Source organism: Hibiscus syriacus, unplaced genomic scaffold, assembly GCF_006381635.1.
Source record: "Hibiscus syriacus cultivar Baekdansim isolate YM2019G1 unplaced genomic scaffold, ASM638163v2 tig00110482_pilon, whole genome shotgun sequence".
In the NCBI taxonomy this organism is placed as follows: Eukaryota; Viridiplantae; Streptophyta; class Magnoliopsida; order Malvales; family Malvaceae; genus Hibiscus; species Hibiscus syriacus.
In genome coordinates this window covers 5,151,884-5,209,374 of record NW_024062758.1, presented here as the reverse complement: position 1 = coordinate 5,209,374, position 57,491 = coordinate 5,151,884, and the positions used below count along the sequence as shown (strand labels likewise).

Sequence of the window (57,491 nt, the reverse complement as noted above, 5' to 3'; positions counted from 1 at the left end):
TTTAATATTAAGAAATGGGTTGTCTTAAAGAACCTAGAAGTCCTTTTATGATATTATTAAAGAAATAAATATCTTATTTTCATAAATCATATATATTAATTTATTTTAATTATTTTTAAAAAAATGTTTTATTAATATATTAAGAAACGGGCTGTCTTAAAGCACCTAGAAGTCATTTTCTGATATTCTTAAATAAATAAATATCTTATTTTCATAAATCATATATATTAATTTATTTTAATTATTTTTAGAAAAATGTTTTATTAATATATTAAGAAATGGGCTGTCTTAAAGCACCTAGAAGTCATTTTCTGATATTTCTAAGTAAATAAATATCTTATTTATAAAAATAATATATATAGATATAATCTAAAAAAATAAAAATATACACTAAAGTTAAAAAGAAAATGCATAAAATGTAAAAAAAAATATTACATGAAAAAAAAGAAAAAAATATCAAAACAATTAAATAAAATGAGTAACAAGGGAAATGTACGTATAAAAAAGTTAAATAAATAAAAGAATAATAATTAAAACGTAAATGTAAGAGACCGAATCAAAAGTAATAAAAGATGCTACCTTTTATTTCCTTTTCGAATCGTTTACAATAGCTTTGCTTTGTATTTTTCGTGTTTTCCTATGTATTTTGTATGTAAATCGTGTGTTACAAATGGGGAGAATTACATGTATTTATAATGAAAAAAACTAACTATTTTTAGAATCATATTAACAATAGAATCCTAATACAACTAGACTCCTTGCTCGGTTGTTGCACGTTTGTTGGTGTGGTTGTTGCTTTAAAAGATATGGTGGTGGAAGAGTCCTCCTAGGAGAGAAACTCTTGCTAGTTCTATCTTTTAAGAAAATGGGTGTCTACAGCTGCCCCTCTTTGTCCTTTTTCGTGGAACAAAAAATAGGACAAAGATAAAAAGGCACAAATTTTCGTTCAGTGGAGTTGAAGAATAACTCCTTGTCGAATTGAATTGCGGATGGCTCCTCCGTCGCGAAGTCGAGTCCATCTTGAAATGATTTGAATTAGAATGTGGTTTCTCGTTGTAGTCCACTTTGGTCTTCTTCTCGGTTTAAAGACCTTGGCTAAAAATTCGACTGGAAAGTAATCTCTTGACTCCAAAATATGGTTGATATGCCCTCGAGTTGAATGAAATCGAACTCGAAAAGTCTTCGCTGACAGATAGCTTTTATCGACTTAAGTTATGCTGACGGAAAAAAGGTTTCTTGCTACTAAGACACGGCTAACCCAGACCTTTTTCTCGTCTTGAAAAACCTCGATTGCAGTCGGAAAATAATGTGATTGAGGTGTCATTGAGCTGAATGGAATCAAACTCGACAATTTTATTGACAGATAGCCCTTCTTTCCTTGAGTTATGTTATAAATGATGTGCCTTAGAGCTGAGCATAGTCAAACTCGAAGGTCTTTTGGTGACAAATAACCCTTATAGCCTTGAGTTATTCTGTAAATGATGTGCCCTCGAAGCTGAGTGTAATCGAACTCGAGGGTTTGGTGTTTCAGGAGAAAAATTTTCAAAGGTTTTTTGTGTGTGTGTTTCAAGAGAAACAATTTCGAGGGTTTTTTTTGTGTTTCAAGAGAAAATGTCTCAAGGGGGATAAAATTTGTTTCAAAAGAAACTGTCTCAAGAGAGACAAAATTTAGTTCTAAAAGAAACTGTCTCAAGGGAGACAAAATTTGTTTCAAGGAAACGATATTCAAAGATTTTGTTTCAAGTGAAACTGTCTCAAGAGAGACAAAATTTGTTTCAAGTGAAACTGTCTCAAGAGGGACAAGATTTTGTTTCAAGGGAAACTGTCTCAAAACTCATTTTAAGGGGAACTGATTTAAATATTTTGTGTTTCAAGGGATATGTTTTCAAGGTTTATGTTTCAAGAGAAACTATCTCAAGGAAGACAAAATTTTGTTTCAAGGGAAACTGTAACATCCTCCATGTCGGGTTAGTGATTAATTTGCAAAGTTTCAACATTTGGTGATTAAAGTAGAATAATTATATAGTTTAAATAGTATGGTTAGTAAATATGAGATGGGGTAAGGACCAAATGGTCATTTGCAAGGAATTTCTAATTAAAATAAAATGTCATGGGGTATATGAGAACCACGTGTGATTTTAGGTTCCAGAACCTCCCATTTCTTCTTCCTTCTTCCTCATTTTCTTCTCTTCCTTCTCTCAACGTGTGGCTTGCAATTAAAGGTAAGAAACTGAACTTGGTAGTTTCTTTGATTGTTAAGATTGGAAATGAAAGTTTGTATGTTATATAAGCTAAAGGAAAGCTTATATGACATTAAAACAACAAGATTAGTGTTTTAGAGATAGATTTGGAAAATGAGTTTTTAGATGAAATTTTGATATGGATGAGTTTTGATGTTTGAATCAGATTTTTGACTTGTCAATAAGCTAATTAAGAAGTATGAGGGGTTAGAATTCAAATTAGAACATATTGGAATTTGGGTTGGATTCTTAAATTCTACATGGAGAATTGGATTTCTAGGTTTTAGAGGTATTTAATGGATAATAATTAGTTTAAGTAAGTGTATGAGAGCTAAGAATAGTAAAGGGATTGAAATATGTATGTTTGAGCTGAAATGGGATGATTTCCGAGCTCAAATTAGGATTTCTGGGTTAGGGGAATCGGTACCCATTCAAGGGGAACCGATACCCCCTCAACGAAATGAATTTCCAGAATGCTAGAGGGGAATCGGTACCCCCAGGGGGGGGACCGATACCCCCTCATCGTATATGAAATTCCAGATTGCTTGAGGGGAATCGATACCCCCAGGGGGAACCGATTCCCCCATGAGAAAAAGAAGAAGAAAGAAAAGAAAGCAAGACTAAGCTATAAATTCTTTAAATTAGTAAGCTATTAAAGCTTAATTGCAAGACATAGACATCTGATGATCATCTTAAAAATTATGTTTATGTAGATACCGAGCCTACCCGAGTTCGGGAACAATCTACAAGTAGGATCGATCGAGGAAAAGGCAAAGAAGTATAGGTGAGTGCATATGCATAGCATGAATATAGTAGTATATTCAGTTCTAGACTTGTGATAAGTCTAGATTCCATATTTTGACATATGATTACATTTCATATTATGATACATGACATGAATTTGTATTAAATGTATTACATGACATGAATTCATATCATATGTATTACATGACATGAATATGCAGAAAAAGTTATATGCACTATGTGATAAAGGTATGTAATGATATGCCTATGTGTTAAAGGTATGGAAATACTATGTCTACGCGATATGAACTACGGGAAATGTATAAGCCCATGTTATGTAGATGAGAACTATAGGTATAGTTGGCATGCCAAGGGTAGAGGGTATACTCGGTTCTTTAGGACATATGTATATCCTTTGGAACCTGTGTGAAGTCTTGAAAGACACATACTTGATCCATAGTATATGTATATGATTCTTAAGGAATTCTACGTGGTCCTTATGGACATAATTCTACGGGCACTTCGGTGCAATTCTACGGGCACTTCGGTGCAATTCTACGGGGCACTTCGGTGCATTTATACGAGCTGTGGTGACAGCATAGTGCACAACCTCACATTACTCAAATACCTTAGGTTCTCATATGCTATCATGGGCCAATAAACTTATTAATACAGAATAATGAATGTTACAGTCATACGCTTACAGGTATGGATATTGATGAAGTATACTACATTGATTAGTTACATGTTTGCATCTCATCTCATATGATCCTGACATTTTCATTACATTACATTGCCTTATTATTGTTGCCTCACTAAGTCGATGACTTAGCGTGTGAGTGTTTCACACGTAGGATCCGAGGAAAATAGAAGAGACAGGTGAAGCAGCTTGACAGTATTACTCCTGCAACCATCAGATCAGAAGCAACTTAATCAGTAGGTCATTTTGTTATGTAAATGACAGTTGGCATGTAATTAAAGGGTTAAGTTGTGTATGCTCTGAATATTTTGGTAAACTTATATTACAGTATGTATATTATGGTATTTTCTTAATATAAGATCAAATATTTTACTATTATTTATTAAGAGTTGTGTTTTAAAGTCAATGTAGTATCTCTGAATCATATCCGGGTCGGGTATGGGTTAGGGGTGTTACATTTAATGGTATCAGAGCTATGGTTTAGCCGATTCTAGGCATAAACCAGAGTCTATGGAGTCTTTAAATAGAATACATGCCAACAAATAGTGAGAACTTCTGATCTGGTATAGTATGAGTATGCTGTTTTGCTAATAGGATAATGTGTTTATTCTTATTAGATGTCCGGACATATTAGCTCCCGAAGTGAAGCGGGAGAAGATAGGCATGCTGAAAGCAGTAATTCACCTGCCCTGGCCAGGCAAGGTGAAGAACAGGCATCTCAAGGAGTGCCTGTACAAGATCAAGATACGTTCTTCAGAACGTTAGAAGCTATTCTGACGCGTCTTCAACCTCCTGTTCCACTAACTCCACGAATTAATGTAGCAAAAGAGTTGAGAAGTTTAGGAGCTCCCGAATTTAAGGGAGAAGCTGAGGAAGGTCCGGTGTCAGCGGATCTTTGGTTGAATGATTTGAAAATCATGTTAGATGGTCTCCACTGTTCCGAAGTGGAGAAATTAGATGGAGCTGTGTCCTTATTAAGGGGTCAGGCTATGATATGGTGGACGAACGTCACCATGAGGATGTCAACCGACCAGTTGACTTGGTCATTGTTTTTAGAAGAATTTAAAAGCAAGTATATTGGAGATCAGTTTATCCGACAAATGAAGCAGGAGTTTATGAATTTGAAGCAGATGAGCCGCTCTGTATATGAGTACGAATGTGAGTTTAATAAGCTGAGCAGGTTTGCAGCTGAACTTGTGCCTACTGAAAAAGATGCTTGCGAGTGGTTCGTGGAGGGCTTGCGCCCTAGACTTAAAGAAATGTTGATAGTATTAAACTTGTCCTCGTTCCAGGAGGTGATCAATCGTGCAAAAGCTCTTGAAAGGGCTCAGAATGAAAGATTTGGGGACTCGAGAGTTCAGACATCAAAGAGGACGACTACTTATTCTGGTTCAACACCAACAAAAAGGGGAAGAGACTCGGGATTTCGATCACAAACTAGATCAGAATCAGTTGCATCATCTGCTAGGGGAGCAAGTCAGGCAAGAACTAGACAGACGCAGTCAGTGGAATCTGGTGCTGGGAGATCTACTCCGGGTCAAAGGAAACAGTGTGAGCACTGCGGGAAAAACCATTATGGGGATTGTCGTATGGCAGCTGGGACTTGTTTTCGATGCGGAGAGGCCGGACATTTTGTCCGGGATTGTCCCTTGATTGTTGGTGAGCCCGCACCATCTGGAAGAGCTGGTTCTTTCTTACAAAAAGGACGAGGAAGAGGCAGAGGAAGGAACCCGTCTGAATTCTCTGCTCAACCTGAAGTTCGATCCACTGCTCGAGTATACAACCTAAAGACAAGTGAAGACCGTGATGACCCTGATATTATAGCAGGTACTTTTCAGTTGTATGATAAATTAGTACTGGTACTGATTGATCCGGGTTCTAATTATTCTTATATTACAAGTAAGTTAGTAAAGGAGTTGGGGATTCCCTTAGAAGCTACGAGTAATGAGATTATAGTAACGACTCCGTTAGGCCAAAGTGCCAGGGTGAATAAAGTTTGTAAGGGGTGTCCCATAAAGATTCAGGGAATTGAATTCCCTGCTAATCTGATGGAATTACCCTTTGACGAGTTTGAAGTGATTCTGGGAATGGATTGGTTGTTCCGGTATTATGGAGATGTTAGTTGCAGATTGAAAAAGGTAACTCTGAAAAGTCCAGACGGAATAGATAAGTGTGAGCAGTGAAAAGTTTAATCCTTTAGCAAATGTAATATCAGTGATGTCTGCCAAGAAATTATTGCTACAAGGATGTCAGGGTTTTCTTGCAAATGTGATTGATTCAAGAGCTCAAGAGAAAAGGTTAGAGGAAATTCCAATAGTTCGAGAGTTCCCTGATGTTTTTCCTGCTGAATTGCCAGGATTACCTCCGGATAGAGAGGTAGAATTCAAAATAGAAATAATGCCGGGAACAGCTCCGATAACAATGGCACCTTATCGAATGGCTCCTAAAGAATTGCAAGAGTTAAAGAATCAATTACAAGAATTGCTAGAGAAGGGATTTATCCGACCAAGTGTATCGCCTTGGGGAGCTCCGGTGTTATTTGTTAAAAAGAAGGATGGATCAATGCGTCTTTGCATTGACTATCGACAGCTCAATAAGGTGACCATCAAGAACAAGTATCCCCTTCCGCGCATTGATGATTTGTTTGATCAACTAAAAGGAGCTTCGGTATTTTCGAAGATTGATCTACGTTCGGGTTATCATCAATTAAAGATCCAGGAGAAAGATATTCCGAAGACAGCTTTAAGAACGAGATATGGTCATTATGAATTCATCGTAATGCCATTCGGAGTAACGAATGCACCTGCTGCTTTCATGGATCTTATGAACAGAATTTTTCAGCCCTACTTGGACCAGTTTGTTGTTGTCTTTATTGATGACATACTGGTGTACTCGAAATCCCATGAAGAGCATAGCACACATCTGAGGATCGTCTTGCAAATTTTGAGAGATAAAAAGTTGTATGCCAAATTGTCCAAATGTGAGTTCTGGTTAAAGGAAGTAATTTTCCTGGGGCATGTGATCTCGGCAGTTGGGATTAGAGTAGACCCTCAGAAAGTTAAAGCTATAATGGATTGGGAAGTTCCTAAGAATGTGTCTGAAGTTCGGAGTTTTCTGGGACTTGCCGGTTACTATCGAAGATTCGTTAAGAATTTTTCGATGATTGTGCTACCTCTAACAAAGCTAATGAGAAAGAACGTACCATTTGTTTGGACTTCTGAATGTCAAGAAAGCTTCGAAGCTTTAAAGAGAATTCTGACGGAAACTCCGATATTGGTTCAACCGGAATCTGGCAAGAATTTTGTAGTATACAGTGACGCATCCCATAACGGGTTGGGGTGTGTACTAATGCAAGAAGGAAAAGTGGTAGCGTACGCATCGAGACAGTTGAAACCACATGAAAGGAATTACCCCACACATGATCTAGAAATGGCTGTTGTAGTATTCGCTCTCAGGATTTGGCGTCATTATCTTTATGGGGAGCGTTGTTACTTATATACGGATCATAAGAGCCTGAAGTACCTGATGACTCAAAAAGAATTGAATTTGAGGCAACGTAGATGGGTAGAGTTCTTAAAGGATTATGATGTGATAATTGACTATCATCCAGAAAAGGCTAATGTGGTAGCAGATGCTCTGAGTAGAAAGACGTTTGTAGCTTTACGAGCTATGGATGCAAGATTATCTTTAACGGGAGATGGTGGTCTTTGTGCAGAATTAACCCTTAAACCAGCATGGTTGGAACGAATAGGAGAATTGCAAGGTAAAGATGAAATGTGTTTGAAAAGAATTGAGCAAGTAAAGAACAAAGAGATTAAAGACTTTGAGATTAAGTCAGATGGAAATCTATATTGTAAAGGAAGAATTGTAATACCCGACAATGACGACTTGAAGAAAGAAATATTAACAGAGGCTCATTGCAGTCCGTTAACGATGCACCCAGGTGGAACCAAGATGTATATGGATTTGAATGATCGATTTTGGTGGTCAGGGATGAAGCGAAGCATCACAGAATTTGTGTCTAAGTGTTTGATATGTCAACAAGTCAAAGCCGAGCATCAAGTTCCCTCAGGATTATTGCAACCGCTGTTCATTCCTCAATGGAAATGGGAAAATGTTACGATGGATTTTGTTTCGGGGTTACCCTTGACTCCGAACAAAAGAGAATCAATCTGGGTAATTGTTGATCGATTAACTAAATCCGCGCATTTTCTCCCTGTTAGAACGGATTTCTCTATGGAAAAGTATGCATAGCTGTATATTAGAGAAGTTATTAGATTGCATGGAGTACCTGTTTCCATAGTCTCTGATCGAGACCCTCGATTCACTTCTAGATTCTGGAAATCTTTGCATGGAGCGTTGGGGACTCGTTTAAACTTTAGTACGGCTTTTCATCCTCAGACTGATGGGCAATCAGAGAGAACTATTCAGATATTGGAAGATATGTTGAGAGCGTGCGTAATGGAATTTAAAGGATCATGGGAAAAGTATTTACCGCTGGCAGAGTTCGCTTACAACAATAGTTATCAGTCTAGTATAAAGATGGCCCCCTATGAAGCATTATATGGAAGAAAATGTCGTACTCCATTAAATTGGTATGAACTCAAAGACCGAAGTGTTCTTGGTCCGGATTTAATTCAAGATGTAGAACAGAAAGTTCGAGAAATTCAGCATAACCTCAAAGTGGCCTCTGATCGGCAAAGTCCTATTCTGATCTTAAAAGGAAAGAAATTGAATTTCAAGTTGGAGATAAGGTGTTTTTAAAAGTGTCTCCATGGAAGAAGGTGTTGAGATTTGGTCGGAAAGGAAAATTGAGTCCTCGGTTTATTGGACCATATGAGATTGTAAAGAGAGTAGGACCTGTAGCATATCAGCTAACTTTACCACATGAGATGGAAAAGATACATGATGTTTTTCACGTTTCAATGCTTTGAAGATATAGATCTGACCCTTCTCAGATCGTGACACCAGAAGAGATTGAGGTTCGTCCTGACTTGACTTATGAGGAAGAACCGATTCAAATTTTAGCACATGAAGTTAAGCAATTGAGGAACAAGATTATTCCTTTGGTCAAAGTATTGTGGAGAAATCACAGAGTAGAAGAAGCAACGTGGGAGCGTGAAGAGGATATGCGACATCAATACCCTCATTTGTTCGTGCAATGAAAAATTCGAGGACGAATTTTTCTTAAGGGGGAGAGATTTGTAACATCCTCCATGTCGGGTTAGTGATTAATTTGCAAAGTTTCAACATTTGGTGATTAAAGTAGAATAATTATATAGTTTAAATAGTATGGTTAGTAAATATGAGATGGGGTAAGGACCAAATGGTCATTTGCAAGGAATTTCTAATTAAAATAAAATGTCATGGGGTATATGAGAACCACGTGTGATTTTAGGTTCCAGAACCTCCCATTTCTTCTTCCTTCTTCCTTCTTCCTCATTTTCTTCTCTTCCTTCTCTCAACGTGTGGCTTGCAATTAAAGGTAAGAAACTGAACTTGGTAGTTTCTTTGATTGTTAAGATTGGAAATGAAAGTTTGTATGTATATAAGCTAAAGGAAAGCTTATATGACATTAAAACAACAAGATTAGTGTTTTAGAGATAGATTTGGAAAATGAGTTTTTAGATGAAATTTTGATATGGATGAGTTTTTGATGTTTGAATCAGATTTTTGACTTGTCAATAAGCTAATTAAGAAGTATGAGGGGTTAGAATTCAAATTAGAACATATTGGAATTTGGGTTGGATTCTTAAATTCTACATGGAGAATTGGATTTCTAGGTTTTAGAGGTATTTAATGGATAATAATTAGTTTAAGTAAGTGTATGAGAGCTAAGAATAGTAAAGGGATTGAAATATGTATGTTTGAGCTGAAATGGGATGATTTCCGAGCTCAAATTAGGATTTCTGGGTTAGGGGAATCGGTACCCATTCAAGGGGAACCGATACCCCCTCAACGAAATGAATTTCCAGAATGCTAGAGGGGAATCGGTACCCCCAGGGGGGGACCGATACCCCTCATCGTATATGAAATTCCAGATTGCTTGAGGGGAATCGATACCCCAGGGGGGAACCGATTCCCCCATGAGAAAGAAGAAGAAAGAAAGAAAGCAAGACTAAGCTATAAATTCTTTAAATTAGTAAGCTATTAAAGCTTAATTGCAAGACATAGACATCTGATGATCATCTTAAAAATTATGTTTATGTAGATACCGAGCCTACCCGAGTTCGGGAACAATCTACAAGTAGGATCGATCGAGGAAAAGGCAAAGAAGTATAGGTGAGTGCATATGCATAGCATGAATATATATAGTATATTCAGTTCTAGACTTGTGATAAGTCTAGATTCCATATTTTGACATATGATTACATTTCATATTATGATACATGACATGAATTTGTATTAAATGTATTACATGACATGAATTCATATCATATGTATTACATGACATGAATATGCAGAAAAAGTTATATGCACTATGTGATAAAGGTATGTAAATGATATGCCTATGTGTTAAAGGTATGGAAATACTATGTCTACGCGATATGAACTACGGGAAATGTATAAGCCCATGTTATGTAGATGAGAACTATAGGTATAGTTGGCATGCCAAGGGTAGAGGGTATACTCGGTTCTTTAGGACATATGTATATCCTTTGGAACCTGTGTGAAGTCTTGAAAGACACATACTTGATCCATAGTATATGTATATGATTCTTAAGGAATTCTACGTGGTCCTTATGGACATAATTCTACGGGCACTTCGGTGCAATTCTACGGGGCACTTCGGTGCATTTATACGAGCTGTGGTGACAGCATAGTGCACAACCTCACATTACTCAAATACCTTAGGTTCTCAATATGCTATCATGGGCCAATAAACTTATTAATACATAATAATGAATGTTACAGTCATACGCTTACAGGTATGGATATTGATGAAGTATACTACATTGATTAGTTACATGTTTGCATCTCATCTCATATGATCCTGACATTTTCATTACATTACATTGCCTTATTATTGTTGCCTCACTAAGTCGATGACTTAGCGTGTGAGTGTTTCACACGTAGGATCCGAGGAAAATAGAAGAGACAGGTGAAGCGGCTTGACAATATTACTCCTGCAACCATCAGATCAGAAGCAACTTAATCAGTAGGTCATTTTGTTATGTAAATGACAGTTGGCATGTAATTAAAGGGTTAAGTTGTGTATGCTCTGAATATTTTGGTAAACTTATATTACAGTATGTATATTATGGTATTTTCTTAATATAAGATCAAATATTTTACTATTATTTATTAAGAGTTGTGTTTTAAAGTCAATGTAGTATCTCTGACTCATATCCGGGTCGGGTATGGGTTAGGGGTGTTACAGAAACTATCTCAAGAGAGACAAAATTAATTTCAATGTTTATGTTTCAAGAGAAACTGTCTCAAGGGAGACAAAATTTTGTTTCAAGGGAAACTACCCTAAGCGAGATAAAATTTATTTCAAGGGAAATGTTTTCAATGTTTATGTTTCAAGGGAGACAAAATTTCGTTTCAAGGGAAACTATCTCAATCGAGATAAAATTCATTTCAAGGGAAATGTTTTCAATGTTTATGTTTCAAGAGAAATTGTCTCAAGGGAGACAAAATTTAGTTCCAAAAGAAAATGTCTCAAGGGAGACGAAATTAGTTTCAATGAAAACATATTCAAATATTTTGTTTCAAGGGAAACTTGGAAATTGTTTCAAGAGAGACAATGGTGAGCATGATTCCCTTCGTCATGAAGTTGAAACCATGGATGACCCCTTCGTTGTGAAGTTGAGCCTTGGAATTGGATATCCTTCGTCGTGAAGTTGAAATCCAAGTAAGTTGTATTTTTTTCGAGTCCAATATCCTCCGCTGTGAAGTTAAAATTGGCTCTGGAACTAAGAAATCGTTTATTGACAGCCAGCCGCCCCTTCGCTGTGAAGTTGAGCTTGTGCTGTCTCAAGTCCAATATCCTTCGCTGTGAAGTTGAAATTGGCTCTGAAATTGGGAAATTGTTTGTTGATAACCAGCCGTCCCTTCGTTGTGAAGTTGAACTTGTATTTTCTCGAGTCCAATATCCTTCGCTGTGAAGTTGAAATTGGCTCTGAAATTGGTAAATTATTTGTTGACAACCAGCCGTCCCTTCGTTGTGGAGTTGAACTTTTGTTGTCTCGAGTGGCACGATATCCTCCGTCGTGGTGTTGAAATCGTAGGTGACCCTTTCATCGTGAAGTTAAACCTTGACTTGGATATCCTTCGTTTTGAAGTTGAAATCCAAGTGTAACATCCTCAATACCGGGTTAGTGACTAAATTGTAAGGTTTCAAAATTTGGTGATTTAAATTAGAATAATTGAGTGGTTTAAAGATTTATATGAGAAATGAAGTGTAAGATCAAATTGAAAAGAATGAGGAATGAAAGGATAGTATGGTCATTTGCAAAGAAAAGAAATATATAATAATAATATATGGTATATATAGATACACGTGGAAGGAAGGAAACAAAGTTTAGAGGTTTCCAGAGTTCTCTTCTTTTTTCTTCTTCTTCTTCACGTGTGAAGCCAAGCAAAGGTGAGTTTTCTCTTGAGCTGATTATGTGCTGAAATTTAAGTTTAGTTTTGATTATTAGATGCTAAGTAAGATTAAGGAAAGATTAATTTGCTTTAAAACAACAAGATGAAGAGTTTATGAGGATTTAAAGATTTGGAGTTTTTGAATGAAATATCAAAATAAAGTTTATATTGAGAATTGGAAGTTGAATTTGACTTGTCCCTAACTTGATTAAGGGATATGAAGGGTTAGAATCAGAATTATATCATATGGGAATTTGAGTGAAATTCTTAAATTCTATGTGGAGGAATGGATTTTGAAGTGTAAGAGATATTGAATGGGTATTAATTAGTTTAAATAAGTGTATAAGAGTTAAGAACATGAAAGGGGATGAAATATGAAGCATTTGAGTTGTTTTGAGTAGATTTTCGGGATTTAAAATGAATTCTGAGCTATGTGCATCGATGCACATTCAAGGTGCACCGATGCATCAAGGGTAAATCTCTAGAAATTGTTCAGTGTGTATCGATGCACAGGAAGTGCATCGATGCACCTATTAAAATGGAAACATCGAATGCAATTGGTGCATCGATGCATAAGGAGTGCATCGATGCATCCCATTAAAATGAAAACATCGAAGGTGATTTGTGCATCGATGCACGGGTACTGCATCGATGCATATGCTAAAGAATGCATCGATGCACTGTTGAATGCATCGATGCACTTCAAGAGAAATATAAATAAACCTTTCTTTTGGTCTAAGAAATGATAGATTAGAGTATATTAATTGGATACTGATATGTATCAATGTATTATTATGTAGATATTGAACGTGACTTTGCTTCAAAGTAATCAAAGGGTTAGAATTGATTCAATTCAAACAAGGCTAAGGTGAGTGCATGTGCATAACATGATTATGTTAGTATATTCAGTTCTAGACTTGTGATAAGTCTAGATTTAATATCTTGATACATGATTCATTCAATATTATTAAATATGATATGAATTCATACCATATGCATTATGGGATATACTATGCAAATTGTGGCAAGTCTATTTTCCAGATTAGAGCTTATATATGAATGTATGTGTCATATGGGATTGAATGAGTTACGAGATATCTATATTAGGTATATGAAGTGTGTGTGCTGTGTTTGTTATGGTTTATATGTATGAATGAGCATATGTATTGACATGTTACAGTATATATATATATTATATTAGTTGTGTAAATAGGTAGATAAATGTGTTAAATATGTGAAATAGTTAAAATGATCAATATGATTTCATAAGAATATGAAATAAGAAGTATGGAAAGGACATAAGAAACAATATGAAATATATAGCATATGAATATGAAATCATATGAGGGGTGACATGAATTATATGAAAAAAAGATAAACTACGTGATTACAAATATATGAAAATATGCTAGTGTGATGGGACCTAGGAACTAGTATACGTGATATATATACAGTTATATAAGTTATTGGATGAAAAATGATCAAGAGATAAAAGAGATGAAGGATAATACTATATGAGTATGATAAAAACATAAATGATGACATGTATGTATGTATGTATGTATGTATGTATGTATGTATGTATGTAATGGTTATATGAAAATGTATAGGTAATAAGATGATCATATGAACATGTGATAAAGAGCTATAGAAAAAGAAAAATGTGATATGATGTGTGAATATGTAATAAGGTAAAAGACAATGCCCATGATATGAGTTATAAGAACTGTAAGTATAGTTGGCATGCCAAGAGTCAAAAAACTACCTATGTCTTTCGAGACATATGGACAATATACCTATGTTCTAAGGAACATATGGATAGTTTACCTAGGTTCTTCGGGACCTATAGACAGTTACCGAGGATCTTTATGACCTCTGGATAGTTACTGAGGATCTTTATGGCTTCTGGATAGGTCATTCGGAACATTCATTGAGCTATGGTGACACCATACGTGTGCACAACATCATAATACTCGTATACCTTGGGTTCTCAATAGTGTATATGGGCTTAAATAAGATATAACGAGGATGTATATAATTGTATCTTAATATGGTATTATTATGATTTATATTAGCTCATATGTGGTATAATAAATGATGGTATGATAGTATAATTGTGTTTGGATAGTAGACGACATGTTTATATTTTAGTAATTCTTTATTATGTAATTATGCCTCACTAAGTCTATGACTTAGCGTGTAAGTGTTTTTATATGTAGGTTTCGAAGAGCAGGAGAATCAAGAATAGGAATTTGCAGATCAACATATCTCTACTTAACGATCAGATCAGAAGTAAAGTCACAGTAGGTATTTTGTTGTATGTAGTGTGTTGGCATGTAAGAAAAGTGTTAGTTACAAATGCTCTGATTAGTTTTGTCTTGTTTTGGTTAACTCGTATACAGTGACAATGTTATTTTAATAAAAGTTTTAAATTTCATTGGTTTTCGTTAAAAGTTTAAAGTTTGAAAAGTCAATGTGACACCTCAGACTTGTATGCGGGTCGGATACGGGTTGAGGGTGTTACACCAAGTATTGTATATAGCGGGTGGACGCGATTCCCTTCGCCGTGAAGTCGAAACCGTAGATGACCCCTTTATTGTGAAGTTTGGCTTCGAGCTAGATATCTTTCGTCGTGAAGTTGAAATCTACTCTCGAGCGAATTGTGTCGCTTTGAGTTCAATATCCTTCGCCGTGAAGTTGAAATTGACTCTGACTGAAACTGGAAAGTTGTTTTGTTGTCAGACAATCACCCCTTCGCTGTGAGGTAGAGCAACCACCATGTGCTTTTGAATCGAGCATCCTTCATCTTGAAGTTGACACTTGACTCTAAAAGCTGCGAAAACTTGATAAATACGATGTTCTTAAGTATGTCTAAGATGCATGTAACATGAATTAGTTCTGTTTTATCCCCTGGATGGAGTCTCGTGCTTTGTGTGCTTGTTCCTGCATATGGAGGAAATGCCTTCAAAAGGTCTGATAATTTGCATCGGGATGTTGAATTCCCAAAGATGCCCCAATATTCGATGTTGAATCTAAAAAAATTCCCCAACATTTAATGTTAAATATAAAAAATACCCCAACATTTGATGTTGAATCTTTAAAGATGCCCTCATTGTTCCTGATTTCTTGATTTAGCATTGATTCTAAGCATGAGTTTTGTATTTGAGAGCCACATGTCATTTACCAAGATCCACTCTACGGAGATTGTCTTGTTTTGAAAAAAAATATTTTTCTTTCTTTTTTATTTTCAAAGTTTTGAAAATATCAAAAAAGAGTTTCAAAAAATGTTTAACCAAAAGTTTTGAAAATATTGCCCCTTTCACGGTTTTACAATTGAGACAAATCATAAAACTGGAGTTCATTGGATATCAAAGAATTAATTACATTGTTAATCCTTCAATAAATTATAGCCGTTTGACACGTGCCAAGATCAAATCTATTTTTGGGAAATGGTTAAGTAAGAAAATGATAAAAATGTCTCAGGTTATTGTTTGTTTATTTGATGCTCAAAGGTTTGATGGGGTATCTTGCATGCTCCTCTATTGGAAGTGTTCTCTGATTCTCAGCTTTCATGGTCAAGCTCGGATTGTGCGATGCCTTATCAAGGAATTTGTGCGATCGCCTCAGCTGCCCAATTTTTGTATTCGAGCCGCCTTTTCAGGTTTTCAACTTGAATCCTCCTTTGGTTTCAAGACGTCATTCGTAATTTACGTTTTGAACCCCCTTTTGTTATTTTTCTCTATCATGCATTAATTACACTATTTTTTGCAAATAAAGATTAATCCTGATGGGCGGGATGAAATCTGAAGATAGTCTCTTCTGTTAAGAACTTCATGTATGATTAGAATGGACTTTTAAGGCACGTAATGTAGGCCATGGTTCATGGTTATGAAAGAAAATGATAAATAGGCCCAAACAAGTGTTTAAGGGTGATTAAACCAAGGATCAATTCATTCTGATGTCTTCAATCATATCTTGCTGAATTTGAATCTGCTCGTATGTGTCTCTCTCTTGATGCTCTATGATCTTTGAGTGGAGTGATTCAGTGATTCAGAAATGATTGTGCTTGATCAATCTCATTTGATGATCTATGATCTTCGAGTGAAGTGGTTCAGAGATTTAGAAATGATTTTGCTTGATCAATCTCATAGTTTGAATCGAGAGAATCTTTGCATATGCATCTTGTCTTCTTTTTTCTTCAATTTTCCTTTGTTTTTTCTCTTTTTATTTTCTCTTTGCTTTTTTTTTTTCTCTTTTTGTTCTCTTTTTGTTCTGATTGAATCTTCGCACTTGGCATTTGGTTCACCTTTCGGTATCTCATCTAAATCAATGTCTTCACTCATGCGACCAGATTTTCTCCACCTTGCCCCCCAGTGTGGAGGGTGATCCTTGGTTAGGGTTGAATCAGAAAAAAATACTATAGGCTCAAAAGGGGACACAAGGGATATATATTTTCTCCTGTTGTGAAGGGGTAAAGAAAGAAAGTCGTTCATCATTTCATACATGGAAGCTTTCACAGAAGAGGTATCCCAAAGGGGATAGATTTTCAGGATTATTTTTATTCACATGAAAACAGTGCAATTAATGCATGGTAGAATTATTCCGAGTGAATTATTCTTTCTGCTTTTTGCCCCCAACATGTCTCAATGTTCATGCTCCCTGCGAGATGCCCAAGACTCATGTTCAAATGAACAACTCAATTCCTTGGGTTTTAATGGCATAAAAATGTCAATTTTGAATCTAAAAAGACAATGGTGTGACTTTATTTGACTCAAAGAAAGGTATGGGTGTATCAAAAGATAAAGGCAATGTTCAGAAGTTTCAAATGGAGGTAATGTCAAAATTTGGTCTTTTTGGTAATGACCCTCAGTTATTTTGGGTAAAGAATCAAGGTATTTTATTTTGGGGTTTGAGACAGGATAAAAAAGGTCTAATCTTGCCATCTGTCAAAAATCTATAATTCTTGAAGAATTAAAAGAATCCTTAATTCATTTAATATTCGAAGAACTAATTGCTCCACCTTAGAAAGTAGCATAAATTCAATCGTTTAAAAGATTAAGCAAACATGAAAGATCAAAGACGTGTTCAAACAAAACAATCCTCTAAGTGCAAATGATATATGCAATGTCCCCTTCTTCGGTTGTTCATGCCCCTGAATCCATCAAGTTTTGGATCTCGCACTTCAGCGCCTTATAGTTCTCAGAGGAATGTATGGAGCATCCTATGTGGTAACTACAAACAGCTTCAACATCGTAGCCCTTAGGTTATGTGGACTCTTTTCTCAGATCATCCTGGCAGGCTTAGTCGTACAACCAGCTGATCGGGCTCATTCGTTGTGATTTCAGTTTTTTTCTTTTGATGTTACAATCTTGCTTCCATGTGTTATCATGTGGTTAAAACCACTTCATCGAATTCTCCATGAAGAAATTTCATGTTTATGAAAATGCTGAAAAAATGAAATGTAGATGCAAAATGCAAAAATACATGAAATGTTCGAGGCATTGATCCAAAAATATGTCTGTTATTATAAATAATCTTTATTGGGACAAAAGTGTTTTATCTTTTAAGAGACAATAAACATATTTAAAGGTACATCCAGACTAAATCCTCTAGACCTTGAAACAAGTTGACTAGTCTTCTGCCTTCGTCTGTCACCGGTCGAATACCCTACTGAACCGCTCCGGCTTATCTGGCTAAATCGTGCAAGTGACGAGCTATTTTTTGTACTTGTCCCCAGAAGTATCGAATGACTACATCTCTGGCTTTCATCCTTTGCTGAACCTGTTCTATAACGGAAACATCATTGAAATCCTCCATCAAAGGGATTATCTGAAGTTCATTGAATTTGTCGACAATGGCTTCCAATTCAGCTATCGTTTTGTCACCTTGTTCTTGTTGCCTTTGAAGGGACTCTCGAGGTCAGTAACCTTTTTCTCGTCTTGCCCCTGCCACCTTTGTCAACCCATTTTTGAAAAGTTGACTTTTGATGTACTTGATTGTGGGCACCACGTCTTCTTGATCGAATGTGACACATAATTGCCTTGCAGATCTCCCTTTTCCTTCTGAGTCTTTTCTGACCATAATCGGACCTCTACGTTTTTTACCTATTGTATTACAACCCATTTATCCATTAATGCAGACTATTTACGTTTAACGAACTTGTTTTTGGTGGATCAACACCTCTTTTAAATGATACAAATAATGAAAATGAAATGAAAAAGAGAAAAAATGAAAAAGAGTTAGTGAGGTAAAAAAACAATCATGAAAATAAAAGTCCTACCCACATGATATCTACCCGAACATGCTTAGTATTCCTACCCGGAAATGATCTCTATCCCGCATGTTGATTTTGAACAAGTCCTAACCACATAAATTTCTAGTTCACATGCTTTGAACAGAAAGTAAAGCATGAAACAAAGCAGCCTAGGGTTTGGAATGTGATTTTGGGGTGGGCTCTAATTCCCTGTAATCTCCCGGTTTAGGTTATAGAAAACGGTACCTGAGTTCTCCTTGTCGGCGCCCCCTTGGGCTTACCAGACCCTTAGTCTTAAACCCAACATAGGATTGTGTGGACTAAGTTAAACTCGAGATGACACATTTCCTTATGCCCATACGGAGAATAAATTCACACGAAGACATAAGGTATATGAATCCCGAAGGCTACTTGCTAGGCCCATACGATGAATAAATTCACACGAAGGCGTCGCTTTCACCCCCACTTAAAATTGGTTTGGAGCTCGGGTTTAGAGCCTTAGATGAAAAAAATATTTAAGGGCTGAAATCATGAGAAAACGATTAGTACAACTATTTACCCGAAAATATAATCAAAATTAAGTAAAAAATGATCGAAATATTACCTTAAAATTTAAACTTACCATTTTAGTTAAAAAGACAACTGGAAATTACCTTAGCCTGACTCACTTACCTGTGCCCAGTGGAGTCGCCAAGCTGTCGTAACCGTCTTTTGGTTGGGCCCCGAATTGGGCTTCGACTTGAAATAATTGGGTTAGGAGTCGCCACCGACCACTTTAAAACGAATTTATGTGGGTCGGACACCATCTTACCTTATCTGCGTTTTTACCAGAAATATGTCGGGTTCGGGAGTCGGTTACGGTCAAGGAAGGATTAGCACCCTTGAACCGTCCTTTCGGTACCAATTAATTTGCCGGTTGTCTTAAATTAAGAAAATTGTAATTTAAAATTAAAATGTAAAAATACGATCACAATTACTTACCTTAGATAGTTTGAAATGTGTGGTCTTAAGAAGGTCAAAAATCATGTTAGATAAAAAGGTAAGAAATAAATAAATAAATTAAATTAAAATGAAGAAAAAACAAATTAAATAAAAGATAAGATAAAGAAAGTAAAGATAAAATAGTAAGTAAAATAAATATAAAAAAATAAAGAAAAAAAATATATAAATAAAACAAATAATAATAATAATAAAATAAATAATATATATATATAATAAATAAAAAATAAAAAATAGTAATATATATATATATATATATATATAAATTAATAAAACTGATAATAAGAAAATAATATATATATATATATAATCTAAAAAATAAAAATATATATTAAATTAAAAAAGAAAATGCATAAAATATAAAAAAATATTACATGAAAAAAAATAACAAAACAATTAAATAAAATGAGTAACAAGGGAAATGTGCGTATAAAAAAGTTAAATAAATAAAATAATAATAATTAAAACGTAAATGTAAGAGAGAGAATCAAAAGTAAAAAAAGATACTACATTTTATTTCCTTTTCGAATCGTTTACAATAGCTTTGCCTTTGTATTTTTCTTGTTTTCCTATGTATTTTGTATGTAAATCGTGTGCTATAAATGGGGAGGATTACATGTATTTATAGTGAAAAAAATTAACTATTTTTAGAATCCTATTAACAATAAAATTCTAATGCAACTAGACTCCTTGCTTGGTTGTTGTATGTTTGTTGGTGTGGTTGTTGCTTTAAAAGATATGGTAATGAAAGAATACTCTTAAGAAATAAACTCTTGTTAGTTATATCTTTTAAAAAAAATGGTGTCTACACTTATAAAAAAAAAAGTTTAATCTTCAAGTTCGATCGCTACTGTAAATCTGAGATAGCTTTGTTTCTCTGCAGAAACCTGATTTTGAAGCCAAAGTTGCAAAACTTGTTGAGTTGGGGTTTCCAAGAGAAATGGTATACAAGCTCTGAAATTATGCGATGGCAACGAAGAACAGGCTGCTGGGATTCTCTTTGGAGGCTGACATTGCCTTTCATTTTTCATTATTTTTTTTTCACTCAGTGACAAACTTGTAACACAGTGAAATTTTACTTGATTATCCGTTTGATTTGAACTTTTTATACACATTTGGAAAATTGTTGCAATCCTAAAGAAAACTGGAAACACTCATTTCATCGATGTCCAAGTTATACTAGAAGTAAAAATAGAAATTAATCAAATTTCATCAATACCTTAACTTTATTATGTGTTTTTCTGTAAGTACCATTTCCTTCGCTCTTGCTCTGTTTCTATCTCTGAACCCCAAGTTTCTAATAAGCTCAAAGCCTAGTTCAAAAAGATTATAAGAATATAATTCTCGAGTCTATGATCCTTGATAGAAAGAGGGAATAAAAAAAGTTTGATTTTTTTGGTCAGTTTGTGGGGAATTCAGGGGGTAGGAAAAAGAAGGGTGGTTCAAATTCAAACCAGGTTTCAGTTGAAAATTATTCCAGCAATACAATTCCACATGTCAAGGGTGGTGTTGAAAATAATTCCAGTTTTTGAAAAGAGCCAATGAGCTCAGAGAAGAAGGCAATGTGGCTACTCTTCAACATTATACTAATGCTCTTAAGCTTATCCCTAAGACCACCCTGACAGAGCTGTATTTCACAGCAATAGAGCCGCTTGTTTGATGCAAATGAAACCCATTGATTATAATGCTATTATTGCTGAGTGTAATATGGCAATTTAGGTTCACCCTCTTCTTCGAAGGGACCGAGTTGAAAGCATGAAATGGCGTTGCAGGATGTTCAACTTCATTTGGGGGCTAAACCAAATAACAAGGATGCTTTGGAGATTGCTCGGAGATTAACGACTGCATTGGGTCCTTGCCTGGAGGGTCCAGTGGCTTCTGCTGTTCGTGGTGCCCCGATTGCTGGCCTTGGACCTTGCTTACCTGCTTGGCCAGTCGCCTAAGAAGGCATGGGTATCACCTCCTCGAGGATTGGTTGTACCACCAAATAATAAGCTAGATAAGAATCAAAATAACGGTAGGAGAAGCCGAAACTGGTTCCAGGAACAATTGCCAAAACTTGTGCTGAAGCCTTGGAGTGGTTCTTCGAATGCAACTAATAATCTGAATAGGTTGGCCAGAGAAAACAGTCTTTTGTTACGTCTATGCGTGAGCAGGTTCCAGTGGCAAGTCAATGGAAGTCATTGAAACTTGCATATGATCATGACATAAGGCTTTCCCAAATGCCGGTTAATTGCAGCTTCGAAGTGTCGAGAGAGATTGTGAGCGAACGTTTTCCTTCATCCAGGTCAGTTTTGATCAAATATAAGGATAATGATGGAGATTTGGTGAACTATTACATGGACGACCCAACTCAGATTGGTCGAGTTGTTTCAATAGAGTCTGGAGAGGATAAAGCCAGTGGATTTGGGATGTTGAGATTGCACACTTCTGAAGAATCATTGCTCAAAAGGAGATGTGAATCGAACATCCGACATGTAAATATAAAATCAATGTCTTCCATTATCCCTTATGATAGTGCATTTTCCCTCATCCAAATGAATTATTTGTCCAATATCGTAGAGTATTGCACTTGAAAGATTTTGGTATTTAAGATCACTGTTTTAATCATTAATCTGAGATTGTTTTAAGCTTTATAAACAAGCAAACATCATTTCATCCATGTTATTTAGATTGAACTGAAAGTTCAATGACAGGAAACCTCTTAAAAGTTGCAAATATCAACTAGATCATTTTCTTAAACTTGAAAGTACTGCAAGCTCCAACAGGGAAGCTCTCATCTGGTTTATTTCCATCTCCTCTCTTGTTCTGATAGCCGGGATAACACCACAACGAAAACGGCACTTGTTCAACCAACCGTAATCCAGCTTCATTGGCAAGCTCCTCAATTCGCCACATATTGAATGGGTGTGAAGTTTTATGAGTTATATGAACTTCTCCATTCATTGTCAGCATCTGAACCGCGTTCCTCAAGAAGCCCCTCACCACTCTCTTATGGAACCTGTATAAAAACACCATTACTTTATTTCTTTTAGTACCCTTCATTAAAAGTATGTATAATGTATATGTATATATGATGTAGGTTGATCAGAACTTACTCGATAACAAAATTTGTATCTTCACGACAGCCGTGGAATCCAGAATGAGGAAAATTGTAGACAATCCGATCAAAGAAGTCTAAACGGAGGGCAATGTGTTGTTTCATACTGCAGCAATCTACACCATGGATGCTGGTACATCCAAGTTCTTTGAGTGCTTTTAAGTTTGACATCGCTCCATTGTACTTTTTCCTCAACGTCTCTAAAGTCACAGACTCAATATGATAAAATCAGTAAATAATCAAACTTTGGAAAGCAGTAAAAATTCTGATCCCACAATTGTAAGATATCATCGAAAACTCCACAAAAAAACCCATTTTTTTCATCCTTTAATGTGGGAATGTGTCTCATAGTTTCGAACCAAAGTTCTCTCCTTTAAACTTTTTTGAATACATAAAACAAATTTCGAAGTTGACAAGATATAAAACATAAACCTTTAGAATCAAGAGATGTGGCGACCAGGTTGACCATGGGACCTAGAAATCTTGCTAAGCAAGCGGCGAAAGAGAAATCACCCTCTCCAACCAGCAGTATCTTATGGCTGCTGCTGTAATGCATTATCCGTTTTTCTTTATTAGTCTCTAGACTCTGCAATTCCATAATTGATTCCATGACATGCAATTTTCCTTAATACTGCCTTCCTTTTTGACTGCATTTTATAAGAATTACAGGCCTGGCTTTTCAATATCTTCCACTAAAACATGCATTCAACTCCAACATTTTATAGTTTTTCGAGATTCATGTTTCCGAAGAATCATTTTGTTAATCCGATGCTTCAGTTTCGTTTACTTTTAGCGTATTGAATGCAGAAGATCAAAGGGCAAATCAATTAAGTTTTATGAGCATTTCGACTTCACGATTCAAAGATTAGTTTCTTTAATGGTATCTGTAGTTAATTAAGTAGCTGTTAGTGTTGGTCACTGTGAATCATCTCGTTTAATGCATTAAGTAGCAAAGGCTTTTTGCCTCTTTTTCTATTATTAATATAAACATTCAGTTTCGTTTACTTTTAGCGTATTGAATGCAGAAGATCAAAGGGCAAATCAATTAAGTTTTATGAGCATTTCGACTTCACGATTCAAAGATTAGTTTCTTTAATGGTATCTGTAGTTAATTCAGTAGCTGTTAGTGTTGGTCACTGTGAATCATCTCGTTTAATGCATTAAGTAGCAAAGGCTTTTTGCCTCTTTTCTATTATTAATATAAACATTCAGTTTCGTTTACTTTTAGCGTATTGAATGCAGAAGATCAAAGGGCAAATCAATTAAGTTTTATGAGCATTTCGACTTCACGATTCAAAGATTAGTTTCTTTAATGGTATCTGTAGTTAATTCAGTAGCTGTTAGTGTTGGTCACTGTGAATCATCTCGTTTAATGCATTAAGTAGCAAAGGCTTTTTGCCTCTTTTTCTATTATTAATATAAACATTATACAAGAATATTTGAAGCAATGAAATGAGCACAACAGATAAATTAGATGATTAGCCGTGCATTATTCTCAAACCAACACATACATATATAAATGCTTTAATACTTGTAACCCTTAACAAACAAACTTTCCGAAGCCAATCCACCGGCACTTCCTCCGCCGTACTTTCCGAGCGTGGCCTCCGAATTCGCTTTGCACCTCGACAAAAATGCTTCCTGCGCTTTCGCAACGTTCTCCTTCTTCCCTGCCCATGTCTTGAGCGTGCTCTGTTGCAGGGCTCGTCCGAACGAGAACGACAACGTCCATGGCTTCAACACGTCCAGTTTGTTCATCGCGTCCAGATTAATCGTTGCTTCTTCCTCGCTTTGTCCGCCTGATAAAAACACGATCCCCGGCACTGCCGGCGGGACGGATCGACGAAGTGCGGTCACCGTGTATTGCGCAATCACCTCCGCTGCAACCTGTGCAGATCAATACAAGTGTTTTTTCAGCCATCATGAAGATATAAGATCACTGATCGTAGGTGATAATATATGGTTTACCTTTGGGCTGTCAGAACCTGGAGTGGCCATATTAGGTTTCAAGAGAGTGCCCTCAAGTAAAACATGGTGCTCATTCAGCGCTTTGTAAACCGCCGCAATCACGGTTTCAGTGACGGCGGCGCATTTCTGAATATCATGAGGGCCATCGGTAAGCACCTCAGGCTCCACAATGGGGACCAGCCCATTTTCTTGACAAATGATGGAGTAACGAGCCAACCCATGCGCGTTCTGCTGTATCGACAACTCAGAAGGCTCGTTGGGACCGATCTTGAGCACCGACCGCCACTTGGCAAAACGCGCACCAGCTTTATAATATTGCTGGCACCGCGCGCCCAAGGAGTCGAACCCTTGAGTCGTGGTCTCGCCATTGGTGCCGGCTATCTCGACGGTGCCCTTATCGACCTTGATACCCGGAATGACGTTGTTTTCTTCAAGGACCTCAACGAAGGGTTTCCCATCAGATGTCTTTTGGTAAAGCGTTTCCTCGAAAAGGATGACGCCGGATAGGTACGTCAAGGCGTTCGGAGAGGTGAAAAGGAGCTCCCGGAGGGCTTGGCGGTTGGATTCGATGTTTTCGACGTTGATACTCGAGAGACGCTTTCCAATGGTGCCGGTACTCTCGTCGGCCGCCAAAATACCCTTGCCTGGGGTGGCGATGTACTTGGCGTTCTTGATCAACTCGTCTGCAGAAAAAAAAGTTGATGCATTTTAGTCCAAGGCTAGTATCAATGAATTCATGCATTACATAGTATCTGTAATGAACACATGAACATGCATTTTACAAAGCAGATAGGTTCCTACGTAGTTATCGTGCATGCAGTTCAATGAAAGTTGACATCTTCTTCAACATGAATATATGCAATGATCATCCAATGAAAACAATATTTTTAATATAAATATATTGATGATAAAGGTGGAGGAGAGTTTACCTGCATACTTGCCAACAAAAGCCGACATGGTTAAGGGTGGAGAGGAAGATAAATGGGTAATACGAGGAAACTTACAAAAGCAAATCCAAAGGAGCACCACTCTTATATGTATAGATGAGATGGTAAGGAATATGCTGCATATAAGAGATTCCATGAGATGCATCAAGAACGTTACACGTGTCAAAAGAAGAACCCATGGAAAATTATCATAGTCGGATAAAGTAATGAGTGATCAGATTGGTGCCCAAGTGGCATCTTATTATCCCTCCTTACAATGTATCGCAAATTGCTTATCCTTGAAACTGTTGTTTTGTTGGGGGAATCGAGAGATGGAAACTCAATTCCCCCATTTCAGCCACATCCTTAACAATTGGTCCAAACTCTCGGGCCGTACTTCACATTATAAACAACAAATATAATATCAGCGCACTGTAGTAGCCTTTTTAATTGATTGTGGAGTATATGTTGAGGTGTAAGGTTCAAACAATTACCATTGTGGAAGTTTATAAATTATTAATGGTTAAGAAAGATTCTCACATCTTGATTAGATTTAGGAAAATGTAAAGATGGGTCCAAGTCAAAACTGACGAGAAGCATACTCAAGTTGAAACCCCCAGCTCAGGGAGAAGATACTGAATTGAAGAATTGCAAAGGGGGCACCACTTGCTGGTTATCATCAAAGGTTCCAAAATATCGCTCACTGAACTTAGGATAACACGGAAATAATCATTTAAACCAATATCGATCTCAGATGTCACAATCTTTACACTTGGGAAGCTTTTGCACATCACTTGTACATCCCGAGGATCCTGGGGAATCAAGTGAAATGATCATAGACCAAGATATATCTAAACCCAACTTATTCAAGTGAAGAACACCACCAGATACTTAAAAATCTTAATGACTTGAACCTTTTTTTATAAGAACAAAAACAAGCCTATCATAAAACCCTATTCTAGATAACATTTCAACCAGATGATGACGGAGAACAAATCTTTACAACGATGTAAGATAAAAAAAATAATCAGAGCTTTCATAACCTATAAAATACATGCCCAGTTGATGCCTGCTTTTCTGCAAATGGCGGATGTCCCAGCCCAGCCCATGTTCAACAACCTGCATAAGGTATTCCGTGAGTGAGAGACCCAAGGGAAACATTTTATTGCATTGAAGAAAAATACAAGGCATCGGCATAAAAGACAGTCATGTTTTGAATACTTCTTTGTTGGAAGTATAAAGTCATCGAAAGCAGGCTTCACAAATTTTGAATACTGCATTCATTAAAAATTAGTTGCATATAAATATCAGCTGAAAAGAAGCAAAAGCAGAAACATCAGCGATAATAGAAAACATTTCTTTCATTGATCAACTACAATAGCATTAAAGCCGGCTTCATTGAGTAACATGTTGAATTTGGAAAATGTGATAGCTGGAAAAGCTTTTTTTCCTTATAACTCTTGAAATCATAATTTGGAATATCTACTGCTCCCTCATGCCTCAAGTTCTCCATAGAATCTAATAATTTCTCTGTGTCAAATAAATCTGCAGAAAATGAAATTCAAAACTCCAAGTTTAGCACATGTGCAGGATATCAAGTAGTTGAAAGTTCAGAACAAGGCAAATAATCTCTGACATCCCCATTTACTCACCGGGATGCTTAAATTTGTATTCATGAATGATTGTGTTTATAATAAAATCTTAACCACTCTTCAGTATCTTTTAAATATAGAAAAAATCTTTTTTTAAAATATATTTATTTTCTATTTAATTATTTGCATTATCCAAGAATCCCCACTAATGCAAAATAAATAAAAGATTATTAAAAACGAGAAAATAGCAACAACAAAATTAATTGCTTAAGCACTAGTATTTGTTAGATTTGAACTAATACATAGTGCAATAAGCAATTCTTCTCTTAACAAGTGAACGAATTTTGAACTTATTAAAATAGGAGTAAAATTATGACACATGACTAATCTCATATCCAATTAAGTTTCGCGATAGATCAATCAATTTAGCCAACATATCTCGGGATGCTAGTCAGTTCTCTAGAAAGACAACACAATATCGTTCATAGAAGTTGGCAAGTTCTTCACACTTACGTAGGTGATTTCAACAAGTCTATCTTTGGTAGCTTTATCGATCAGCCGAATAATGGCAAGAGGGGGGTGAATTGGCCTTTTTAAGAATTTGGTAGAAGCAATTGAAAAATTAAACTTTTTGTACACCGATTTAGAGTGGTTTGACTTTCTCAAACAAAGTCTACATCCACTATTTTAACATCCACACTAAGGGTTTCTCAAATCCACTAGATTTGCTTACCTTTAAGGACAATGTGTAACCTTACAAACACTTCAAGGTGTATACCCCAAAACCTTGAATACACACTCTCCCAAAGAGTAAATACAAATGAAGCAAACAAAGAGATAACCTCACAAGACAAATATGTTTGCACAATTTAAGCACTCACCCAATACACACTTGCGCAAAATAAACAACGTAGCTCACAAGTGTGATTAAAATGAAGAATTTAACAAAATAAGCACAAAACAAAACTTTGATGTTGGTAGGTTGGTTCAATATGTTTCTTGTTGACCTTGGGAAGCTTTGACCTTCAATTTATACCTTCTCCATTCATTCTAGCCATTTAGAGTCGTTTGGGTATCATTGTAGCCGTTACCTACAATATAAAACAACATTTAATGCACAAGGGATCGATCATTTTTTCAAATAATTCGACTATTGTAAGAAATGAATCAATCCTTTAATGGAAGGGACCAATCTTTTCATCGAAGGATCTATCCTTTTGGTGAAGGGATCGAACCTTTTTGTAAAGGGATCGATTCTTTTTTTAAGGGATCGATTCTTTTTCTAAGGGACTTTGAATTATTTTTGATAAAGTTTTGATCAATTCCATTAAGTCAAAAATTAATTTTTCAAATTATTGTTATATCAAAATCTTAATTCAACAATCTTTTCCTTTTTTATATAACAACTCTTTGAAAATTTGTTTTTGAAAAATTCTCCCCCTTAGAAAAATAATAAAAGGATTTATGAATTAAAAAAACTTTAAGCTCCAATTTTAATTAAAAATATTTTTCATTTTACACATACTTCTCCCATTTTTTGTTATATAAAAAATAATTCACAATGTTAGAAACAATATAACAAGGAGATAAAGTAAAAAAAATAAAGCTTGAAATAATTAAACACATGGAGAATTATATATGAAGCATCAAGTTACTTTAACATAAATAGATAAATCCATACAAGGCATAAAATACCAAAGTCATAAATTCAAACAACCAAATAAAACATTCAAGTACCAAATACCAAATAAACATCAAAGATCCAAATAACATAAATGTAGCAAAGTCTTAAAATCCAATAATGAAATGAAACGATATGTATGCATAAACTAAGATGATGATGAAGGAGGGAAGGAAAATTCGTCAAGCTGACGTTGAATCACTCAAACTTCCTCGATCATACGATCCTCAAGAGCATCCTAATGACGCTCGATCACATCAAAACGGGAGTCGACATGGGCTCGAAGAGAATCAAATGACTGAAGCATCCTCTCCTCAAATCCTCAGAAGAAATCTACAGGAGGTGCCGAGTCTACGTGATCTGCTCTCTCATGCTCATCATCCATATGCTTGTCGTGACGACTACAGACCCAATGCATGGATCCCTCGGGCTTCTTCGAGTAACCGATGTTCGTTGTGAGTCCATAGCTCACGACTTTGTTAGATGCAATACATCCACCAATAGTCGCTCTCACGAACGGTAGATAATTTTATGCCTCGAGCACTGATTCAATGAGAGACAATGAGATGCAACAAACGATCGTTTAGGGAGAAAATGGTAGCTTTATTGTTTCTAAGACGCATCTCGAGAGGAAAATGACCTTTTTCATTATCATTACCAATAAGAGGAAGGTCGAAAGTTTGAGCAATAAAGTCAATAATGATGGTAACAGGCTGACCCATAAGATACGAAACAATGGTCCGATAGATGGTGCCAGAATGAGTAGTGGATGACACACAAGCATTCGAGTAAAAAACTCGAATCAAAGTGTGATAGGTAGGGCCATGAAAGTTTAAAAGAATATAAAGTTTTATATCTTTCAAATTTTGCTCATAAGGAAAACCCAAATCATTTAAAAAATTAAAGTTAATTTTTTGGGCTTCTTTGATTGTCGATGAGTGAAAAAGGAGTCAAAACGCTCATGAGCTTTGCGCTTTTGAAACGTCGGTCAATCCAAGAGTCGATTGAGGATTGTCCCTTTGAAGCCATAAACTTTCTCTTAGGCATTTAAAAAAAAATATATATGAAAATTAAGTTTGAGCCAAAAGATATGTTTAAAAGATGTTAAAAATGATTTTGGGAAGAATTAAAATTGGAAATTGGGGTGAAAAATGATGTATGGTCGAATGGTTTAAGGAGGGTGGTTTTTTGTTAAGGACTTTTATCGAAGACCTTGTGGGTGTTTGATAAAAAAAATTGGGATTTTTTCAAAAATGGGTTATGGTTAAATCTCCCTACAATCAAATAAGTGATAAACAATTTAAAAATTATTCTCTAACCACCTAATTCAACCCAATTTAACTGAATTTAAAAAAAAATTAAAAAGTTAAGATTCTGAAAAATTCTTACCCAAAAGTGATGATTCCTTCAAAAAAGATGTTATGAAATGTTGAAATGATGAATGAGGCTTGATTTTCACACAAAGTCCACAAGAAATTGATTTAGATTTGATATTTTTTATGAAAATCAAATTTTTGGGTACTTTTGGGTTTAGGTTCAAAATTTTGGCTTTGTATAGATCAAATGCGCTTAAACAAGCCCACAAGTTTACTTACTTTTTGTTACCTTGAATATTGGACTCTTTTGAGTTTTGGGAATTGATGTTAGCATATGTGTATATATTGTGTCCTTTTGCAGGTTTTTTCTATCCCGTTTTTGCCAATATGTCTAAACGAACCTGTTCTTCCCGATCCCACCCTCCTCCAAATCCACCTCCAAATCCTATTCCTAATCCCGTTTCATATCCAAATGAGCTTACTCTTCAAAACTCGTGCTTTAATGAACTCGATCGCCAAACTCTTTGGCATTATTATTCGCAATTTTTTGAGTATTTGCTCCTTAGGGCGAGCGTATGCCTTCTCTTTCCACCATTATCGAGCTTAATTTTAAATACCTTTCGCAACTCCAATCTTAGAAACTAGACAACACCTTCAAAAACAATCTCATTGTCTTTCAACAACTTGTTCATATTTTCTATTCAAATGTTGTTTGTGTTGTTGATCAAACTCTAAATGCCACTGTTAGTATTCACTCCTATCTCATGGGAAAATACCTTCACATAGATACCGCTTCTATAGTCCGAGACTTAGGTCTAGAACTTAAGGGTATATACAATGAAAGAGATATGGTTGAATCCCGTTATAAGGTTGGTCATAGTATCAATACCCTAAATATTCATGAGCCTTTCTTGCAGCTTATTATCACTTGGTGATTTAGACCATTCAATGGTAAATTCTCCACCCTTCATACCGTTATATTTGGTGGATCCATTGCTTCAACATCATAAACAAATAAATTTTCCCCAAATTATCTTCAGTGAGCTTGCGACGTCATCAACAACTTCCAATCTAAGAAATATGATACCCTTGTTTATGGTTGTCTTCTTAGCCGTATTTTTGTCAAAGCCGGTATCAATGTCTCTCTTGATCCCGTTATTCCCCTAAGCTCCTAGCTTGATATTAAATATCTTCGTAAATCTTTTGATTTTTTTTTAATTTCTCTCTATTATTGAGGTTTTTGTTGATTATAATTTTAATGCATGGTTTAATGGATCTGATCTCTCTTGCTTTGAAGTTTACGGGTTTGGTTTACTTAATTGCATGATAACAAAATTTGTGGGTTTTCTGTTTGTTTTCAAGTTATGCAATGCTCTGTTCTTTGGTTGCTCACTTTGATGGCATATTACATTTGTTAATAAAAGTTTCCCTTTTATCGTTTGATTTACTTTATTAATAGGTTATTAAAGGTATGAGGCTTTGAAACTCATTTTCTTGAAGCTTAATTAAACCTGCGATTCGATAGTATAAATCTTTTTATTTTTTCTGGGTTTTAATGTTTACCAATATTGAATTATTGTTGAAAAATGTTTGTAGGCTTTGGACAAGATTAGATTTGAGAGCTTGACAGACAAGACCAAACTTAATGCTCAACCAGAGCTCTTTATTCACATTGTACCAGACAAGACAAACAACACCCTGTCGATCATTGATTGTGGTATTGGCATGACCAAGGTTGGTAAGTTCATTATTGCTTCATTTTCTTGTACAATTAGCTGTTGAATTTTTAATTAAGAATGGTGTTAATGTGATTATGTATCTGTTATTTCAGATTTAGTGAACAATCTTGGTACTATTGTGAGGTATGGGACTAAGGAATTCATGGAGGCATTGGCTGCTGGTGCTGATGTTAGCATGATCGGATAATTTGGTGTCGGTTTCTACTTGGCTTACTTGGTAGCCGAGAGGGTTGTTGTTACTACGAAACACAATGATAATGTTATGGAATTAAAGAAATAGAATAGGATTCGAGGAAGAATGAGAGAATTTAGAGAAGAAAAGAGTTCATTCATTTAATGCATAAGGAATTTTTACAATCAGAGCTGGTATTATTTAGTTACAATAGCCATAGAATGTCTGTCAACTATCCAAGATTCATAACAGCTTACTAACAGAATGATTCTTCTCTTTCTTTTCTTCTTCAGGTATTGGGCCTTCGTTCTTGGGCTGCTCCAACAGACAACCATCTCGCACGGCCTGTTCCTTTGATGTGGTAAGTTTCCCCGTGCCTACCACGTGATTTAATTCCCAATCTCTATCTTCAATCCATAACCCTCGATCCCCATTTCCCAATTATTCCTAAATGCTTCCTCGCCTCTCCTCATCGATACTTTCTCGTCCTTCTTCTTCTCCAACCATAACAATACTCACCCCTCGAGACGAGCCTTGTCCCCAAGGATCAAACGCAGAAAACTGACCCTTGAGAGTCGAATAATCCTCCCAAGTGTCATTTTCTTCAGCAAGATTCTCCCAGCGAACCAAAAGTTGAGTCACAGGTTTGCCGTTTCTATTTACGATTCTTCGAGCCATAATCTGTAAAGGTTTGATTTGTAATATTTCGTCTTCATCCACTATAAGGGGTTCAGTGACAACATTCGTTGACTCTCCGATGAACTTTTTTAAAAGACTGACATGAAAAACTGGATGTAATCGAGAGGACTCTGGTAAGTCTAAACGATATGTGACTGTTCCAATCGTTTCTAGAATTCGATAAGGCTCGAAATATTTCGCTGCTAACTTCAAATTTTTTCTTAGGGCAATGGATGTCTGCCTGTAGGGTTGCAATTTCAGGTAAACCATATCTCCTACTTTAAAAACCCTTTCAGTTCTATTCTTATCCTGCTGTTGCTTCATTCGATAGCTTGCCATCTGTAGTTGAGTCTTAAGCAATTGTCTAGTAGCCTCTCTACTATTCATAATTTCTGCAACTGTTTGTATTGTAGACTCTGTAGGCCAAACCATAATAGGTGGTTTGTACCCATATAAAGCCTGAAAGGGTGTTAACTTTAGGGCAGTATGATAAATGGTATTGTACCACCATTCAACATGTGGTAGCCACTTAGCCCACTACTTAGGTTGATAAAAACAAAGCCCTCTCAAATACTGCTACACACACTGATTAACTCTCTCTGTTTTCCCATCTGTTTCTAGATGGTAAGCAGTGATGAACACTGTCTTAGTTCCCAACTGTTTCATGAATTCCTTCCAAAAAATACTAGTGAAGGTCTTATCTCTATCAGAAATGGCCATTTTAGGCTGGCCATGTAACTTGTACACATTATCCAAATAAAGCTTAGCCACCTCTGCTGTAGAATAGGGGTGAGCTAAAGGTAAAAAATGATTGTACTTGATAAATTTATCCACAATTACCAAAATACAGTTTTTCTTAAATGAAGTAGGCAAACCTTCAATAAAATCCATAGTAATGATCTCCCAAGCCTGGTTAGGAATAGGCAGTGGCTGTAGTAATCCAGGCTTTGCTAAATGTTCCACTTTTGTTTGCTGGCAAGTCTTACAACATCTAACATAAGTAGCAACCATAGCTTTAAGATTTGGCCAATAAAAATTAGACCTAATCCTATAATATGTTGCCTGTGCACCTGAATGTCCCCCCTGAGGAGAATCATGTAAAGACTGTATAATCTGGACTCTAAGGCATCCAGTATCTCCAATATAAACTCTCCCATCATATCTAAGAATAGCTCCAGAACACTTCCATTTACTGTCAGTCATAGGACTAATAGTCAAAATTGAAATCCAATTTTGAGCTAAAGAATCACCCTTATAACTTTCTTCAATCTCCTAAACCCAACTAGGTATCAAAACTGTCACCCCCATAGCCAAACAGTGAGCTTCATCCTCCCATCTTTTAGATAAGGCATCAGCAACCACATTTGATTTCCCTTTTCTATACTGAATAGTATAGTCTAGCCCCAATAACTTTGTCAACCCTTTTTTCTAAATGGTAGTAGTCAGCTTATGTTCCAACAGAAACTTCAATGGCTCATGGTCAGTCTTAATAACAAAAGGTGCACTCTCCAAATAATGCCTCCATTTAGAAACATCCAAGAGAATATCAAGATATTCTCTTTCATAAATATATAAAGTTGAATGTCTAGGGCTTAGAGCTTTACGCAAATAAGCAATAGGTCTTCCATCTTGGGAAAGAACAACCCCTATACCACCAAAAATAGCATCTGTTTCCAAATAAAATAGCTTAGAAAAATCTGGCAATGCTAAAACTAGAGCAGAACACATAGCATTCTTAAGGCATTCAAAGGCAGTGTAAGCAGCAGAATTCCAATGAAATCCATCTTTCTTTAATAGCTGTGTCAATGGTTTACTAATAATACCATAATTCCTTATAAATCTTCTGTAGTAACCTGTTAGACCTAGAAACCCTCTGAGAGATTTAAGGGTTTTAGGCTGAGGCCAAGTCTGCATAACTTACACCTTGCTAGGATCAGTAGACACCCCTGCAGCAGAAATAATATGACCAAGATACTCCACCTTAGTCTGTCTAAAAAAACATTTGGACCATTTTGCAAATAACTAGTTCACCTTCAAAACTTCCAAAACAAGCTGTAAATGTTTAACATACTGCTGCTATATACCAGAATATCATCAAAGAAAACTAAAACAAATTTTCTAAGAAAAGAACTGAATAATTCATTCATAAGAGCTTGAAATGTAGCAGGTGCATTAGTAAGGCCAAAAGGCATTACTTTAAACTCATAATGCCCCTGATGAGTTCTAAAGGATGTCTTATGGATATCATCTGTTTTAATTCGAATCTGCCAATAACCTGACCTCAAATCAATCTTTGGAAAATAAACTGCCCCGTGTAACTCATCCAATAAGTCCTCCACTATAGGAATATGGAATTTATCTTTGATGGTCAAACTGTTTAGTTGTCTATAATCCACACAAAATCTCCAAGTGCCATCCTTTTTTTTAATAAGAAGACAGGGAGAAGCAAAAGGACTCCTGCTAGGTTGAATAACAGAAGAATAAAGCATAGTAGCTATCTGTTTTTCCACTTCAGCCTTCTGATTGTGAGGAAATCGATAAGGCCTTAGATTAACTGGTGTAGCATTGGGAATTAGAGGAATTGCATGGTCATGTGTCCTCTGAGGAGGTAGTCCTTAAGGTTCAACAAAAATTTTGTTGTATTTATCCAAGATAGGCTGTAGTTCAATAGGAACAGAATAAGAGTTTCCTGCCATAGTCAATAGGACAATATGGCCCATAATATCATAATCCCTTGCACTCATTTTAAGTAATGTAGCTCCTGATATTTGATGTAATTCAGTTGAGGACTGTTGACCTTGAATACAAATCTGTTCCCCTCCATGGTCAAAGCTTAAGGTCATATTATTGAAATCCATTAAAATTGGACTGAATAATTTCATCCAATCAACTCCTAAGTCCATGTCACTTCCTCTCAATTTAAGCAGCCTAAAATCATGTAAAAAAGTATGTCCTTGTATTTCCCATTGTACCTTGTTGCATCTAGCAGAACTGAACAACTGTTGGACATTAGCCACAGTAATGGCCAAAGGATAAGCAGTATTCACCTGTATGCCAGCATCAGCCCATTTAGAAGTCAAGAAACTGTGTGTACTGCCATTGTCAATTAGGATACTCAATGTTTTTCCCTGAATATTACCCTGAATTCTTAATGTATTATGGCCAATGCAGCCAGTAATAGCATTCATAGAAATTTCCAAATTTTCCACCTCTTGTTGTTGAAACTGCTCTGCATCATTAGGACAAACTTCTACTGGAGAAGTGTCAACTTCTTCAGTAATCACATTTAACTTCCTAGTCTTGCACTGATGACCTGGAATGTATTTTTCACCACATTTAAAATAGAGACTGTTTTGTCTTCTATAATCCATATATAGAAGTAGACTTTGTAGCTATTGGCATTGCAGTTGGCTTAGATGTATTTATGGGGATTGGGTAGGATGGGCTTTAAAAGAATGCCTGAATCTTCTATTTTCAAATTCTACTGACAGTTCATAAAGCTTGGCTTGTTTACATGCTTAAGACAAGTTCTTAGGATCTAAAGCCTTGACCCTATGCTTAATATCATCTATGAGTCCACTAATAAAAAGTGACACAAAAAATTCTTCAATCAAGGTAGGATTCTGTAGGAGCATATAAGGTTGTAACTCCTCAAACTTCTCCTGATAATCCTCTACAGACCCCTTCTGTGTTAATTTAGTAAACTCCTCTACAATATCAGAAAAGGATCTATCACTAAATCTGTGACAATTATCAGCTTCAAATTCATGCCATGTTACATGATGTTTCTGCATTATATAACCATCAAACCATATTTCTGCTTTGCCTGTTAAATACATAGTGGCTACCTCCACTCTTTATTCCATAGGCACACCACAAATAGAAAAATATTTCAAGCATTTATGAACCCACCCTCTAGGATTAACACCTTCAAAGAAAGGAAGATCTATTTTGGGTCTGTGCCACATAGGTCCTGAGCTGTTAAATGAACCCCCTGGACCCCTTTTTTCAGCTTCCACTCCCAGCATAGTAGGTCTAAATTCACTGTTTTTCACCCATTTGATTTTCAGGCCTAAGGCTATTCTTAAGGGCTAAACAAGCATTCGATTTAGTCTTTAATATTCCAGGTTCATCCGTTTTGTAGGTAAATCTAGACTTATCATTCACCACAGTCACTAAAACATGAGTCTTCTCCCTATTTTTAGAATTATCAGGAGTGTTTACCTGATCACCTTCAGACTGCTCTTGTTCTCGATCTTTGCCAGTTAAAATCTTCAAGAGTTTTTCCACATATCCTTGGTTGGTAGCCATTCTATTCTCCATTGCAGTAATTATGTTCTCTTGGGCCTCCCACCATTTAGGTGGATTAGAATCATCGTTACCCTTTTTCACCAATGTTGTTAAATCTTCCATCTGTTTCTGTAACCCAGCTAAATCTGCCTCCATACTCTTATTTTTCTTTGTCATGCTCGTGATTTACTTTCCAGAACCGAAGCTTTCGATACCAATTTATTATGGAATTAAAGAAATAGAATAGGATTCGAGGAAGAATGAGAGAATTTAGAGAAGAAAAGAGTTCATTCATTTAATGCATAAGGAATTTTTACAATCAGAGCTGGTATTATTTAGTTACAATAGCCATATAATGTCTGTCAGTTGTCCAAGATTCATAACAGCTTACTAACAGAATGATTCTTCTCTTTATTTTCTTCTTCAGGTACTGGGCCTTCGTTCTTGGGCTGCTCCAACAGACAACCATCTCGCCCGGCCTGCTCCTCTGTTGTGGTAAGTTTCCCCGTGCCTACCACGTGATTTAATTCCCAATCTCTATCTTTAATCCCTAACCCTCGATCCCCATTTCCCAATTATTCCTCAATGCTTCCTCGCCTCTCCTTATCGATACTTTCTCGTCCTTCTTCTTCTCCATCCATAACAGATAATGAGCAGTATGTGTGGGAATCTCAAGCCGGTGGATCATTCACTGTCACAAGGGATACCTCTGGGGAGAACCTTGGTACGGGTACTAAAATTACTCTTTTCTTGAAGGAGGACCAGCTCGAGTACCTCGAGGAGCGACATTTAAAGACTTGATTAAGAAGCATTCTGAATTCATTAGCTACCCTATTTCGCTTTGGATCGAGAAGGAGATTTCCGACGATGAGGATGAAGAAGATAAGAAGGATGAGGAAGGGAAAGTCGAGGATGTTGATGAGGAAAAGGAAGAGAAGAAAAAGAAAAAGATAAAGGAGGTCTCGCATAAGTAATCATTGGTGAACAAACAAAAGCCGATTTGGATGAGGAAGCCTGAGGAGATAACCAAGGTAGAATATGATGCATTCTACAAAAGCCTTACAAATGATTGGGAAGAGCATTTGGCTGTCAAGCACGTTTCGGTTGAGGTCCAACTAGAGTTCAAAGCTGTCATCTGTTCTGAAGAGGGCACCATTTGATCTTTTTGATACAAGGAAGAAGCCCAACAACATCAAGCTCTATGTTAGGCGTGTCTTTATTATGGACAATTGTGAGGAGCTCATTCCCGAGTTTCTTGGCTTCATTAAGGGTATTGTTGACTCCGAGGATCTTCCTCTCAACATCTCCAGAGAAATGTTGCAGCAGATCAAGATTTTAAAGGTTATTCGCAAGAATCTGGTCAAGAAGTGCATTGAGCTCTTCTTTGAAATAGCTGAGAACAAGGAAGATTACAGTAAGTTCTATGAGGTCTTCTCTAAGAACCTCAAACTTGGTATCCATGAGGATTCTCATAACATAAACAAGTTTGCAGAATTGCTCCGATATCACTCTACCAAGAGTGGCGATGAGATGACCAGCTTGAAGGACTATGTGACCCGAATGGAGGGTCAAAATGACATCTATTACATCATTGGTGAGAGTAAAAAGGCAGTTGAGAACTCACCATTCCTTGAGAAGCTGAAGAAGAAAGGCTATGAGGTTCTCTATATGGTTGATGCCATCGATGAGTATGTTGTTGGTCAGCTCAAGGAATTTGAGGGCAAAAACCTTGTGTCTGCAACTAAGGAAGGCCTTAAACTTGATGAGAGTGAAGATGAGAAGAAAAAGAATGAAGAATTGAGGGAGAAATTTGAGGGTCTTTGTAAGGTCATCAAGGATGTATTAGGTGATAAGGTTGAGAAAGTTGTGGTCTCCGACTGTGTTGTTGATTCTCCTTGCTGTTTGGTAACTGGTGAGTATGGTTGGACCGCCAACAAGGAGAGAATCATGAATGCCCAAGCTTTGAGAGACAACAGTATGGCTGGATATATGTCGAGCAAGAAGACGATGGAGATCAATCCTGAGAATCCAATCATGGAAGAGCTGAGAAAGAGAGCTGATGCTGATAAGAACGACAAGTCTGTGAAAGACCTTGTTCTTCTTCTCTTTGAGACTGCTCTCTTCTCATCCGGGTTCAGTCTCGATGTCCCGAACACCTTTGTAAACATAATCCACTGGATGTTGAAGCTCGGGTTGAGCATTGATGAGGATGCAGGGGATGCTGAGGTTGATTCTGAGATGCCTCCATTGGATGATGTTGATGCCGAGGGATCCAAGATGGAGGAAGTTGACTAAGACTATAACATGTTATGGTTTTTTTTTTCTGATAAAATCTTTTAGCTCTAATGTTTTAGTAATGGGGAAATCTGGAGAACTTTGAATGTGCTTATATTTTTGAAATATATTCTTAGTTCCTCATAAAGCTCATTGTGCTTTTGTTATTGGCAATCATGTTTTAATTAGGTGAACTGCCTGGAGTAGTTACTAAATTTTAGTAAATTCTCATCTTTGCCATCAAGAAAAGTTTGCAGTTAAGTTTAGTCCAGCTTGACGCCATTGTTGCAGCTAATTTACTCCACGGAAAGCTATTGCCTCTTAAAAGAGGAACCATGATCATGAATGCCTTTAGCAACTTTATAATGAGCACGCATTTTATTTTACTAATCATTCCCTCGTCAATTTGGCTGACGCTAAAACCATACCCTATCCATGGTTTGTAAATGGCCCGAATTCGTGGCGAAACGCTCCCTCATCTTACTTTGCATAGACAGTAACTTGCTGTCTCATCTTCAACACCAGTTATGGTGATCAATTTGGTATTATTCCTCCCCGACCCCAAATGGTATGGTCCGCTCATAGGAACAGTCCAGTCAAGGATCAGGCACTGTTGGAGCTCACTTCTGAAGGTAAACTTGTCTTGAAAGATGCTAACGATACTCAGGTTTGGTCTAAAGGCAAGTCTGTCTCGACCTCTTGCTGCTTGAAAACCAACCACATTGTTCGGCAGTCATTCGACCACACGACAGACATTCCAGTCCGTGGCCAATGGTTAGTGTCATGGCAGAAACTGAGAGCCAGTATATTGCTACATGATTCGAGAGAAGGTTTATATGCAGTTGCAAATAACATTCACCGCTGCTTATATGGGTTCAGATCCTTCCCAATTCTATTGTAGACGTTTACTCGCAACCAAATGATTATTCATTGTACGCCAGTTATTGTGGGCTCAACTCTCGGAGCTATGTTTTGAGTTCCTTATTTGCGCTTTCTTCCCCCCCCCCCCTCCTCAGATTTAGGGAAGGGTTCCAAGAAGTCGAGGAAGATTATCTAGACAGCTTCCGGGGCATTCCCACTAGATTCTCTTAAGAAGAGTTGAAGAATGTTACCAAGAGTTTTAGCAACGAGCTCGGTGAAGATTCGGGTCTGTTTTTCATGGAAACTTACATTAAGGTTCTGAGGTTGTGGCATCTCGTCGGCTTTGGTTTGGTTAACAAGTCCTTCATGACTGAAGTTCAGACAACTGGAAGCATTCATCATTTCAATCCAATAGGCTAATAGACAGACCGCTAGATCAATGGATCTTTTCAACAAAAACCATGGAACTACTCCCGGTTGGCAAATTAGAAGATCGATTCTATAGATATAAGTATAACCAAAGTCGAGCTCATAATTTTTTCCAAACATGATAAAAACCCCAAAAAGATCTTGAACAAAAAAGTTGGAATCTCACTAAAACTGCTACTGATTTGCTTATTTGCCTTGTTCAACTTTTACATTCTCAGACAGATTTCCATATTCCAGAATAGAAATTGAAAATTTCTTTTCAAATGGCCCCACAGTTCTTTTTTACATTACGACCATCTGAAATTAACCAAAATCACTAAGAAGAACCACCAACAGAATATTCAATGGTTGAATATGGACGCACACAAGAAGAAGAAAATTAACCAATGAACCAAAACCTCACAGAGGCTCACTCCCTTTTCCGATTTATATTTGAATCTGCCACCACATCCCGTATGAAATAAGGCCAAATGAAAGCTTTAACCCAATTGCTGATTTCAGGTATCATCGACTTGTGAGTGGAAAACAAAGCTCGGGAATGTTGTGGTGATATCTCTGCTCAATGAAACATGCAAAGAATAGTTGCAGTTGAGCACACATCACTATCCGTAAATCTTTTACGATAACACAGCTGATAACTTTGCTTACTACAGAGTATATTTGGAACTTACTTGAGGTATTGCAGGGTCATATTTTTCAGAAGGGATGGATGTCGCAAAACTAAACTTCGCCACTCTTCCTTATCAATCCTCCCATCATGTTTTGTATCAGCTTCCTCAAAAGTCTGTCAAAAGGATCCGAAACTTAACATGTAGAAACTAGACCGAAGAAAACAAAAATTACAAGAAATACAGCTTCAATTAAATCAGATTTAAGTTACTACCTTGTCAATTATACTTTCTATAACATCATCTGAAAGGTTCATGCCAGACTCAGCAAGTGTGGCCACTACCATTTGCTTGACCTATAAATGAAAAATATATATATAAAGTGAGAAATGGAGAAAAAGGAACAAACAAAAATGATCAAATCAAAATCGCAGTACGTACCTCCTGTCTCTCAATGTAACCTTGCTGCTTGAGATCATATAGTTGAAAAGAGACTGCAGATGAAAAAAATATAATAATTGAGAGAAGGTGAAGCACTTAGTTACTGGAAGCAGACATGCTTAAGTTCATAATTTTATTTCTAGTTATCTAGATACAACCACCAAGTTAACAAAATTAATGTTATGACCAAATACGCAAATAGAGGACTTGTTGCAGACAACTTAAAATATTGGGCACATACACTCAATCTTATCGTCAATAGGAGCATTTGGATGAAAGACAGAAAGAGCACGGGCAAACTCTTCAAAACCTAGAATTCCATTATGCTTTGTATCAAACAAGTCAAAAACCTGCAGTGAAATCAGAAATACGTCAAAAGTAGCTCAAGACAAGAAGCTAATAATTTGTGCTAAAATACTACAAATAACTGGAATAACTGGCATGATGAGATCGACAAGAATTCTTTTATCAATAATGAAAATAAAATAATAATTAACATTAGATAAAAAAAAATTACCCGATCAGCAAACAAGCTCTCCTTTTTGTTTGTTTTGAATAAGGCCAGTTGAAACTCCTCCTGCAATAGAATATAAACAAAAGTCAAATACTAAAAGGACCATCCAAGTTCAAAAACTTGACAAACATAACAATATGTATTGATTCACAATAAAATGTACAAAAAAAGTAATTAAAGAAACCTTGTTAATCAGCCCATCATCTATCACCGCACTGCTTATCTTCTTGAAGAGTTCATAAAGTGCTTCTATTTCACTTACACTAACTGCATCAAGGTGAGCAAAACAACAAATTCCAGTAAAATGAATTACCAAATTAACATAGGCAAAGTCCGAAGAAGACGTTAAATTATGCAAAAGCATTGACACTATCGTTCTAATAGTAGGGTAAAAGCTAAACAGTATAACCTAAGAAGAAAAGAAAACGGAAATTGATAACATACAAACTGTCTCCCTTGCGAGAAGTTCAGGATCCCCGAGACCTCTGGGTTGCTTGTACAAATCAATATCACAACAGTGCAATACAGAAGCAAATAAATGCTTCAATCCGTCTAAGCACTGCAACATGAAACCAAGATTTCAACCAAAATCTGTATGCTTCAAACCGGAAAAACCGAGCCTGATTTGTGAAAATCAGTGTGCTTAGCGTCCTCAAACTCAAAACAATATCTGTTGCACAAATGAAACCAATAAATATCTGAGGAAAACTATGTAATGTTTCCTTTTCACTCATTACATATAATCAATACAATCAGATAATGCATACAGCAAATTCAAGAACCAAGAAATACAGAACACGAGAGGGAAAATAAGAATAATCATACAATTAAATAATTTCGTATACGTCCAGGTTGATCACAAATCACTATGCTTTATTTTTCTCAAGAAATTGCAACAGTTAGAACTTGGAATGATATGCATATATTGAACAGAAATTTCCAATAAAGAAAAGAAAAAAAAATATCAAGAGCCCAATTCAAACCTAAAAAATCACGCCTTCATAACAAATTGAACATGATAAGGATCCAATCTAACCAAACCTGATCAAGATCTACCGAAAGCATGAAAAAACTATAAATTAAACTATTTACTTTCAGCTAACAAAGATTTCAAAATACGTTCTCCTCAATTTTCTCGGAAAACAAACAGAGGGAATAAACGAATTTATGGAACCGAAAATATGTTAATTATTACCTCTTCTTGGGGAGAGTGAATGGGTATAGTATGGGAAATCTGTGAAACCGGCCGTGACTTAAAATAGAGATGGCGATTGAGAGAGCTGGAGATTTCAATGATTTAGATATACGCAGACATGAAAAGAATTATAGAATATTTTTAATTAATTAATTGAAAATAAAAATGTATATATAAATAAATAGTAATTAGATACTTACCAAAATTTGACAATACGTGGCAACTGATGCTGTTACTTTGATAGGGAGGTTGCTTTTTGTTTGACAAGAGCAGCTTCGTCACTCGTCTGGACAAGGATAACTAATACGGCGCCGTATTGTATTATTGATTCACCTAGAATTTTTTTTAGAGAAAATAATCTCAGTGACCAAAATTCTCATATAATATACGATTTTAACCAACTTTTTCCGGATTTGCCAAAATGACCAACAAAATCGCAATGCGATCACTAATTCGCAACGCGATCTCCATTATCGCAAATTCGCGTTGCATTTCGCGTTGCGATGGTCTACAGTGTCGTTGCGATTTTCCCAATTCGCAATGCGAATAAGTAAATCGCAACGCGAATTGGGAAAATTGCAATGCGATACTGACTATCGCAATGCGATACTTACTATCGCAATGCGATAATACAAAATCGCAACGAGATACTGACTTTCGCAACGCGATTCTGACTTTCGCAACGCGATAATACATAATCGCAATGCGATTTTCAAAGCGCCATTAGTATCCTGGCCAAGTATTTTATTTTTAAATTCCAAACACGAATATTAATATATTGGAACACTGAACCGTCCACAGTATATCCCGTAATCGCAACTCATAACCTAAAACCTTAAAATCACAACTCAGTCCCATCTCTATCTCTCACTCTCTCACCCATCTCCGACGAAATCCGTCCCCATCTCCGGCGAAATCCGTCTTTCTCCATCTCTCAGAGAAAATCAACCAATCAACCAACCTTTTTGAAATTTTTGCGAGGGTTAGTTTTTTTAATTACTGGTAATTTCAATAATAGATTAACCATTTCACTTAGATTGCTTATTAAATCAACCGAGAATCGCAACGCGAAATGCAAATCGCAACGCGATTTTAGTTTCGCGTTGCGATTCTCTCGTTGCGATAGTCAAATTCGCGTTGCGATAGTCATTTTCGTGTTGCGATTTTCATTTTCAGAAACTATTCTTCTTCTGCAAATTGAAACTTGAATGAATTGCATTACTTCAACCAAAAAACAAAGACAAATACGAAATTCACAGTGTTACAAATTTAAGTTTGAAGAATAAACTACTACTCTTTATGTTTATTATTGTTTTTGGTATATCTTCACAGTGTAGTTTTTGGTATATCTAACTTAGTATGTTTATTGTTTTTGTAGAACTTTTATTCGGCTCAATTGACCTTAAGAAATAAAGTCAGCCTGGCCAAAACAATTGCGTCGAAGCTTTCACCTGCACAAAGAAAAATGTTTGAGGATACATGCTTCGGGCCATGGCTGAAAGTACAACATCCCGGTGGAGATGCGATGTTGACACACTTGTTTCTTCAAACCATGACTAGCGATCTACCAGAGACTATACAACGTCGTGATGAAGAGATATGGTTTGATTTTCCACCGGCGTATACGTGTTTTGGGCGGGAGGAGTTTTGCTTAATCACTGGTCTACGCTTCGGACACGATGATGTAGGTCGGTACACTAGACACATTACCCGCCCATCATGGCTATCCCGGGTTTTTCTTGAGCTGGAGAGGTCGAATCTACACGTAGAAGACCTGACAAGATTGTTGAATAAGAAAGATGGTTTTACTCGGATGGATGACGTCGACGTTGTCCGAGTATGCCTTCTAATTCTTTTGCATGCCGGCTTTTTAGGCAGAGAGGCCAAACAACCTATTCCAAATGATCTAATCAAATTGGTAGAAGACCTAAATGCGTGGAACCTGTTTTCGTGGGGCTCGTATTTATGGAAAGCTACATGGAATAAGTTATCGTCTGCCTTGGATGATCGAAAAAGTTTACATGGCGATGGTTCCAAATACACTTTGACAGGCTTTATTTGGGCCTTTAAGGTAAGAATTTTTATATAATGTTTCCAAAATTATAAGTAATTATTTAACAATTACTAATGTTTGTTATTATATTGTTTGTAGATTTGGATATTTGAGGCCTTTCCCGCCATGAAGACATATGCAATAAAAACTTCAAATGATATTCCCAGGGCTATTTCCTGGAAGAGGAAACGGACCATACAATGGGAAGATTTACTACGGTATACGACAATAAATAATGTAAGTTAACATAAATACTACCATATGTTTATAAACAAGTTATTACTAGTACACGTTTAACTTTGTTTGAGCTTTTATATTGTTAGGAGGCCAACACTCCTCTACAGAGGCTGACACCCACGGAAGCTGAGCTTGCCACTGATTGGTGGCAAGCTAGTAAGCGTTTTTTTGATGGAACGGTTGATGAGCAGCCTCCACTTCGGGAGCCATCACCTCGCCCAGAGCTATCACCTCACCCAGAGCCATCATCTGATCGACCCGACTATACACCTCCACAACGACAGCCATCACCTATTCTGTCACATCATCGAGCCTCTTCTCCACCATCACCGCAAGATAGGCGACCGGAAAAGATGCCACGACGTTTATCTCCCTGTTCTCCACCTCAACGGGATGAGTTAGGGGAGTTACGTGATGAGGTCAATGCCTTGCGTGAGGAGGTCAGTACTTTACGCAAAGACGATGGTGCATGGCGTGTTGAGGTGTCTACATTACGCGGTGAGGTAGCCGCTCTACGTGAGATGGTAGCATCGTTGCAGAATGAGGTTCATACACTACGCAACGAGGTAAGTTTAAGATTTTTCATACTTGTAATTCATTCGGTTGCTGCCAATACTGCTAAACTGTTTTTGTTAGTATTTGTTTTTGGTTTTGTTTTTTTCTTTTGGTTGAAGTAATGCAATCCATTCAAGTTTCAAATTGCAGAAGAAGAATAGTTTACTTTCGCAACATGAAAATGACTATCGCAACGCGGAAATGGCTATTGCAATGCGAAATGAAAATCGCAACGACAAAATCGCAATGCGAAATGAAAATCGCAACGACAAAATCGCAACGACAAAATCGCAATGCGAAATGAAAATCGCAACGACAAAATCGCAATGTGAAATGAAAGTCGCAATGCGATCTGTGTTTCGCGTTGCGATTTTGTCGTTGCGATTTCATTTCGCGTTGCGATTTTCATTTCGCATTGCGATTTTGTCGTTGCGATTTGCATTTCGCATTGCGATAGCCATTTTCGCGTTGCGATTTTAAGTTTCGTGTTGCGAAAGTAAACTATTCTTCTTCTGGAATGTTTATATATATTGTCCTTTTAAATGTTTATATAAGTGCTTACTTCTGGAATGTTATCTGAGCATTTTGTGAACTATAATAGAATAATGACTTGAGTGAATACAATGCTAGTTTGAAACATATTTGTCTTTGTTTAATATCATGTCTGTTTATTTACTGATTTATGTATTAATTTTTTTTAGCGGCCCGATAAGGTGGATGCTTTACGTCGGGTTTTCCTTGCACGACGGAGTTCACGCATCAGACGGCGTGGACGTGCTATTACGTCTCCGTTCACCCCAATGGTGCGAAGACTCCGCAAGAAGAAGCCCGACTCACCTGTCATCCCTCAAGAGTCCCCTCCAATCGTTCAAGAGGCCCCTATCCTCCCTCAAGAGTCCCCCCACCGTTCAAGAGGCCACTGTCATCGTTGAAGAGGTCCCTCCCACCATTCCAGAGCCCGATTCACATGGGGTAATATATCGAAGTATTGAGAAACCCCCACCGGTTCCGGACGTGATGGATGAGAGTTGGCTCTCGTATGAGTTACCGGCTAGTACCCTTCCGGTATCTGAAGTGGAGAGGAGACAACTACCGGAAACAATTGTGGATAATACCCTTTGGGCTAAGACCGCAGTTGATTTTTATCTACATGAGCAGAGCCAAGGGTGTTACATTGACATAAGCAAACTCAACGATGAAATGTTTTTGTTGCTTGATCGGTCTTGGTGGGGTGTGCTATTAGGGGTTGAAGACAGTGGCTATTTCGATGGGGAGGTAAGTCTTATATTTGACTTATATATGATTTTGATTAATTTTTTTAAAAATTAATGTAATTCATTAATATATGTCTTTTTTGTAAAACAGCATATCGATGCGTGGGTGTCACGTCTTCTAATAATAAGGAAGCTTAGGAAAAATAAAAAAAATTCGCGATATACAATAATGCCGGCGGCTTTTCACGCAGTTCACTTGAAGAATCAACAAGATGAATCATTTTCGTTGGGCAACGGACAAACTAAACTTTATTCTGCATGGTGGGAGGTCGATAAGGTTAGTGTTTATTTTTTAAATTTTTTAAAGGTGTTCATAAATGCACAAATAAATGAATTATTACTTATGATTGCAGGTGTTTATCCCTGTTTTGGAACGTCGTCATTGGCTTCTCGTCCAACTTCAGCTCCCATCTCTGAAGATAATAGTATATGACAGCATGATAAATTACATATCACTGTCTGATTTGAGAGATATTATCAAGGGATAGAGCTCTCATTTGGCTAAATTCTTGGATGGGATTAATTATTGGACTCATTCTGGACACAAAAAGCCAAAGAAGTTCAATGTCACAGTTGTCAGAGACGAGACCGTGCCACAACAATCGCCGGGAGGCATAGGGGATTGTGGTCCTCTCGTATGCATGTGCTTGGCGCGTTTGACGACGGGAAGCACAGAGTTTCTATCTCCCACCGATAGAGATAGAGCTGCAGTAGGCTTGTGGTTTCGGCATTATATGGCTAGAGTGATATATTCTAGACGCTGCCTACCTGCATCCGCGTTATGAAAGTATCCATTGTTAATTGGTAAGTCAAATGCAAGTTTTGTTAACATATATACTCCTTTTGGTTTGAAAATGTTTGGTTAAGTACCTATAATTCAATAATTTGTTGTTTATAGGTTTTAGATGTGTAGGAAGTCTTGTTTGAGCAAATGTTTGGTTTTTGCAGGTTAATCCTTAAGTGAGCTGCGTGAAATGGATGTACGGGTGCAAAAGTTGATTCATTGATTCAATAATTGATGAGGAAATAAGAATTATTATTATTTTTTGATTGTTTAATTGATTTGTAAAAAATAATTTGTAAATGTTGATTTGTTTAATTGGTGTGTACATAATTCTTATTTGTGCTTGTTTAATTGTTTGAAATGTAATAGTTGATTTGTTGATTTTCAATCTGCATTATGTTGAAGGCAAAATAGAATATCGCAACACGAAACTGACTATCGTAACGAGAAAATCGCAATGCGAAATGAAAATCGCAATGCGAAATGAAAATCGCAACGAGAAAATCGCAATGCGATTTTCATTTCGCATTGCGATTTTCTAGTTGCGATAGCCATTTTCGCGTTGCGATTTTTTATTTCGAATTGCGATAGCCATTTTCGCGTTGCGATTTCCCCGTTGCGATAGTCAAATGAATGTCTAATAAGTGATAACAACTGAACAGATCATAGCAATGTTCAAAATCAAGTTACTAATACATGCCTAACTGAAAATGTTAAAAGTGCACACATAAAATACACATAATACAACGTTTGCAGTTAAAAATCACCTAAGTTAACAGTCCCAAAAGGTGAAGCCGGTTGTGATTGGGATTTTGAAGATGATTGCGATTTTCAGAATCTCGTTGCGAAAGGCAGAATCTCGTTGCGATTTTGTATTATCTCGTTGCGATAGTCAGTATCGCATTGCGATTTTCCAAATTCTCATTGCGATTTACTTATTCGCATTGCGAATTAGGAAAATCGCAACGCGATACTTACTTTCGCAACGAGATAATACAGAATCGTAATGCGATTTTCAAAGTTCGCATAGGTTTTAGTTTCGCAACACAAATTTTTGTGTATATATCTACGCAGAAGCAACAACTCATAACCTAAATCCCTAAATCGCAACTCATTCCATCTCCATCTATCACTCTCTCCGCGACATCCGTTCCTATATCCGTTCCTACATCCTTCCCCATCCGACAACAGGTCTTAGTTTCGCAGCTCGTTTGTTTAGTAATTAATTTACAACCATGAAATCATCTAATGTTGATCATGTTTGGATAGATTGTGTTTTGGAGGGTCATGGGAGAATGTTCATGGTGTTTTACAATATATGCCTTTACCCATGAATCTTCACTAAAACTGTCATTAAAAAAGTTAACTTATGAAACTCTAATGTTACGTGTTTCAAAGAAATTGAATTTAGAGCCCCTAAGTGGATTTAGGCTATCTTATCAGAGGAATGGTAAAGTTTATTTGTTAACCGACAATGAAGATGTTGAACGATTCATTTCTTACATTAGTGTTTCAAGTGATGATGTTACATTGTATGTTGTTGAACCTAGAAGTAGTATTGTTGGGTCAGTAGCGGGTAGTAATCAACTAAGTTTTTCTCAAAACCCACATCCTTTCTCTAATCCAAATCCCAATCAACTTTCAGCACCAAATTCCGATTTTCGTATTGACCAATTAGACGATGATGAGCCAAGAGAAAAAATTGTGAGTACTAGTCAGTATTCGAAATTTGATCTTGGTCAATACCCGGACTTTGATATTGGTTAATACTCGGATTTTGATGATGTTTCAGAAGAAGAAACAGACCCTGCATGTAATGATTTTGATATTGGTCAATACCCGAATTTTGATGATGAAACAACCGTTGCCGAGGAAGATGTTGTTGATGATAATGAGGAGGAAGTGGAGGCTGTGATGAACATGTTGAACATCCATTCTGTAATTCATATAATCCTGAAGAAGAAAAAGAAAAGAAAAAGTCCCCGAAGAAAAGAAAATTCCACGGGAGTATAACTGTAATATGCCAGAATTACTTCAGATACCGGAAGAAGAGTTGGTAAAGAAAGCAGTTGATTGTTACACAAAAGTTATTCGTATCAAGAAAGATGATTGTTTTGATACAAAGGAAGACTTGAAGATAGCTTTGTATACGAAATGTGTGGAAGATGGCTATCAACTAAAAGTTAACAAATCAAGCAAAGATCGTTTCGAAACAAGGTGTATGATTGACAAAAACTGTACGTGGCGTATGATTGTAAAGAGGATAAAAGATTGCGAAATGTTTCAAGTTAGGACTTTTATTGATAAACATACATGTTCAAGAACCCAAGTTTTCCTCACTATAGACAGGCAAACAAAAGGTGATGGGTGGTTTTCTGGCTGAGTTAATGTTTTTGAATGGCAGGGTATATCGGGACATGAAATTATGACTGACATGAATGCTTGGTTCAAGATTAGTATATCATATTCTCAAGCTTGGAAAGCCAAATGTATGCCTTGGAATTGTTGAGGGGGTCGCCAGAAGCATCGTTTGCCCAACTGTCGGCTTATTGTCACAATTAAAGCTGAAAAATCCTGGATCGGTAACTCATATCAAAACAGATAGAGATAGACGCTTTGAGTTGCTGTTATCGCCATTGGTGCTGCGGTTAGTAAATCAATATAATTCTGTTGACTCATTTCTGTTAGTTACATGCATTTCACATTTAAATGATTATATTTCTTGTGTATATTTTTGTAGATTCATTCGTTTATTACTTGCATGCGCCCAGTTATTATAGTTGACGGAGCACATTTGAAAGGTCGATACCTTGGAGTAAACTTATTAGCAGTAGCCATGGATGCTAACAATGGGATATTGCCAATAGCTTACGGGGTTGGCAAATCTGAAACTTCTGATTCATGGACATGGTTTATGGGGCATCTTAGGGATTGCATAGGTCCTATTAGCAATCTGACAATCATATCCGATAGGGCAAACTCAATTGACAATGCTGTTAGAAGGTGTTTCCCAGATGCTTTTCATGGACTTTATGGTGTTCATTGTATAGAAATCTAAATCAAGGTCTGCTGGTATAAAAAAGCACAAATGTACATACTGGAAGGCTGTAAAAGCTTATCGGGAAGTGGATTTCAATAAGCATATAAACTGTTTAAGACGTGTTTTGCCTCAGTGTGCTCAAACACTAGAAGATGTCGGGTTTGAAAGATGGTCAAGAGTACATCAACTTGGAGCAAGATATGGTTTCATGACGTCTAATAGTGCAGAATCAATCAACGCTCTAAGTCGTCATTCCCAAAATTACCCATTACTATGTTAATGGAGTTTTTTCGAGCCTCTATTCAACAGTGGTACTACAAGAAAAGAACCATGCAGGTATTATTCTTTGAATTCGTAACTTATCATATATTTTACTAAGTATTATTTATTTAAATTTACAGGAACATTGGAACATCGTGTTACACCATGGACTGAAAAAAAGATACGAACGTGTGTGAAGTCAACGTCATGGAGTTGAACCATGTTCAAACACTTTGTTTGAAGTACTGGATAATAACTTAAATGAGCTTGTCGATCTAAATGCAAGGACGTGTAGTTGTATGAAATGGCAAACATCTGGTTATCCGTGTGGCCATGTTATAAAAGTTGCTCTTCATCTAAACCAAGATGATTTAAGCACATACGCTATGGATTGCTACACTACAGAAGTATATCGACAGACTTATGCCGAGATTGTCTACCCTATTCCACATCCTTCTGAGTGGGACATACCAGATGACTTACAAATAGTTTTTCCACCAGCCATGGACAGAAGGCTACCTGGCCGACCAAAAAGTCACGATCGTATACCGTCTAAGGGTGAAGAGAAGAAGAGATCGACATGTAGTCGGTGCAAGGAAAGTGGTCATACAAGGTTGACATGTGGATCACCAGTGCCATCACAATCATCTTTTCCTCTACCAAAATATGGATCATCATCAAAATCCAAAGCTCATATGGTGTCAAGAAAAAGGCAATCAAAATCGCAATCATCTTTAAAATCCCAATCACAACTGGCTTCACCTTTTGGGACTGTTACTTAGTGATTTTTAAATGCAAACGTTGTATTATGTAGATTTTATGTGTGAACTTTTAACATTTTCAGTTAGGCATGTATTAGTAACTTGAGTTTGAAAATTGCTATGATCTGTTCAATTGTTATCACTTAATAGGCAATCATCTTAATGTCTATCGCAACGCGGAAATTACTATCGCAATGCGAAATGAAATCGCAACGAGAGAATCGTAATGCGAAATGAAAATCGCAACGCTAATTTTGCAATGTGAATGAAAATCGCAACGAGGGAATCGTAATGCGAAATGAAAATCGCAACGCGAATTTAATATCGCATTGCGATTCTCTCGTTGCGATTTTCATTTCGCGTTGCGATTCTCTCGTTGCGATTTTCATTTCGCATTGCGATAGTACTTTTTGCCTTCAACATAATGCAGATTGAAATCAACAAAATCAACCATTACATTTCAATCAATTAAACAAGCACAAATAAGAATTATGTTAACATCAATTAAACAAATCAACTTTTACAAATCACCTTTTACAAATCAATTAAACAATCAAAAAATAAGCAATAATTATTAAGAGAAAATAACACTTCTACTATTGAATCAACTTTTGCAGCCATACATCATTTTCACGCAGCTCACTTCTGAGATTAACCTGCATAAACCAAACATTTGCTCAAACAACACTTTCTACACATCTAAAACCTACAAACAGCAAATTATTGAATTCTAGGTACTTAACCAAACATTTTCAAACCACAAGCCTATAAACATACCAATTGTTTATGGACATTTTTATAACGCGGATGCAGGTAGGCAGCGTCGTATATATCGATCTAGCCATATAATGTCGAAACCACAAGCCTACTGCAGCTCTATCTATATCGGTGGGAGGTAGATACTTTATACTTCCTGTGATCAAACGATCCAACGCCAAGCATACGAGAGGACCACAATCCCCTCTGGGTCCTTTCGTTGTGGTGCGGTCTCGTCTCTGCTAACTGTAATATTGAGCTTCTTTGGCTTCTTGTTTCCAGAACGAGTCCAATAATTTATCGCATCCAAGAATTTAGCCAAATAAGAGCTCCATCCCTTAATAATATCTCTTAAATCAGCCAATGATATGTAATTTATCATGTTGTCATATACTATGCCTTAAGGGATGGGATCTGAAGCTCGACGAGAAGCCAATGGTTCGTTCCAAAACAGGGATAAACACCTGCAATCATAAGTAATAATTCATTCATTTGCGCACTTTTTATGAATACCTTTAAACTCAATCTAAAATAAACTAACCTTATCGACCTCCCACCATGCAGGATAAAGTTAGCTTGTCCATTGCCCAACGCAAATGATTCATCTCGTTGATTCTTCAAGTGAACGGCGTTAAAAGCTGTTTTACAAAAAAAGACATATATTAGTAACTTACATAAATTTACAAAAAAATAATCAAATTAAAATATAAGAAAATATAAGACTTACCCCTCCATCGAAATATCCATTGTCTTCAACCCCTAATAATACGCCCCACCAAGACCGATCAAGCAACAAATAGATATCATCGTTGAGCTTGCATATGTCAGTGAAACACCCCTGGCTTCGCTCATGTAGATAAAAATCAACTGCGGTCTTAGCCCAAAGGGTGTTATCCAGAATTGTGTCGGGTAGTTGTTTCCTCTCCACTTCAGATACCGGTATGGTACTGGCCGGTAACTCATATGAGAGCCAACTTGAATCCATCATGTCCGGCACGTCAGAGGGTTTCTCAAGAATCCTACATATGACGCCATGTGAATCGGGCTCTTGAATAGTGAGAGGGACCTCTTCAACGATGACAGTGGCCTCTTGAACGGTGGGAGGGGACTCTCGAGGAATGATAGGGGCCTCTTCAACGATAGGAGTGAACTCTTGAGGGATGACAGGCGAGTCGGGCTTCTTCTTACGGTGTCTTCGCACTATTGGGGTATACGGAGACTTAATAGCACGTGCACACCGTCTGATGCGTGAACTCTGTCGTGCAAGAAAAACCCGACGTAAAGCATCCACCTTATCGGTCCGCTAAATAATTAAATACAAATATCAGTAAATAAACAGACATGATATTTAAACAGTGAAAACAAAGACAAATATATTTCAAACTTTCAACCAAAAGATAAAACAAAGACAAATACTAACTTCACAGTGTTAAAGAATACACAGTTTAGCAGAATTGGCAGCAACCGAATAAATTTACTTCAACCAAAAGACAAAACAAAAAGAAAAATACTAACTTCACAGTGTTAATAAACAATTTAGCAGTATTGGCAGCAACCGAATAAATTTACTAAGCAATCTAAGTGAAATGGTTAATTTAAGTGAAATTATGAGTAAATTTATCATCAAGTTAAATATGGAAAATCTTAAACTTACCTCGTTACGTAGAGTATGAACCTCATTCTACAACAATACTACCATCTCACGTAGAGCAGCAACCTCACCACGTAAAGTAGACACCTCCACACGCCATGCACCATCGTTATCGCGTAGAGTACCGATCTCCTCACGCAAGGCATTGACCTCATCACGTAACTCCCTTGACTCATCCCGTGGAGGTGGAGAACAGGGAGATAGAAGTCGTGGCATCTTTGCCGGTCGCCTATCATGAGGTGATGGTGGAGAAGAGGCTCGATGATGTGACGGGATAGGTGACGGCTCTCGTTGTAGAGGTGTATAGTCGGGTCGATCAGGTGATGGCTCTGGGTGAGGTGATGGCTCTCAAAGTGGAGGAAGTGGAGGCTGCTCATCATTCGTGCCATCAAGAAAACGCTGACTAGCTTGCCACCAATCAGTGGCAAGCTCAGCCTCCGTGGGTGTCAGTCTCATTAATAGAATGTTGGCCTCCTAAAAATATAAAAACTCAAACAAAGTTAAACGTCTACTATTAATAACTTGTTTATATATGATAGTATTTGTGTTAACTTACATTATTTATTGTCGCATATGGTATTAAGTCTTCCCAATCCAACAGACGTTTCCTCTTCTAGGAAATAGCCCTGGGAATATCATTTGAAGTTATTATTGCATATGTCTTCATGGCGGGAAAGGCCTCGAATATCCAAATCTACAAACAATATAATAACAAACATTAGTAATTGTTAATAATTAATTATAATTTTGAAAACATATATAGAAATTCTTACCTTAAAGGCCCAAACAAAGCCTGACAAAGTGTATTTCGACCCATCGCCCCGCAAACTTTTGCGGTCATCAAAGGCAGACGACAACTTAGTCCAGGTAGCTTTCCATATATACGAACCCCACGGAAACAGATTCCATGCATTTAGGTCCTCTACCAATAATATTAGCTCCTGAGGAATAGGTTGTCTGGCCTCTCTGCCTAAAAAGTTGGCATACAAAAGTTGTAGAAGGCATACTCGGACAACATCGACGTCATTCATCCGAGTAAAATCATCTTTCTTATTAAACAATTTCTTCATGTCGTCGACGTGTAAGTTCGGCTTCTCTATTGACTCATCAGGAAAAACCCTGGATAACCATGATGGGCGGGTGATATGACGAGTGTACCGGCCTACATCATCGTGTCCGAATCGTAGACCAGTGATTAAGCAGAACTCCTTCCGCCCAAAACAAGTATACGCCGGTGGAAAATGAAACCATATCTCTTCCTCACCACGTTGTATACTGTCGGGTAGATCGCTAGTCATGGTCTGAAGCCACAAATGGGTCAAATTAGCATCTCCACCCGGATGTTATACTCTCAGCCATGGCCCGAAGCAGGTTTCCTCAAACAATTTTCTTTGTACAGGTGAAAGCTTCGAAGCAATTGTAGTGGCTAGGCTAACTTTATTCCTTAATGTCAATGAAGCCGAAAAAAATTTCTACAAAAACAATAAACATACCAAGTTAGATATACCAAAAACTACACTGTCAAGATATACCAAAAACAATAAACATAAATAGTAGTTTATTCTTGAAACTAAAATTTTCAACACTGTTTTGTCTTTTGGTTGAAATGAAAATCGCAACGAGATAATGAGAATCGCAACGCGGAAATGACTATCGCAACGAGAATCGCAACGCAATGACTATCGCAACGCGAAATGAAAATCGCAACGCGAAATGAAAATCGCAACGAGAGAATCGCAACGCGAAATGAAAATCGCAATGCGATTTTGGTTTCGCGTTGCGATTTTTATTTCGCGTTGCGATTCTCTCATTGCGATAGTTATTTCCGCGTTGCGATTTTCATTCTCGAAACTATTATTCTTCTGCATTACTTCAACCAAAAGACAAAACAAAGACAAATACTAACTTCACAAGCTAAACAGTTTAGCAGTATTGGCAGCAATCGAATGAATTTAATAAGAAATCTAAGTGAAATGGTTAATTTATTATTGAAATTACCAGTAAACTTATCATCAATCTCAATATGAAAAACCTAAAATAATGCAAAAATTTCAAAATAAAATAAAACAAAACTAACCCTCGGAGGTTGATTTTCCATTTCTGAATGATTGTGAGGGATTTTTGACTGTGAATGGTTGTGAGGGATTTCGCCGGCGATGGGGACGGAAATCTTCGGAGATGGGGACGGATTTCGCCGTAGAGAGTGAGAGATGGAGATGGGACTGAGTGTTGTGATTTTAGGTTTGAGGTTATGAGTTGCGATTACTGTGGACGGTTCAGTTTCCGATTTATTAAGAAAAAATTCGTGTTTGGAATTTGAAAAAAAATACGCGTTAATACGAATGGCGTTATGTAAATCGCATTGCGATAGTAAGATTCGCATTGCGATTTACGTATTCGCATTGCGATTTTCATAATTCGCATTTGCGAATTATGAAAATCGCAACGCGAATACGTAAATCGCAATGCGAATTAGGAAAATTGCATTGCGATAGTCAGTATCGCATTGCGAATTGGGAAAATCGCAACGCGAAATTGGAAAATCGCATTGCGATAGTCATAATCGCGTTGCGAATCTAGAAACTGATTTGCGATAATGGAGATCGCGTTGCGAATTAGCGATCGCATTGCGATTTTGTTGGTCATTTTGGCAAATCCGAAAAAAGTTTGTTAAAATCGTATATTATATGAGATTTTTGGTCACTGAGGTTATTTTCTCTTTTTTTTATTGGTATCATGGTAATTTGTAATTTAATCAGTTAGATTCAATTTTAGTTATTTTAATATCAAAATATTATTTTTTTATA

General features: G+C 36.8%; 4 protein-coding genes and 1 pseudogene across 6 annotated transcripts; 2 read left to right on the top strand and 3 right to left on the bottom strand.

The window, feature by feature from the left end:
• Nucleotides 1–19,766: 19,766 nt before the first annotated feature.
• LOC120129010 (fructose-bisphosphate aldolase, cytoplasmic isozyme 1-like) lies at nt 19,767–25,649 on the bottom strand. Of its 3 annotated transcripts, none has more exons than XM_039146618.1 (4): nt 25,526–25,649; nt 24,597–25,279; nt 24,146–24,515; nt 19,767–19,789 (listed from the first exon to the last, which is right to left on the bottom strand). In XM_039146618.1, exons 1-3 carry the CDS (start codon nt 25,551–25,553, stop codon nt 24,153–24,155), a joined length of 1,074 nt encoding a protein of 357 aa, XP_039002549.1. In that variant the 5' UTR covers nt 25,554–25,649; the 3' UTR covers nt 19,767–19,789; nt 24,146–24,152. The 3 variants fall into 3 exon arrangements, with proteins under 3 accessions (XP_039002549.1, XP_039002548.1, XP_039002546.1); XM_039146617.1 differs by lacking the exon at nt 19,767–19,789 and adding an exon at nt 19,790–19,837 and having other exon boundaries at nt 24,141–24,515; XM_039146615.1 differs by lacking the exon at nt 19,767–19,789 and having other exon boundaries at nt 24,140–24,515.
• LOC120128872 (uncharacterized protein At4g26485-like) lies at nt 22,251–23,184 on the bottom strand. The gene is made up of 3 exons (XM_039146485.1): nt 23,061–23,184; nt 22,627–22,828; nt 22,251–22,529 (listed from the first exon to the last, which is right to left on the bottom strand). Exons 1-3 carry the CDS (start codon nt 23,182–23,184, stop codon nt 22,253–22,255), a joined length of 603 nt encoding a protein of 200 aa, XP_039002416.1. The 3' UTR covers nt 22,251–22,252.
• Nucleotides 25,650–30,875: 5,226 nt separating the features above from the next.
• LOC120128871 lies at nt 30,876–39,338 on the top strand (annotated as a pseudogene).
• Nucleotides 39,339–39,829: 491 nt separating this feature from the next.
• LOC120128870 lies at nt 39,830–40,165 on the top strand. Its single transcript, XM_039146484.1, has one exon. It carries the CDS (start codon nt 39,830–39,832, stop codon nt 40,163–40,165), a length of 336 nt encoding a protein of 111 aa, XP_039002415.1.
• A 603-nt stretch (nt 40,166–40,768) lies between these two features.
• Nucleotides 40,769–43,423, bottom strand: LOC120128784 (calcineurin B-like protein 3). Its single transcript, XM_039146415.1, has 9 exons — nt 43,313–43,423; nt 42,562–42,787; nt 42,302–42,384; nt 42,121–42,180; nt 41,845–41,953; nt 41,604–41,656; nt 41,438–41,518; nt 41,226–41,338; nt 40,769–41,109 (listed from the first exon to the last, which is right to left on the bottom strand). Exons 2-9 carry the CDS (start codon nt 42,683–42,685, stop codon nt 41,052–41,054), a joined length of 681 nt encoding a protein of 226 aa, XP_039002346.1. The 5' UTR covers nt 42,686–42,787; nt 43,313–43,423; the 3' UTR covers nt 40,769–41,051.
• Between the last annotated feature and the right edge of the window lie 14,068 nt (nt 43,424–57,491).

What these genes read in the sequence shown, in the direction of transcription:
- LOC120128872 (XM_039146485.1), bottom strand. Translation starts at nt 23,184, where the DNA reads ATGCATTACAGCAGCAGCCATAAGATACTGCTGGTTGGAGAGGGTGAT. An exon ending in CACATCTCTTGATTCTAAAG is followed by an intron (nt 22,829 to 23,060) that starts GTTTATGTTTTA and finishes CTGTGACTTTAG; the next exon opens with AGACGTTGAGGAAAAAGTAC. An exon ending in GATACAAATTTTGTTATCGA is followed by an intron (nt 22,530 to 22,626) that starts GTAAGTTCTGAT and finishes GTTTTTATACAG; the next exon opens with GTTCCATAAGAGAGTGGTGA.
- LOC120129010 (XM_039146618.1), bottom strand. Translation starts at nt 25,553, where the DNA reads ATGTCGGCTTTTGTTGGCAAGTATGCAG. An exon ending in TTTTGTTGGCAAGTATGCAG is followed by an intron (nt 25,280 to 25,525) that starts GTAAACTCTCCT and finishes TTTTTTCTGCAG; the next exon opens with ACGAGTTGATCAAGAACGCC. An exon ending in CAGGTTCTGACAGCCCAAAG is followed by an intron (nt 24,516 to 24,596) that starts GTAAACCATATA and finishes TGATCTGCACAG; the next exon opens with GTTGCAGCGGAGGTGATTGC.
- LOC120128870 (XM_039146484.1), top strand. Translation starts at nt 39,830, where the DNA reads ATGGTATGGTCCGCTCATAGGAACAGTCCAGTCAAGGATCAGGCACTG.
- LOC120128784 (XM_039146415.1), bottom strand. Translation starts at nt 42,685, where the DNA reads ATGTTGCAGTGCTTAGACGGATTGAAGCATTTATTTGCTTCTGTATTG. An exon ending in TCTCGCAAGGGAGACAGTTT is followed by an intron (nt 42,385 to 42,561) that starts GTATGTTATCAA and finishes ACCTTGATGCAG; the next exon opens with TTAGTGTAAGTGAAATAGAA. An exon ending in GTTACATTGAGAGACAGGAG is followed by an intron (nt 41,519 to 41,603) that starts GTACGTACTGCG and finishes TTTCATTTATAG; the next exon opens with GTCAAGCAAATGGTAGTGGC.